We start from the raw sequence: 71,221 nt of genomic DNA, 5'->3' as shown, positions 1-71,221 counted from the left end.
ATATAATATAAAATATAATATAATATAAAAAAAAGGGCCAAACATAAGAGACTCTTAAGTATAGAGAACAGAGGGTTGCTGGAGAGGTTGTGGGAGGGGGGGATGGGCTAAATGGGTAAGGGCCTTAATGAATCTACTCCTGAAATCATTGTTGCACTATATGCTAACTAACTTGGATGTAAATTTAAAAATTAATTTATTGATTAATTAATTTTTAAAAATAGGGGTGCCCGGGTGGCTCAGTCGGTTAAGCATCAGATTTCAGCTCAGGTCATGATCTCGCGGTCCATGAGTTCCAGCCCCACGTCGGGCTCTGTGTTGACAGCTCGGAGCCTAGAGCCTGCTTCAGATTCTGTGTCTTGCTCTTTCTCTGCCCTCCCCCGTCTCACACTCTATCTCTCTCTCTCTCTCAAAAATAAATAAACATTAAAAAAATTTAAAAATAGAACTACACTATGACCCAGCAATAGCACTACTAGGAATTTATCCAAAGGATACAGGAGTGCTGATTCAAAGGGGCACATTCACCCCAATGTTTATAGCAGCACAATCAACAACAGCCAAATTATGGAAAGAGCCCACATGTCCATCAACTGATGAATGAAGAAGATGTGGTATATGTATACAATGGAATACTACTCAGCAGTGAAAAAGAATGAAATCTTGCCATTCGCAACGTGGATGGAACTGGAGGGTATTACGCTAAGCAACATAAATCAGTCAGAGAAAAACAGATACCATATGATTTCTCTCATGTGGAACTTGAGAAACCTAATGATGAACATAGGGGAAAGGAAGGGGAAAATGAGATCAAAACAGAGAGAGAGGCAAGCCATAAGTGACTCTTAAATACAGAGAACAGGAGCGCCTGGGTGGCTCAGTTGGTTGAGAGACCGATTTCGGCTCAGGTCGTGATCTCATGGTTTGTGAGTTCGAGCCTCGCATCGGGCTCTGTGCTGACAGCTCAGAGCCTAGAGCTTGCTTCTGATTCTGTGTCTCCCTCTCTCTCTGCCCGTCCCTCACTCATGCTCTGTCTCTCTCTGTCTCAGAAAGAAATAAACATTTTAAAAAATTTTAAATACAGAGAACAACTGAGGGTTGCTGGAGGGGGGTGAGGAGGGGTGTGTTAAATGGGTGATGGGCATCAAGAAAGGCATTTTTCGGGATGAGCACTGGGTGTCATATGTTAAGAGATGAATCACTGGGTTCTCCTCCTGAAGCCAAGTCTACACCGTATGTTAACTAACTTGAAAACTGATTAATTAATTAAAGGAGATAAAGAAAGAGGCCCAGGGGATTCTCGAATAGCCGCCTCAATACCATCCATTCACACCTGCATAAAAGATTGGGATCCAAGGAGACCGAGGGGAGACCAGAGAGGTAAGATCTTTGGGGGAAATCTCTCCTGACCCAGCACCTACCTGGAGACATGTATAGAAAGCCAAGGGCTGAAGCCCCAGAATTATTTCCAAATATACTGCCTGACAAGGCAGGAATTGGGCCTGGGTGCAGAGAGGTGTGGTGAGGTCTGGGAGGGCAAGGGAGTCAGGAAGAGGGTTAGCACCTACGAGTAGGGGGTAAACATGGACACTGGAGTGTTTACCAACTGCCTGGCACACAGTAGGTGCTCAGTAAATAGCAGTGCACTGTCCTCCTCACCCCTGCTGCTCCAGGGCCTCAGCCCTCCTGCACTTGTCAGTGCTTGAGGAGCTGTCTCAAGTCCAAGGACGGAGGAGCCCTGACCTCCCCTAGAGAAAGGAGCCCTCCCTCCAAAGGGACAAGACCAGCTGGGGTCCTGGGGAGTCATCTTGCCAGGTCCCATCTCCTAATCACTTCCCCGTGTTTCATCTCATGTAGGGTTGCCAAGTAAAATACAAATGAAATATGCCATGGGACATATTTATACTAAATAATTACCCGTGGTTTATTTGATTTTTTTAAATGTATTTGTTTATTTTGAGAGACAGAGTGTGTGTGCGTGCACGCAAACAGGGGAAGGACAGAGAGAGAAGGAGAGAGAGAATCCCAAGCAGCCTCCACGCTGTCAGCACAGAGCCCGAAGTAGGGCTCGATCCCATGAAGGTCAATCTCACAAACCCGAGGCATAATCAAGAGTTGGATGCTCAACCAACTGAGATCCCCCACCCCCACCGGCCCCAGGCGCCCCCCCCCCAAGATGTATTTGAAATTCAAATTTAAGTAGGCATCTTGTTTGGTCTTACATTGTTGTATTGTTTTGTTTGTTTCTTTGCTTGCTTGCTAAATCTAATCCCAGAACAATCTACAGGCAGGCAGGGATCAAGGATGTCATCGTCCCTACACCGCAAAGAAGAAAGTGAGGTCCAGAATTTCTTACAGTGCTCACATTCCCAGTGCCGGTGAGTGGGGGAGCTGGGACAAGACCTCAGATTTCCAGTTCCCAGCCTACGCTGCCCCCCACAACAACAGTTCCCCATCTTCTCATGCAGCAAAAACAGCTGAGAAACTTAGTACAAATAAAAATGAGACTAAAGAGGTACGTCCCTAACCAATGGGTCCTCAGGGTGGCGGGGGGGGGTGGGGAAGTGTTTGGCTGGGGAAACCCAAGGACTGTGTGTTTTGTTTCACACACCTTCACGTTGCTTGACTGGCCTCCTCGAGCATGTGCTGCTTTTGTGATTTTTTTTTAAGTTTATTTACTTGTTTTGAGAGAGACAGAAAGCATGCACATGAGCATGAGTGGGGTAGAGACAGAGAGAAACGGAGAGAGAATCCCAAGCAGGCTCCACAATGTCAGCACGGAGCCTGATGCAGGGTTCAGACTCATGAACCGTGAGATCATGACCTGAACCGAAATCAAGAGTAGGATGCTTAGCCAATGGAGCCACCTGGGCACCCCTGCCTTTGTGATTTTAAAAATAAGACCATAGGGGCACCTGGGTGGCTCAGTCGGTTGGGCAGCCGACTTCGGCTCAGGTCATGATCTCACGGTCTGTGAGTTCGAGCCCCGTGTTGGGCTCTGTGCTGACAGCTCAGAGCCTGGAGCCTGTTTCGTATTCTGTGTCTCCCTCTCTCTGACCCTCCCCCATTCATGCTCTGTCTCTCTCTGTCTCAAAAATAAATAAACGTTAAAAAAAATTTTTTTTAAATAAATAAATAAAACTAAGACCATAAATGAGGCTCCACATTGGAAGGGAGCAAAAGCCGGGTGTATCGGGGGAGTGGAACCCAGCACAAGGGAATGAACAAAGCTAAGTATTTCAAAGTCTACTCTAGAGCTTTCTCACACACCCAAGAACCCAGCTCGTGGAAGTAATCGGACAAAGATTCCCTTATGTGCGACCCGTACAAAACATGCTTTCAGAAAATATCGAATGTCACGGGAAAATACTCATGATGCTCAAAAGGAAAAGGACACCAAAGTGAGCGTGTAGTACTTCTCCAGATATAAATGCCTGTACAATAATAAAGACCGGAAAGAAGTTTGCAAAAACGCTCAGTGTGACTGTTGGAGGGCAGAAAACATTATGGTTCACATTTTCTTAATTCTCAGAAGGTTTTAAACGAACACGCATGCTTAAATACTCTCTTGAAATAAAAATAAAGATGCTTGAGTCCTGCATCAGACAGACTGCACCTGAATCTCTAAAGGCCGTGAATTCTAGAAATCTGTACTTGTTAGGCGTTTGGGACTCCTCTGTGCCTTCGCCAATTCCTTATAACTTGCCACCAAGAATCAAAGGCCAGAAGAGGGTTTGCTGGCACAAGTCTCTGCCCACCTGATTCATTCTGCCCCACCAGGTGGTTCTAGGGAAAGAATGGCTGCAGGGGAGAGGGGGCCCTGCCAGGGAGGAAGGGCGCCTCCCAGGCAAATGCTCCCCAGCATGTGACCTCCTCGAACTTGAAAGAAACAGAGCTCTGCGGCTCTATGGAAATGGCTTTGCAAACAAAATGGAAAGCAGGGCCTTTGAGACAGCCAGCCCCACAGCACACGCCCAGAGTCCCTCCCGCGGACACACAGTTATAGTCAAACAGGTGGCACCACCCAGTGTAATCCAATCAGAGTCTTATCTATGAGTTGACATCACTCTGCCAAGGGGCTGCATCTTGGACTCTGGAGTCCAGGAGGCCCATGTGCTTCGCGAGAAGAAATCTGTGCACGATCAAACCACAGCAATGAGTGAGTGGTCTGTAATCACCTTAGCCAGGGGTCTGGTGGCGTCTGGACAGAACAGGAGACAGAACACGTCAGCTTGAATACAGCTGAGAGTGGGTGGACCAGTGGACCCTTGAGGTCTACCCCCACCCTTGGCATGTCTTCCTCCCCAAAACACCAAAGTGCCCAACACGTCCTCCTACAGGTGCCACGGCCTGAGCACCCATAAAGGAGCTCAGCTGTTTAGCTGAGATTCCCTCTCTCTCAATCCATTCTTTCTCCCAAACTTTCAGCCCCTCGATGGGCAGGGCTTGACTACATATTAAGCAGAAAGAAAATGACCAAATTAATGCACAAGAAGGTGTGATGGACCCATAAACTGACCCCTGTGAGCCACAGGAAATGGGCAGGCCATGAAGAACATCTTGGTTCCTGCCCCCCTTCTGGGCTTGGGGCTCCCACCTCCCCCTGAGAGGTTCGGAAGAGAGGGTCTCTTGGATAACTGCCACCATCTAGAAAGGAGGCTTCTTCCTGGGCTGCCTCGGTGACCATCAGCAGGCCTGGAGCCCCGAGGAGAGACTCACGGGGCAATTACATCAGCACAGGACGCCTTTGTTTTGAGCTGAGGCTGGTTTTCCCACAAGCGACTGAAATAAATTAGAGCATTTTCAACGAGGGCGGTTGAAAGCAGCACTCTTGGAAAAATCACAGCATCTGCTCTTTATTGGATTATAACTAGGAGCAAAACACCCCAAACCACACAATCGCCTGCAAAGGGGGGAAAAAAATCAAATCAAATGCAACATTGTTGTAGGCTCTGGAAAATGTTTCCCCAGGAAAACCAGCCTGGGAACCTGGTCAATGTTCTCTAGCTCGACTGCTCCGGGAGACAGACACTGCTCCTCGGGGGTCAGATACAGTTTGTCTGCACACAGGCGGCCAGAGACACCGACAGACAGCCACACACAGGCAGGCTGGAGACAGGGAACAGGCACCCCAGTGCAGGCTGCCGCCACGGGGGTCTGTGGGGGCCCCACGAGAAGGTCCTATCTGCAAGGCGGCCCAGCCCAGGACCGAGCCACGCCGGGCCCTCTTTGCAAGAGATCTTTAAAAGTCGGTGGAACCACCCTGTTTGTGGGGCAAGCGATCCCCACCGTGCCCTGAAAGCCAGAGGTGGGACACCTTCCCTAGGGAGCCCAAGGAGGCATTAAATCCACTCTTCAGTTCAGCAGCTGGCTTGAAATGGAAAGAACACTTGGCTGGCAGACCAGAAACCTGGGTCATTTTAACCCTGCCACCACCGAGCTCCGTGAGCGTAAGCAAGCTACTTGTACTCCTTTGAGCCTCATCCCTCTTATCCATAAAATGGGTATTATCTTGTTTTCCCTGTGGTGTGGGAGGTGGGGGACAGTTGTTCATTAGCCTCCAATGAGAAGCAAAAGGAGACAGAAATGAGAACAGTGGTTGTTTGGTGGGGGTGGAATGGACCTGGAAGGGGCAGAGGGATCTCTCTGGGTGGATGCAGATGTTCTAGATCTTGACCCGGGGGCCAGGTCCTCGAGTATGTGCATCTGTCAGAATCAACCGAACTACGCATTTAAGATCTATGCATCACACTGTGTTTAAAGATGAGAAATAAAGTAGGCTGCCTGGGTGGCTCAGTTGGTTAAGCATCCCATTCTTTATTTTGGCTCAGGTCATGATTCCAGGGTTGTAGGATCGAGCCCCCAGTCGGGCTCTGCACTGAGCATGGAATCTGCTGAAGATTCTCTCTCTCTCTCTCTCTCTCTCTCTCTCCCGGGGCACCTGTGTGGCTCAGTCAGTTAAGCACCCAACTTTTAATTTCGGCTCAGGTCATGATCTCACAGTTCGTGAGATCAAGCCCCGCATCAGGTGGGGAGCCTGCTTGGGATTCTCTCTCTCTCTCTCTCTCTCTCTCTGCTCCTCCCATGCTCATGCTCTCTTTCTCTCTCTCAAAATAAACAAATAAACTTAAAAAAAAAACCTCTCTCAGGGGCCCCTGGGTGGTGCAGTCGGTTGGGCGTCCGACTTCAGCCAGGTCACGATCTTGCGGTCCGTGAGTTAGAGCCCCGCGTCAGGCTCTGGGCTGATGGCTCGGAGCCTGGAGCCTGTTTCCGATTCTGTGTCTCCCTCTCTCTCTGACCCTCCCCCGTTCATGCTCTGTCTCTCTCTGTCCCAAAAATAAATAAAAAACGTTGAAAAAAAATTTAAAAAAAAAAAAAAAACCTCTCTCTCTACCCCTCCCCTGCTCACGTGCACACACTCTGTCTCTTAAAAAAAATTAAAATTTAAAAAAAAGATGAGAAATAAAGTTACAGTGCCGAACAAATGAAATAAAGGAAACTCGGCTGGCCTGCTGGGAACAGGACACTCTGAAGCAAATAAAGTCTCACTTCGCCCTCGGATAGGAGATTATTTTGAAGTTCAGGTTCAATAGTTTCAGAAAACACATATGTTTGTGTCTAGTTCAAACTGGCTTGGTAGGTATTTAAGAAAAAAAACAGTTCAATTCAGAGTTCAGTTGAAAAATAATAATATTTGGATTCAGTTTTGGGTTCAGTGAATCGGGGCAGTGTTTTCCAATGTGGGGGTCATGGTTCGGTTCAGTTCAAGTTCTTGTTAGAGCGGCCCAGCATGGGGCTTGGCCCCTGGGACACGGCCAGCCTGGCCCACCAACCATTGTGTGCACACTTTCAGCCCCTCCAGATCAGTTTCGGTCAAGGGAGCCCTTTCCAGCCTCTCTCCTGCGCCTTCCAAAAAGAGAAACCAAAATACAAGAGAAAAAGAAAAGAGCTAAATTCTTTGGCTACGTAAAATCAAACTTGGGTCCTCACTGATGTGCAGGGTGGGTGAGAGGCGGTGGTCGGTCCCTGAGATGCTGCCACCCAGCAGGAGGAAGAGTAAATAATCATGACATCCAGGCAGCTTATGCCCTGGCCATAGGATGAGTGGGAGCTTCTGGGCCCTTCGGCAAGCAGTGGAACCCCGCGGAAGTGGCTTACCCGGTGCCGTTGTCAGGGGTGAAGACTATGCCCACAGCCAGGTCTACACAGGCAGTGGGCAGGTCTGAGAAGCCCTTGCAGACCACCCCAAGCACAGGGCGGACTCCTTCGCCCCGCACTCTCTGTGCCCTGTCGGTCCCAGCAGGCACACGTGTGGTATCCGAACTCTCTTCTACAGACTTGTCATTTCTGTTGAGAGTAAGGTTCCCAACTTTTATTTCTAAGACTCCCAGCAGGATCAGGCCCGATGGGAGAAGACAGAGCTCAGAACTACCAATGGAGGTTTCTGGACGCGGTATGGGAATAAAAATCAGGGGAGCCTACAAAAAGAAGTGTTACCTCCCCGCTCTTCCCTCCTTGCGGCCCCCTTCTCTCCAAGTCCGATTCCTCCCATCCTCAACCACAGAACAACGCACAGAAGCCCGGACCTCTACCCTCTGGCCCCTGCCCACCTCGTCCCCCACTGTCCCCTCCTTGCACCCCACCCTCCAAGCAGCCTGGAGATGTTAGGCCTCTGCGCATCTGCACATGTTATTCCTTTGCCCACGAGGCCCCTCCTCCTCCTTGTCTTCCTGAATAACTTCTTGTGGGTACTTCCCAGGCAGAGGCGGCCACTCCAAGCACACTCCGGCCTCACTCCTGAACCCATTCATGCATGCCTGGCACTCCTCCTTCCTGACAAATTCCCTCCCAAAGGGTTCCTCGGCCCCTGACACAAACAGGCTTCTGTCGGCAGGATCACCATGTGCAGTCGCACAGTTTACGCACTGCACAAAGGCACCCAGCTGAGGGGGTTAGTGGGATCTGAACTTGCAAAGCTGTGCTGCCGAGAGCCGTACACATCCAGAGAGGGCATTTGTCCTTAACTCTCGCCTGTGAAGGCAGTAGCCCTGCTCGGCAGACACACGCAGATCCCAGGAGTGGATGGGTGACACCTTGAGCTCTGTCTTAATGAGCTCGTCACTCATCCTGGTTGTGGTGACTTGCTGAGGAGTCTGTCTGCTGGGGGCCCAGGAGCTCTCACAGGCAGAGACGGGAAAGCTGGGGCTTCTCTCTGTAACACTGGCCCTGAGCTCGGCAACCAGCCTGGGGGGACAAGAGTTGCTTTTACCGGGTGGATCAAGGACCATGTGGATCATTTCGTTTGGGTTTTCACGTTCGTTTGAGTGTTTCCCCAGCTCCCCTGTCAGAACCCAACACCACTTCATGACAAGCTGTGGAGGTAGCTGATGCTGTCCCTGCCCGCCCCACAAGGGGGATGACCGTGAACTTCCTTCAGGATCTGCTTCTTCCTGCTCACCCGGTCCTGCTCGGCTCAGCAAGACAACCCCACAAGTCCTGAGCTCACCAGGCGTTTGTTCTTGTACCAAAAGACATTTAAAAGAAAGACAATTTTTTTAATGTTTATTTATTTTTGAGACAGAGAGAGACAGAGCATGGACGGGGGAGGGTCAGAGAGAGAGGGAGGCACAGAATCCGAAGCAGGCTCCGGGCTCGGAACTGTCAGCACAGAGCCCGACGCGGGGCTCGAACTCACGGACCGCGAGATCATGACCTGAGCCAGAGTCGGACGCTTAACCGACGGAGCCACCCAGGTGCCCCAAAAGATACTTTTCTTTAAATGTCTGGGCTATCGAAGGGGTACATGAAATTGTCAGAGCTTCCTTGGTGGTGTGGTCTGTCCCCCCTCCAGCTGACGTAACCTGTGTTGTCCCCCCGCAAGCCCTGTCGACCCCAGCAGTGCCCCCTTGGCCTGGCCCATTGCACATCTTCCTTTTGCGTGTGCCCTCGCCGACATGTCCTCGTCTCCCCCCAGTTCCCAACACGCTGCTTCCCTCAGAACTGAAAGCTCTTGAGGAGCTCCCGGGCCGCTGCCCCAGTTCAGGCAGCGGCCGCAGCACACGTTATAATTATCTATGCCCACGACCCACAGCTGCCTACTGTTTGGGCCTCCCAGATTTGCCTCTGCAAGTCACTTCTCAACTCTCAACTTCGGAGGAATCCAGGAGGCTGTGGAGCGCAATGGAAAGAACACCAGCGAAATGGACTTTCATTGCAATGTCAGCTCTTTCCTCCCCATTCTGAGACCTCCGGCAGCCCCTTTAAGCTCTCTGGCCCTCAGTTTCTTCTTCTGAACAACGGAGGTGACAATGCTACCGCCGGTGTGGATTACATGAAACAGTGCCTGAAACGTGGCCGCTACCCAGTTAGAATGACCAGGGTGTTCCCAGCTTCCCTGGGCTTTCCGGGGTTTAGCACCAAAGTCTTGTATCCTAGCAACCCCTCAGCCCCTAGCCACCTGTCGCTGGGCAAATGGGACCACTGGTCACCCTCTAAACCCATTCAGGTGAGCTACTTCCTTTTCTCCTATGGTGCAGAGGAATAACTCAAAACCTAGAACAGGACCCTTCAAGAAAGAAAAACCAGGCTGGGAACTCAGCTTGCCAGACCCAGGCTGGGCCCCTCTTTGTTACACTTACACATTCCCCTTCAAATTGTCCCATCCCCCTGCCGGATTATGAAGTCCAAAACGCCTCTTCATCGGAGCACCCCGACAGCTCCAGGGAGAGCCTGGCAGGCAGTGGTGCCCTGGAGCCCCACGTGGCCAGGAGGTCAGGGGGGACACTGCGCAGCCAACCTGCATGGAGTTCTCTTCGGCCCACAGCCTCCCGGCCTCTTTGGGGGAAGGAGGAAGGGGGGGGGTGTCACCCCTTGTCTTAGGCAGAAGTGGGGACGTGGGGGAGAACAGGCTTCTAACCCTGTTATGGCCCAGGGTAAACCCTGCCGGGCGGGAACAGAGCTGTTTGGTCCGTGCGCGGGGCCGTCTGCTGGGGTAGCAGCGACACCTGCTGGTCTGGGCCGGCACCGCCACGCTCGGGGTGGGCCGGGGCCAGGACCGGTTTGCCGCCGCACTGCGCGGGAGCCTCTCTGCGCGCTCGGGGGAGGGGGGATCGCCTGCTCGAGGCCCTGCTCCAGCCTCCCGCAGCCCGGAAGGAGCACCTGGGGTCTGGATGGAGCTGCGAGGGCGTGTAGCCGCCCACACCATGTCCTTGATTTGCCCATCTCTCCTCGTAGTTCCCCAGATGCCCAAGAACACATCGTTTCTCCTGTAAAACTTTTTTCAACGTGTATTTATTTTGAGAGAGAGAAAGAGTGCAAGCAAGCAGGGGTGGGGCAGAGAGAGAAGGGAGAGAGAAAATCCCAAGCAGGCTCCCCACTTGTCAGGTCAGAGCCGGACATGGGGCTCGATCCCTCTAACGTCAGGTCATAACTTGAGCCGAAATCAAGAATTGGAGGCTTCGTTGACTGAGCCACCCAGGCGCCACTCTCCCATAACACTTCTTAGTTGTAAGAATCATCCCTCTCTCCGAATCTTCTAGCCCTCATAGCTGGTTTTCGCTTCGGGGCTTCTTCCAGAAGTTAGCGTTTTCGCAATGAGTGAGCATGACGAGGAGATGCCTCTGCCTGCTCTCCAGCCTCACAACAGCAGCTTCCGGAAGATGAGGGCTCAGCAAAGTCACAGGCCATCACGTGCCTCCGGGGCCAATGACCTATACAGTATACATCTATACATATCTATGCTAATTCCCATCGGACAGATGGGGAAACTGAGGCTCAGAGAGGTGGAGTGCCTTGCCCAGGCTCTCACAGGTACCTTCCACCGCCGTAGGCCACGTGTCCGGCTCCCGGAAGAAGCCATATACATATTTGGAAAGGTCATGATACCAACGAGAAGAACTGAACACAGCCTTAAATGTTTAGCAGTAGGGGGACTGGTATAAACAATGCCTATCCACTCAATGGAATAGTATGGAATACTATGCTCACCTTAAAAAGTAGGCGATAGATACACACATATAGAACTATATGAATGCTTTACTACTTTTGGTACACACACACACACACACATCTGCATACGCAGACTACAAAACAATGTATGTGCTCACCATCAGTCAAGGTCCTACAAAACCTGAGGTGGGGTGATTTGGGGAGAGTTAAAAAAAAGGGTTCAGAAAGGAAGGCGGGAAAGAGGAAAGAGGGTGCCTGGGTGGCTCAGTTGGCTACACTCCAACTCTTGATTTCGGCTCAGGTCATGAGCTCACCATTCATGGGATTGAGCCCACATTGGGCTCCAAGCTGGGTGTTGAGCCTGCTTAGGATTCTCTCTCTCCCTCTGCCCCTCCCACCCTGCTCATGCACACATGCTCGCTCTGACTCTCTCTTAAAAAAGTAAAATAAAACAGGGGCGCCTGGGTGGCTCAGTCGGTTAAGCGTCCGACTTCGGCTCAGGTCATGATCTCGCGGTATGTGAGTTCAAGCCCCGCATCGGGCTCTGTGCTGACTGCTCAGAGCCTGGAGCCTGTTTCAGATTCTGTGTCTCCCTCTCTCTCTGACCCTGTTCATGCTCTGTCTCTCTCTGTCTCAAAAATAAATAAATGTTAAAAAAAATTTTTTTTTTAAAGTAAAATAAAACAAACAAAAACAAACACCTAAAAATAAATAATAAATACATTTTTTAAAAGGGTTCTTTATAGGGTTAAGGAAATGGGCAAGGCGTGATGAAGGACCCAGGGGCCAGCAGCACCCCCTCCCCAACCCCCCACGCGCTAGAGTAAAGGGAGGAGGCGGCTGTGGGGATGGGCAGGAGGGAAGGAATGCACTTGACAGATGCTCTGACCCAGAACAGACACACCTGGCAGAGAGGAAGGAAAAAAACACCACGACACTGTCCCTGCAGGGGCAGAGAGAGGCAGAGCAGGCTGGAAGAGTGAGAGTGGGCCTGGAGGTATGTCCAGGGAAGAAACCACGCAGGTTGTACACAGATGAAAATGTCCAAAGGGACACGCGCCAACATGCGAACGTGTGCAGAGTGTTAATCTTGGGGGCGGGGGGCCAGAACTGCAGGCAGTAGGGGAAATGACATGTGACCTTTCACTGTCTGTGCCTCTGCCTTTGAGCTGATGACAAGTAGCATATATGAAACGTACAATGGCCGCTAAGAATGAAATACTCAATCCTGGGCACCGTACCTGGACTTCAGGGAGCTGTGATGGCAAGAGCCCTGTGGGGGAGGGAGGGTGGCCTCCTTCACAAGGTCCTGCCAGTCTCCCTACTCCGACCACCCTCAGCCCTCCCTTCTCAGAGCGCCACGTGGGCTCCAGCTCACCTCGGGCTGTTCTGGACTGTTCCACTTAAACAAGGCGTGTGTCTCCACGGCTAGACAGCAGCCACCTCAACGTCCTTGCCAGCAGCCCAGCGTGGGGCACAAAGGAGGTGGCTGTGGCAAATACGCGGTCACGACAGACGGACGGAATGCACAGGGCGACCCGCACTGTGAGTCAGTAACGTGGTGTCCTCGTCTCTCAGGTGCAGAGATCGATGGGGGCCCTGCTCGCTGCCCGGGGCCGCTGTGAATGGGGAGCCTTCCGAGAAGACAAAAGCACACGCAAACCCAACGTGTCAGGAGTAACACGCTTGGATTCATGCACCTTTGCGAACACTTTTCTTTTCGTTACACATTTTTTTTTTTTAAGTGTGTTTAAGAAGAGTGATCGTTTCTCTTCATTTCCTGCCCTCTCCCCTTCTCAGGGGCATGAGACGTTTCATTCAGGGTCGCAGATTCTGTTTCCGTCTGGGGGAGGCGGGCCTCGGGGGAATGGCCCCCTTTAGGAATTTATACCGGCTGGGAAATATAATCCAGTGTTTTCCAGCCATCATTTAGCAGAGAGTTGTCATCAGAGTGGTTTCCTCCCGCCCGACTTTGCCTCCCACCGCACCCCCTCCCGGCCCCCGATGGACCGACTTGGTGACTCTCTTCGTAGTTATGAACAAATCTGCGAAAACTCAGGAGGCCTCGGCTGAACCAAAACGTTTTTCAAAGAAACACTTTCCAGCCCAAGAAAGGTAATATCCTGGAGGGCTGCCCGCCTTCCTGCAATTAACTAGAATACCACCCAACGGCGCTTTTGTTGGCTACCATTTCCCGTGGAAATACCTCAAATGCTTTTCCTCCTGGTGGTTCAGCAACTAGAGACATGGAAACAGACAGCAGCCCTAAAATGGGACCTTTGTCTCTTTCCTGTTCAAGCCGCAGATGGGCAGCCGGGACCAGCGAGCCCTTCCTCTGCCACCCACCGCAGCGCAGGCGCCGTGGGCAAGGGACAAGGGGCCTGGCTCCCAGGTGGGTTCTGGAGGCCAGGGGCCCGAGGGAGGGAGAGGAGGGGAGAGGAAGGGGCACTGTCTTGAAGACAGGCCAGGGGTTGGGATTGTACCAAATGTGCGTGTAAGTGCGGCCCCGCCAGAGAGCCGCCAGCTCTGTGACCTTAACCGAGTAACTACCTTCTCAAGCCCCCAAACCTCCACTTCCCTATCTGTTGAATAGGAAAGTAAACCCATCTGTTGTGGGGATGAAATGAGATGATGCTTTGTGCAAAGCTCCTGGCATCCAGTGGGTGCTCATGACACCCAAGTCTTTTCTTAGCTTTTTTTTTCTTTTGAGAGAGAGAGAGAGAGAGAGAGCACGCATGCGTGCCTGAAGTGAAATGGGGGAAGGGCAGAGGGAGGGAGAGAGAGAGACAGAGAGAGAGAGAGAGAGAGAGACAGACAGACAGAGTCCTAAGCAGGCTCCATGCTCAGCAAGGAGCCCGACTTGGGGCTCAATCCCACGACTCTGAGATCAAGACCTGAGTTGAAATCAAGAGTCAGACGCTCAACCGACTGAGCCACCCAGGCGCCCCTCCACCCTAGTCTTCATTGTGTTCTTTGAGTTGGAGCATTGCCCTCTCTGGTTGCCCCACTGTCTCTTTTTATAATATAAAAAGGGAGAGAGACCCTTAGAGGGTTTCCAGGAGCCTATCAGGAAGAGAAAAGGAGGCAGGTGATGGTGTCAGGCGGAGGGGCCCAGAGCAGGCACGTCAGACAAACCGAGCCGCAAGGCAGCCATTCTACCAAATTGGGGCCGGTAGCGGAGAGGTCCCTCCAGGCAAGCATTGGGGTACCTGAGCCCCAGGGACACCGAGAAAATGCCCATCAGACGCAAGGACTACAAGAGCCACCTCCTGTCCCCCCCACCCCCCACGCCACCAGAGTTTCACCACTGGCAGGGTGCCCAGGGGAGCGGGCACACAGGACACCCCTCCAGTTTCCCGCCTGCCCTGCACCCACCTCCACAGCCCGCTCTCCGGGTCTGCCGTCTCCCTCATCCACCCCGTGCAGGCTGCCTAGCCTCAGGAGGATCTCCTACCCCAAGCGACCTGTCCCAGCTGCAGTGTCTATACCTGAAATCACACCACTGGCTGTCGACCTGTTTCAACAGGAAATGTCCAGACCTTGAACACGTTCAGACCATGGGGGAGGAGGGGAAGGGGGAAAAAAAAAGGTTAGAGAGGGAGGGAGGCAGACCATAAGAGACTCTTAAAACCTGAGAACAGGGGCGCCTGGGTGGCTCAGTCGGTTAAGCATCTGACTCCTGCTCAGGTCATGATCTCACGGTCCGTGAGTGAGTTCGAGCCCCGCTTCGGGCTCTGTGCTGACAGCTCAGAGCCTGGAGCCTGCTTCAGATTCTGTGTCTCCCTCTCTCTGACCCTCCCCCGTTCATGCTCTGTCTCTCTCTGTCTCAAAAATAAATAAACGTTAAAAAAATTAGAAAAAAAAAAAACCTGAGAACAAACTGAGGGCTGATGGGGGGTGGGAGAGGGGCATGGAGGAGGGCGCCTGTTGGGATGAGCACTGGGTGTTGTATGGAAACCAATTGGACAATAAATTTCATATTTCAAATAAAATAAAATCAGGAAAAAAATAAATAAATAAACAAACAAACATTAAAAAAAAATTTTTTTTAACTACTTAAGCACCAGCCCCTCATTGGGATGAATAATCTCAATAGCAATGAGAGCTGACACTTACAAGGGGCTTGTTCAATGCCACGCACCTTTTTAAATGTATTAAACTGTATAAATGCCACACACCTTTTAAAATGTATTATGTATTAAAATGTATGAAATGTATTTTAAAGGAGGCACCTGGGTGGCTCCGTTGGTCAAGCATCTGACTCGACTTCAGCTCAGGTCATGATCTCATGGTTTTTAGGTTCAAACGCTCACAGCTCAGAGCCTGCTTGGGATTTTTTTCCCTCTCCTCTGTCTTCCTCTCCCCCTTCCCTGCGCACGGTCATACATTTGTGCTGGCTCTCTCTCTCTCTCTTTCTCTCTCTCAAAATAAATAAACGTTAAAAAAAGTAAATGTACTATATACTTCACTAAGTACCATCATCATCACCATCCCCATTTTTACAGGTGAGGAATCAGAGGGCAGAGATATTTAAAACTTCACTGGCAGAGTGAGTCCAGGCTTCAAAACAGGCCATCTGGCAATGGAGAGCCCACCCACTCAGCCAAGTAGGCTGCCCTCCCTCCAACCGCCTGAAACTTTGCACTTGACCCAACTACACATGATATTTCAAAGAACGATTCCCGGTGATTTTGTCAATAATTAGAGGTATGGAATATAGAAAGCTCAGGGAAGTTTTTAAGGCCTAGAAAATGTTTAATTTAATTGCTGTTAGTTTAGCAGAATCGAAGATAAGCATCATTTATAGTATCACTGACATTCAGAATAATTTTCCACTTACGGAGGCTACACGTTACCCAATGACTATAATTTAAGTAGGGAAATCGCCAGAAGAGCTTGGTGCCATGTCCTGCATCAAATCATTGTCCAGACAGGTTGCGTCACTTCAGAAGGGTCAGCCACAGCAACCGGGAGCCCACACCAACGGTTGTTGAACGTGAACAAGTAATGTGGACATTATCAGATGTGTTTGATGAACCATTTGTGCTACGACTTGGAGAGTAAAAGAGAATATGTTTCTTTAGTTTATTCTGTCATTCTGAAGAAAGACAGACTTAAAGTCACTCAAGTTCTGTTTGTCTTTTTTTTTTTTTTTTTTTTAATATATGTGTTTGTCTTTATTAATCACTGCACTGTCATTGTCCATTTCAAATCCGTTGTTTAAACCCAGAAGTACTCACCCGGGGGCTGGAGACACGGGCTGCTCACCAAGCCTGAATGCTTTTGAATAGCTGTGAACTTCTTCTCCAGGCGAATGTACACACAGTGAGTTCCCATGGGTCAGGGGCCACCTGTAGAACTGAGTATTCTCCAAATGTACTTCCAGGCAAAATAGTAACCTTTCTTTCTTTCTTCCTTTCTTTTTAAAGTAGGCTTCACGCCCAGCGTGAAGCCCAACACGGGGCTTGAACCCACGACCCCAAGATCAAGACCTGAACTGAGATCAAGAGTTGGGCGTTCAACCGACTGAGCCACCCAGGTGCCCCAAATATTTATTTCTTAAAAGATAAAGGAGGAGCCTGGGTGACTCAGTCGGTTAAGCGTCCGACTTCAGCTCAGGTCACGATCTCGCGGTCCGTGAGTTCGAGCTCCATGCCGGGCTCTGTGTGGACAGCTCAGAACCTGGAGCCTGCTTCGGATTCTGTGTCTCCCCCTCTCTCTCTGCCCCTCCCCTGCTCGTGCTCTGTCTCTGTCTCAAAACTAAATAACAAAACCATTAAAAAATTATTTTAAAGATAGATTAAAACAAGCTAATTTAAAGCTTACGTATATGTTACAACAATTGTTTATGACTTAAGCCAACGAAACATTTTTTCAAGGAGTCATGTTATCACTGCCATGGTTCAGAACTGCTGGCTTTATTGCTGATGCACGGTGATCGTGAGAAGCCGGTTTTTCTTTGTTTTTGTTGTTGCTGTTGTTACTTTCATTCTTTAGTCAATGTACCCCCTTGCCACCTGCTCCCCCCATTCACACCACTGCCATGCTCAGAAGTGTTCCAGTTTAGATGATACGTTATTTGGTTAATAATTTATTGGCATCTTTGTTTTTGCTTACATAGGGACCGGAGGGGGAATGGGGAGAAAATGGCCATTGGATACAAGTGGGAGAGGAGAGAAACAGCCAGAAGCACAGAAGCTTTGAGACACAGCCCTGCACCTTCTTACCAGGCTGTCCTCCGTCTCTGTGGAACTGCCCCCCGCCCCCAGCCCTGCCTCTCTCCCTTGAGGTCCTGTAGAAGAAAATTAAGCCTCTTTCCCAGGGCAACCCTCCAAGTATTAGAAGAGGGCTTGTTATGGCTTGAATTGCATTCCCTCCAAAAAGGTGCTGAAGCCCTAAGCCCCCAGTACCTGTCAATATCTTATTTGGGAACAGGGTCTTAGCAGATGAGCAAGTAAAATGAGGTCATTATAGAATAAGCCTAACTTAATATGACTGTGTTTGGACACAGAGACATGCACACAGTGAGACGACCCCGTGAAGATAAAGAGATAGGGCTGATGGGTCTACAAGCCAGGGAATGCCGAAGATTGACGGGAAATCACCAGAAGCTAGGAGAAAGGCACAGAAGAGGGAACCAACCCTACCAACGCCTTGATCTTGGCTTTCTAGCCTCCAGAACCATAAGACCACACATTTCTATCATGTTGGGACTTGGTTTTGGCAGCCCAAGGAAACTAAAGGGACTCTTGCCTCATTTCACCCCATCCCACCAGCCCTTTCCTCAACCGGATCTCCCATAACACATGTCTGAGTCTCTTCACACTGATGGCCAGTTGCCCCCAAATTCAGAGCTCAACGCAATTCCCGCAGTGGGAATTATACTGAGGCTGCTGGTGTGTGGTTCCCACATCAGGCAGATTCTTCCATTCAGCCTCATCTCGTGGACCATATTGTTACATTCAGCTCAAAAGGCTGTTGGATCAAAGTATGCTTTGCATCTTTCTAATATTTTTCAAAATATCAGCTCTCCCAACTCGTTTCAAATCATCGCCAAATGTTGTAAGTATGCTCTTTAGGGCTTCAGCCAAGTTACTGCGTTATCTCTAGGGTCAAGGTCAGAGCCTGGGGCACACCACCAGGTACCACCCTTGGGAGCAGCACTATTCCCGGCACTGGCCGGAGTATTTCCTCTTCCCGTTTCTCTCGCTTACACACAGCTGAGCTAAGCTCACCAGGCACCACCGCAAGCCTGCTTACTCCTGCTGAAATTTTAAGTAGTGCATTGGGAGAGATAATCAGCTTCTTTAGGGATATCTTTGCATGTTCAGAAGTCCAGAGATGGTCCAACTGGGGCTAGTGTGTCCCTCCCTGGTATCGGGGACCTAAGCACCTTTTATGTTCTTCTCTCCTAAGCCCGGTTTCCCTTCTCAGCATGTCCCTGTGGGACGGTGGCTACTGTGTCCTATCCCCAGTTCCTGGCACAGGGCTCCTAATCTGTTTGGAATGTCCTTGAGTGGTAGGGGTGGTGGGAATGTCTTTTGTTATTCATAACAAGCCCTTTTAGACAATAAAGTGACTCTAATCTAATAAGGTAACTCTTGGTGGTCCCCTAGATGGTGATAAGGAGGGAGGCTGGTCGCCAGAGGAACCGGCCATGTGATTGATTAGAGGGTTGGAACTTTCAGCCCATCCCCCACGCCCCAGGGAGGGGAAGGGACTGGAGGTTGAGTGCAGTCACTAGTTGATTATGACTTTTTAATGTTTATTTTTGAGAAGGGGGGGCGAGTAGCAGAGAGAAGGGGGACAGAAGAGTAGGCTCTGCACTGACAGCAGTGAACCTGACACGGGGCTCGAACTCATGAACCATCTGACCATGACGTGAGCCGAAGTTGGACGCTCAACCAACTGAGCCATCCAGGTGCCCCATGATTTAGTCAACCGTGCCAACATAATGGAACCTCCATAAAAACCTGCAAACGACAGGATTCAGAGAGCTTCCAGATGGCAGATGCATCCGTCTGCTGGGAGGGTGGTGCACCCCAACTCCATGGGGCCAGAAGTACCTGTGCTTGGGACCCATCCAGACCTCATCATACATGTCTCTTCTTATGGCTGTTCACTAGTACTCTTTATCATATCCTTTATATCCCCAACCAGTAATAGTTGGGGCACCTGGGTGGCTCAGTCAGTTGAGCATCCAACTTCTGCTTGGCTCGTGGTCTCACGGTTTGTGGGTTCGAGCCCCACGTCGGGTTCTGAGCCAACAGCTGAGAGCCTGGAGCCTGCTTCAAATCCTGTGTCTCCCTCTCTCTCTGCCTCTCCCCCACTTGTGCTCTGTCTCTGTCTTTGCCTCTCTCTCTCAAAAATAAGTAACATGTAAAAAAAAAATTTTTTTTTAATAAACCAGTAATAGTTAAGTTGAGTGCTTTCTTGTGTTCTGTGAGCCATTCTAGCAAATTGCCAAAACTGAAGGGGTCGTGGGAACCCCCGATTTGTAGCCAGTTGGTCAGAAGTGCAGGCGCCGGGGTGCCTGGGTGGCTCGGTCGGTTAAGCGTCTGACTCTTGATCTTGGCTCTGGTCGTGATCTCAGGATTCTTGAGTTTGAGCCCTGCATGGGGCTCTCTGCACGATTAGCACAGAGCCTGCTTGGCATTCTCTCTCTCACTCTCTCTCTTCCCCCTACCTCAAAATAAACAAACAAACAAACAAACTTAAAAAAAAAAAAAAAAAAAAAAACAGAAGTGCAGGTGACAGCCCAGGACTTGTGATTGGGCATCTGAAGCGGGGCAGTCTTGTGGGACGGAGCCCTTAACCTGTGGGATCTGACACTAACTCCAGGTCAGTAGTGTTGGAGCTGAACTGAATCGTAGGACCCCCCGGGTGGTGTGCAGAGAATTGGGAGAACTAGTTGGTGTGGGAAACAAAACCCACACGGTTGGTGTCATAAGTGTTGGGAGTAAAAGTGTGGAAAGAGGGACGAAGGGCACCCGGCCTCTTTTTAAGAACACATCTCTCACCTACACTTCTGCTTCCGTCCCACTGGCCAAACCTTAGACACATAGGTCTTTCTTTTTTTTTTTTTTTTTAACATTTATTTTTTATGTTTGAGACAGAGAGAGACAGAGCATGAACGGGGGAGGGGCCGAGAGAGAGGGAGACACAGAATCGGAAGCAGGCTCCAGGCTCCGGGCCGTCAGCCCAGAGCCCGACGCGGGGCTCGAACTCACGGACCGTGAGATCGTGACCTGAGCTGAAGTCGGACGCTCAACCGACTGAGCCACCCAGGCGCCCCAGACACATAGGCCTTTTATATGGCCTTGAAAACTTACCGCCAAACCGTGCCGAGAATGTTAACTGAGAAAGTAGTAGTTATTTTAGAAAAATACGAAACAGGCTTAAAGGCTAGGCCGTGTGTAGGAAGTCTGGGGCTCATAACTTTGGGTTCCTCTCCTAAGAGACGTGTGGAGTTTATTTGTAAAGTGAGTGTATTAGTCAGGATTAAGTTCAGCTGTAACACAAAACCCCAAAGTAACAGTGGTTTGGTTCCGTTTCCCGCTTCTGGGCGTTTTAAGTGACCGTAATACCTACCATTGACTGGAGGCCTGCTGCGTGCTGGGCACAGTCTGAGACACTTTACATTTAATCGTCACAAGAGCCTGGAAAGGAGGATCTGCTTTACAGGTGAAGAAACAAGAAACCAAAGCTCAGAGAAGGTAGGTCACTCGCCCAAGGTCACACAGCTCCTTCGTGGTAGAGGCTGCATGAATCCAAAGCTCTTTCCACTCTGCTGTCTGGCCTTCTGGGGACAAATGTCCCCCACCCCCACCCCGCCCACTTCTCCCCCATCAGCATAAGGGAGGAAGGACATCACCCAGCTCACCCTACAGTTGACAGAAGCATGTTTTTCCAGACCGGCTTTCAGAACATATGTGTTAATGGTTGAAAAGGCAAACCGAAATGTGCTTCCACACTCATCACCCCCACACTGCTCTTCCTGTTAATTTGTTTAAATCCCACAAAGGAACATATTTGGGTTGTGCTTCTGGTTCACCAAGTACAACTAATCAGCACATCCACTCACTCAGATACAAACCAATGCCAAGGACTTCTGAGTCAGGACACTGTGGAATGAGGAGTCTGCAGGCACTCCCAGCCTTCCCGGCCAAGTCCCCTTTTCCTCCGCAGTCCTGTGTTTGGGCTCGGAACCTGATAGGGGGCTCGCGCTAGTATCTTTCCCCATGAACGATGGGTCAGGAAGTCGTGAAGAGCTTGGGTGGTAAGGAAGCTTTGCAGGCGTGAGCGCTCGGCAGCTCACAAACCCACCCTAACCGGACTCTCGGGACAATCCACGAGAGCAGAACAGCCGCATCGCGCACAGAGAAGTTCAGAGACATCAAGTAACCTGCCCCAAGTCACACAGCCTGAAAATAAACAGAGGCAAGACTCACACCCAGGACTTGAGACTCTGAGAACGGTGGTTTCTCCTTCCTGGGACATTTCTCCTCGACGTCCCTTTCCCTTCTGTCCAGCCAGCAAAAGTAATTGTTATTTTCCAGATTGAAGGCGCATCTGCTGGCATGGGGGTCAGGGGTGGGGACTGACAACGGGATCTGTTTATGGGCCAGAGGTGCCAGGACACAAGAGGTAGACAGGGAAGAGACACAAAGAGACAGAGACAGAGACAGAGAATGAGCAAGATACTTAGATACCCAAGTATCTTTCTGAGGAGATGCTTGGAAGACATGGTTCGAAGAAGCTCTGGTCTAGCTAAGGAGTCAAGAGGAGACACAGGAAGAAATGAAGCCTAAAATACATGAGGCCAAGGAGCACCTGTGCGGCGCAGTCGATTAAGCTTCCGACTCTTGATTTCGGCTCAGGTCATGATCCCACAGTTTGGGAGATTGAGCCCCGAGTCCGGTTCGGCACTGACAGTGCAGAGCCTGCTTACGATTCTCTCTCGCTCCCTCTCTTTCAAAACAAACAAACATTTTTTTAAACAAATAATAATAATAAAATTCATATTTTTTATTCACATTTATTCGTATGGGGGCGCCTGGGGTGGCTCAGTCGGTTGAGCGTCTGGCTTCGGCTCAGGTCATGATCGTGCGGTTTGTGAGTTCGAGCCCCGCGTCGGGCTCTGTGCTGACAGTGCAGAGCCTGTCTCGGATCCTCCGCTTCCCTCTCTCTCTCTGCCCTTCCTCCTCCTCTCTCTCTCTCTCTCTCTCTCTCTCAAAAATAAATAAAACATAAAAGAATTTAATAAAATAAAACAAAATGCGTGAGACCAGATACGCGTCAGCACCACAGGTGACAGAGGAGGGCTGAGTGTGGGAGGGTGGGCTGGGGCTGGCCTTGCTGGACTTGAACAGGGCCGAGAGGGAAGACAAAGACAAGACCGGCCTGAAGCAGGGGTGAGCAGGGGTGGGGGGTGCCCCAGCCCCAGGGCACAGGACTGCACAGCGTTCCATGGCGCAGGCGTTGCCATGAAGAATTGGATCCGTTTACGGGCATCTGGGCTGTTCCCAGTACACAGTGCTGCAACGGAGTACCCTTTCGTCGCCGCGGTCTCTGCAGGTGGCTATTCCCAGATGGGCCACTGTGCTAAGACGGCCCCAGAACCGCCCTCCTGCTTCTTTCCAGCTCAGTGACATGGAAATCGGTGCTCCGATCGTGCATTGGAAGAAATGTAGAGAAATGAAGGTTTACAGGCTTATTCTGACCTTTTCAAATGTCCGAGGGGGCTAGGCAGGTCTGTAAACCCCACCCCGACTCCCACATACAGTGACCACTCTCTCTTTTATGTGCTGTGGGAAAATGTGTGGGGAGGACACCGTCCTCTGGCAGTGACCTCCGTAACCCCAGGCCCGAGTGGGCCACGCCGGACATGAGACGGAGAACTGGGCTGAACCGCGAATGCCTCCCAACCTTCGCCCTCATCCTAACCTTATCTGAAGCTGGGGATCCTGACTTGGGCATTCCCTCCCTCGCGCCCACTTCCGTGCTGCTGAGTAAGCAAGTTTCCCCCTGTGATCACCCCGTGTCCATGGGATCTCAACGGAGTGTGAAACATTTTGAAATAGGCTTCAAAGACCAAGGCACAGAGAGGAAAGCCTTCGAGACACTGTTTTACTTGTGTATAAGGAGAACCAATCACCAGGGCTAATAACTAAACGCGCCGAAAGAAAAAAAACCTTCTTATTCACAGAGGAAACAACTGCTAAGACAAGGTGCTTTGAGCTTGAGGCAGGAAATGTACAGACACATTTCATACGTGCAAACCCTCACGCTTAACCGTTAGCCGTAGGAGAACGCGAACCCGCGAACACCTTTGTGTTTGAAAAGTACCATTTTGAGGAGCTGCCCACCGAGGTTTTGTTCTGTAAAACAGCCTGCATCGGGGTTAGTTTCGAACCTGTTAAAATCAAATCTCTCAAGCAACACAAAACTGATACAGCTTCCTTGTCTAATACAGTTTCAAGAGCTCACTTCTGCCATGTTCGCCGTGCCTGGTTTTCTTCCAGAGAGAATAATACGCACATTGCTGGAAGTGCAGGGAGCCAGGAGTGTCTTTTTTGTTATTGTTGTCACTTGCTTTTATTGTGGCCGTTTTACTTAACTGAATGAGGATCCGTGAGTTGTTGTTTTGTGTGTGTGTGGGGGGGGGGGGGGTTAGTGTTTTTATTTAGAGACAGAGCATGAGCAGGGGAGGGGCAGAGAGAGAGAGGGAGACACAGAATCCAAAACAGGCTCCAGGCTCTGAGCTGTCAGCACAGAGCCCAATGCGGGGCTCCAACTCGTGAACCGTGAGATCATGACCTGAGCCGAAGTCGGATGCTCAACCGACTGAGCCACCCAGGCGCCCCATCCATGAGTTTTCTTCTGATAAGCCTTGTGGGCAATTCAGAACGACACCATCTCTCTCCTCTCTCCCCCCCCCCCCGCTCTCTCTCTCTCTCTCTCTGGCACCCAAGCACACTTCCCAGTTAGTGACACACACTATCCTTAGAGACCACTGCTGTCCCCTACTGTCCAGTGTGACACAAGGCAATGAAACATGGCCCACAGTTCCTTATCACTTGGGCAAAATGAGCACGGATGCCCTGTTTTACTTGGTCTTCAAAGCATTACAGAACTGAAAGGCACACTTATCCCACCACGTCTAGGGAAGACCAGGCAGATCTTCAGGTCCCCTCTTGTAAATTTACTCTTGTGAGTTAATACTGCACGCCAGCAACCGACATGTCAACCCTATACGGCTTCCCCAAATAGCAATGCCCAACAGAACTTTCTTGGTGGAAATGTGGCCATTGAGCACCTGAAATGTAGCTGAGATCACTGAACATAATTTTATTGAACTTAATTAAAATGTTCATTTTAATAGCTACATGTAGCTAACGTCCATATTGGACGGCGTAGTTCTAGAACCCGCACTTTTTTTTTAATTTTTTAATGTTTTTTTTATGAATAGAACTTGTCAAATTGGCTTCCATACAACAGCCAGTGCTCATCCCAACAAGTGCCCTCCTCAATGCCCATCACGCATTTTCCCCTCTCCCCCACCCCCCTCCATCCACCCTCAGTTTCTTCTCTGTATTTAAGGGTCTCTTGTGGTTTGCCTCCCTCCCTCTCTGTAACTTTTCCCCCCCATCCTCTCCCCCATGGTCTTCTGTTAAGTTTCTCAAGATCCACAAACGACTGAAAACATGTACCTGTCCTTCTCGGACTGACTTATTTCACTCAGCATAATACCTTCCAGTTCCATCCACGTTGCTGCAAATGGCCAGATTATATTCTTTCTCATTGCCAAGTAGTATTCCGTTGTATATATAAACCACAGCTTCTTTATCCATTCGTCAGTCGATGGACATTTGGGCTCTTTCCATAATTTGGCTGCTGTTGAGAGCGCTGCTATAAACATTGGGGTACCCGTGCCCCTACACATCAGCACTCCTGTATCCCTTGAACCAGCACCTTTTTGAACTTTTTTCCTTGGATTTCCCGGCCTCTTTGTCAAAGTACAAAAATGGGAATTTACGGATACAGCACGAGTCCTTGTTCTCCCCATCCTCACCCCCTAACTGCCCCTGCCCTTTCTACCTTCCCCCCTTCCACCCAAGTTCTCTAGAGCTTTCTAGGACCAAATATTATTTCTAATAACAGAACTTTCTCACTCCAGTTATAATCACAAATCCCTCTGGGGAAAAAGTCTTATAGAGAAACAAATGGCCTATCCAAAGGTTTCCAAAAATTGCTTTTTAAAAACTCTTTGGAGTGGACTATGCAGGGAAATGAAGTAAGTATCAGGTTGGTTTGAGTAAGTTATCACATAAGCCCCACAAGCTCCAGGGCATGTTTTGAGAAGGCTTTTTTCATGGCTCCCAAATAACGGACAAATTGTTGATATAATGAGTGATCGAAGGAAGGGCTGGTCGGCAGCCTCCGGAGCAGAAAGGCCTCTGCAGGGAGGAGAATATTAATGCAGGCTTCCCAAGAGCAGGGGCAACTGGGAGAGAAACAAGCTTCTCCTTCACGTACAAGGCCGCTCCTGGGTATGTTTCCAGCAGTGTTTCCCGAACTTTAACGTGCATGCACGCCAGTTGGGGAATCGCATTAAAACGCAGATTCCCATCCAGTGGGACCGGTGCTCTGAGGCCGCTGGTGCAGAAACCACACTTTGTGTAGTGAGGCTTAAGGCCTCAATGCTGCTGGCGTCCACGGAGAGAGCCCACTGACGACAGCCGGCAGCTGGTTCCAGCGCCCTGACTCCCAACCCACTCCTGCCTGCCGAGGGCTAGGTTCTCTTGCAAGGATCGCCTCGAAGCCTGTCTCGCAGAAAATCGGCCCCGCTTTGTAAACTCACCTGCCGCAATCAGCAATCAACAGAACTCTGCAAAGTTACCAGAACCCGTCCGAACACAGAGGACCGACGCCCCGAGAGCCCAGGGTCTCTGGGAGAGCCAGCAGTCTGAGTGAACACATCTGCGCCCCAAACTCACCGGCTCACAAGGGGCCTGTGCTGAGGCTTGGGAGTGGGGGAAAGACTCCAGAAGCCACTGTCAGCACAAATCTCGGCCCCACCTTCCAGCCTTGTTTCATCGGTAATAATGTTGATATTTTCGCTGATTTCTTCTCGGTTCTTCTCTCCCTCACACTTAATTCCGTCTAAACTGGGGGTGAAACACTTGGCCCGTTCAAACCACTTTACCTCCATCTGGAAAAGGAGGGTATGAGAGCACCTACGCTTCTCGGTTTTGTGAGGATTAAGTTAGTGCACAGGGGTCTAGCACTGTCCCTCGTATGACAGGTACTTACGACACGCAAGCCATTACTATAGGCACTTTACAATGTTCGTTCCATGAATAAATACAGATCAGTCTGCAGTAACAACTGCCCTCTGGGCCTCTAGAGCCAATGCCTGCTCGGTATTTCGCTAGAAGCAAACATTTCACCTTTTCTCCAAAATCTGGTCCCCTCAGCATCTTCTGTCAGAAATGACTAACCCGTAGCTTTGTTTGTTTTGCCTCCATATCCAAATGCCAACAATTTTCAATCCTGCCTTCACCTCTTGAATTCTTCTGCCTTCACTGCCCCCCCGCCCCGCCCTTGTCACCTCGGGGTGACCTCACCTCGGGCTCCTTCGGCAACTTCTCACCAGCCTTCCTGCCTCCACCTCTCTCCTTCCCAACCCCATTACAGAAACAGCCTCCAGGTCAGTCTTTCCCGAGCACCGCTGAAGAAATTCCAAACAATTCCAATAAGCCTTTTATTTTTAAGCAGTGGCGGCACTGTTGAAGTAAGCGCATGGCTTCCTAGGGGACTGCTTGGGAAAAGGCCACACAAATACACCCTGGCGCTTACGAAATTAGTCCACAATCAGGCATGGTACTTTAGAGCCACATCGCAGGTACTGTGTGACAGAGACGCAGACAGACCTTCGCTGCCTCGTCCACACTCAGGGAGCCCCCGCTAGGGCTAGACGGTGAGGCATTAACAGCTCAGTCTAGTGAGGGACAGACGTAAGTCTCGAGTTGGAGGAACCCGTTTCTCAGACAGCACTGGTTTTGTTTAGGTTTTTTCCCTTAACCTATTGGCTATGATTTTGTCATCAAGAAATCACTGCTTCTATTTCTTCATTACCTGCTAGGGATGTCAGGGCCTAGTATTATTCTGGAATTCATCTCGTTCAAAAATCAGGATTTCCAAAGAAGCAAGTTCCCTTGAAAATAGCAGTGACACTGGAGAATGAACATGTTCTGTTTCTCAGATTTGAAGGTCAAAAAGTCTTAACTCAGTTGTTGGTTCCTTGGTTGAAAAACAATTCCTCCACTTAACCACTAGATGGCACTTGAGCCATGGTTCGCGGAGACAGCTGGGTAGAGTTTAGGGCCAAACCCCGCGGGGGCTGACAAGAGACTTGGAATTCGGAAGGTATGCCGCTACTTCCTTAACCCAGACATAACAAGCATGTCGCTCAGAACTGATTCTTATTAAAGGCAAGAATAAAATACTTGACTATCAGCAAAGAAGTAGCAGAAAAGCAAAGAGATGACTTGGAAAATAATTCCACATAGGAGTCTAGGTCATGATTCTTCCTAGCCCCACCCTCTAGTTTCAGCTCCTCACCCCGTGAAAACGACAGCTTTTGCAGGTTAACTACTTCCAAATCCCTCTGGCTTAGCACCAGGTCCCTATCTGCAGGCTCATCGCCGCTAAGATTCCCGCCTTCCCTCTGAGCCCAATTCTCCAAGATGCTATCCTGTAAGTATTCAGAAACCATTCGTTCACATGGGCTCTTAACTCATCAACCAGAAAAGTGGCTCACTGCCAAGCCTCAGTTCCCTTAGCCAAATACCAAATTAAAACATGGCTGTCATCCTCTTTCTTCTTCCTTTACTAGATTTTATGAACCCATTCTGAACTTTGAGTCCAGACACTGGACACTTCCACAGTTGTTAAAAACTTCTACATTTCTCAGGCAAGCAAATCCTGAATCTGGGCAGGGTTTCCAGACATCTCCTTCCTCCAGTAAAGAATTTTAAACACAAAACTAATAGCTGGCAGACCTGATGCTTTTTGTTGGGGAGTAGGGAGTTCTCCTTGGGAGAAATCAAGTAACCATCACCTACATATTTTGAACAGTTCTCTTCTCCGTCAGATACTAAATTTCCCTGCAAGGGCTCTTCTGGAAGCAGAGAGTAAATTACACATTTGATCTTCCAATTAATCCAAAATATACCTCCTCGAGGCAAGCCATATGCATCACTTCTAAAATCTGGTCCAGCTTCTGTCTTTTGGCCACTTCACTATACCAGGACAATCTTCAAGTACATTCTGTAAGAAACTCTTGGCAAGAAGGGGCACAGGGACAGAACATCAAGTGATGCTCAGTGGGAAAGGGTGACAATTGCTCTTCCCTGAATCAGTTTCAAGGGTAATCAGTACAAGATAATACTCCTAAGATATAGAAGGAAAGTCCGTAATTATTCATTATTCATTAAAGAGGGATTATTCAAAAAGGTGGATTTCTTTAAACTGAAAGGTGGGGCGCCTGGGTGGCTCAGTCGGTTAAGCGTCCAACTTTGACTCAGGTCATGATCTCACAGTCGTGGGTTCAAGCCCTGTGTCGGGCTCTGTGCTGACAGCTAAGTGCCTGGAGCCTGCTTTGGATTCTGTGTCTCCCTCTTTCTCTGCCCCTACCCTGCTCATGCTCTGTCTCTGTCTCAAAAACAAATAAAACATTAAAAAAGAATTTTAAAAATAAACTGAAGGGTGATGAGTCAGTCCCAAGTTTATTAGATTATAGGAGCGTACAGTGTTATTTCATTTAAAAACAAGTGTCCTTGGATTCATCTTGAGATTTCAGATCCCATGGTGCCTGCCTACAGTAGAAAAACCAGGCCTACACTCTGGATGTGGCTTGAACATCAATTTCACTATTTAGGCAAATCCCTTCCCCTCATGAGATTTCAGTCACCCCATCTGCAAAGGAAATTATACAGCACTAACCGCTTCAGGTTTCCTCATGACTATATTTTGCACACCTAATATCAAGAAAGAAAAAATAACAATAAAAACAACAAAATCTAACTAGTCACTTCTGCTATTTAAGTTGAAAAGCCCCAGAATCCAAGAATGAGTGTAAGGACAGGACAGTGACACAGTGCACACACAGGACACAGCCACCACCAGCCTCTCTCAGGCACATATATGTGGGGTGAGAGGCCCAGGAGTGCAGGGCACACCACACTTGTTTTGTTTTGTTTCTTAATTTTTTTATTTTTGAAGGAGAGAGAGACAGAGCGTGAGCAGGTGAGGAACAGAGGAAGAGGGAGATACAATCTGAAGCAGACTCCAGGCTCTGAGCTATTAGCACAGAGCCCGACCCGGGGATCGAACCATGGACCATGAGATCATGACCTAAGTTGAAGTCGGATGCTTAATGGACTGAGGCACCCAGGCGCCCCATCTGCATTTTTTTTGTGTAATTTTTTTTGACATTTATTTATTTTTGAGAGACAGAGCAAGATAGAGCATGAGTGGGGGAGGGGCAGAGAGAGGCAGAGACACAGAATCTAAAGCAGGCTCCAGGCTCTGAACTGTCAGCACAGAGCCCGATGCAGGGCTCGAACTCAGGGACCATAAGATCATGACATGAGTCGAAGTCAGACACTAAACCGACTAAGCCACCCAGGTGCCCCGCCCCATCTGCACTTCTGATCAAAGAGCAGAGAAAGCTGTGGTTTCTCTGAGTAGATGTTCCTTTTTTCCAGCCAGCTTAATCTAAATTAGCAGTTCTCAACTGGGGGGGGAGGGGGGGGCCTCAGGATCCCTTTATACTTTTAAAAAAATTGAGGACCCCAAACATCTTTTTTGTGAGTCACATCTGTTGATATTTACTGAAAACGTCACACTCCCTGATTTCTAACTATATTACAAAGCTACAGTAAGTAACACAGTATGGTGTTGGCATAAAAACAGACACACAGATCAATGGAACAGATTATAGAGCCCAGAAATAAACCCATGCATATATGGAAAATTAATTTACAACAAAGGAGCCAAAAATATACACTGGGGAAAGAACAGTCTCTTCAATAAATGGTGCTGGGACAATGGGACAGCCACATGCAAAAGAAGGAAAGTGGACCCGTCTTATACCACACACAAAAATTAACTCAAAATGGATTAAAGACTTAAATGTAAGCCCTGAAACCATACACCCTCTACAAGAAACATAGGCAGTAAACTCCCTGCCTTGGCAATGATTTTTTGAACCTGACACCAAAAGCAACAAAAGGAAAAATAAACAAGTGGGGCTACATCAGACTTAAAGCCTTCTGCACAGCAAAGGAAACCATCAACAAAATTAAAAGGCAAGCTATTGGGTGGGAGAAAATATTTGCAAATCATGTATCTGGTGAGGGACTAATATCCAAAATATATAAGGAACTCATACAACTCAATAGCCAAAAAAACAATCGATTAAAACATGGGCAGACATTTTTCCAAAGACATACAGATGGCCGATGAGTACATGAAAAGATGCTCATCATCATTAACCATCAGAGAAATGCAAGTCAAAACTACAATGAGACATTACCTCACACCTGTCAGAATGACTAGTGTCAGAATTACTAGTATCAAAATGACAAGAAATAATAAGAGTTGGCAAGGATGTAGAGAAAAGGGAACCCTCATGTACTGTACTCAGGAATGCAAACTGGTGCAGCAACTAAACAGTATGGAGCTTCCTCAAAAAAATTAAAAACAGAACTACCCTGTGATTCGGCTGTTCCACTTCTGGGTATTTATCCAAAGAAAATGAAAACACTAACTCCAAAAGATATCTGCACCCCCGTGTCCATTGAACCATTTACAATAGCCGAGATGTGGAAACAACACAGGTATCCATCAGTGGGTGAACAGGTAACAAAACATCTCACACACACACACACACACACACACACACACACACACACACACACAGAATATTATTCAGCCATAAAAAAGAATGTTCCCTACTTAGGTACTCTCTATCTCTGTCTACAAGTAGTAGTTCCTCTCTACATCTGCTAGTCCTACATTCTTTAAGGTTGCCTTTGTCCCTCTTAGTGATTGATCTCCTGTTACTAGCAAATAATTCTTCGTATTAAATTTCCCTGTTCAAATTACTGGTATGGTTTCTTTGTCCTGAATGGATCCTGAACCCTAAATGATACCATCATCATCTGTAAAACTTAAAAGAGAATGCATATTTCCTAAATCACTAAGAAAATTAAAGCCCAGGGCATTATAGCCCATTTAGGAAATGAGAGGAATCAGTGAGAAAGCATAAAACATGATCACAAAGACCAAAGTCAGTAATTAACATAAAAGCAAATGGATTAGTCTCCCCTATTAAATTGCAAAACCTCTCCAAATGGGTTGAAGTATAAAATCCAACAAGACATGCTCTTTAGAGAAAACAAAAAATTATATAAAAGTTAAAAAAAAAATAGACAACTTATCAAGCAAGTATAAACAAAAAAAAAGAATATTCCAATCTCAAAGAGATAACACATAAAGGACAAAAAGAATAACTTTATAGATTGTCTTCTTATGAATGATCCCCAACAGACACAAGTATTTACATACTAAACAACCGTATCAAAATATATAAAGAAAAAGCTCCAAACAAAATAAAACTGAGAGAAAGAACGATCTAGAAGCCTTTAAGACAACACTACTAGTCTATGGTAGTTTACACCCAAAAATAAGAAAATAAAATTTCAATCATATAATTAAAGTGGTTGAGTACGTGTTCAGCTGTCCCACATACACTGAATAAACCTTCATTTAAAACATCCATAGCATGCTTTTTTAAAATGCTGGGCCCCAAAACCTCAATCAATTCCAAAAAACAGAAACTACATAAGCCATTTTTCCTTGCTACAAGTAACAATTATTTAAAACAAACAAACAAAAAAAAGCCAACCACACAGAAAATTTTAAATATTCTTAATTATTTAACCAAAAGTTTAAACACAATGATAAACTACTTAGAAAAAAAAGACACATCAATGTAGCTGGGATAGGAACATATTTGAAATTAAAGATAACTAAAACCCTTCATTTGTATACATATAAAAACAAAAAATAAACATCAGACTCAAAAAGTTACAGGGAAAAATTCTACAGAAAACAAAAGAAATACACATAAGATGAGAAATTAAAATATTTTAAAACAAATCTCACGTGATAAATCCAAACAGCAGGGGTTTTTTTTTTAAGGGAAAAAAGATTACCTTTAGCAAGTCAAATCAAGGAGAAAAAGGAATGGTCAAACTAAGAAAAGGTCATTTCTTATAACTTAAAAGTAACAAACTTAATATAGAAAATTTCTTACCCTATTCAAATTCTCTGCTAATAAATGTGTTAAATTTCAACAAAATTCGGTTTTCTGGAAAAACATAAATCACTTAAATTTAACAAGTAACAAACAGAAGGAGAAATACATTTGAAACAAAATCTTAAAATCAGATATGAAAATACCTAAGTTTAAAAATAGGTAACAGTCACAGAAGAAACTTGACAGTTATCAAGAAATGACTTCCAAACAGGGCTCTCAATTCAAAAGTTTTATAAGCGCAATCCTTCCATGTTTAGTGGAACAAGTAACCCCAACGATATACGTGCTTGATGCAAATACACATATTTATCCTATTCGCCTCATACAGCTAGCAAAATCTCTACGTCAAAAATTGGACATGAGCCCAAAAGATTAAATTCACTCACGTAAAAATGCCATTTTCCTAAATAACATATTAGCATATCAAATTTTATAGGACCAATAAGGCGGCCACATTTGAGGAGAAATGCACTGCATGACAATCACAAATTTCACAACGGATTTTCCCAGAAAAATAAACGTAAAAATCAGGAGAATAAAACGGTTGGACAGCAGAAGTCTACAATTGCTGGTAGCAGAGAGGCGGCATCATTTCTAATATTTCAGAGAGGAGATCCCACTCATGCTGGCGGGTTTGAGGGCTCTTTATCACATTTAATGTCTGTCCCAAAGTTACTGACACTTGAACATGATTTTCAACACTAATGTTACCACGACCATTCAATGAATGCCTGTAAGAGAATACGATAAATGTGAATGTGAAAACAGTCACCAAAATCACTCTCAGAGTGGTACTGGTGAAGAACCCTGGGCTTTACAGGATGCTCACAAAGGAGGATGGCAGAACTCTTTACCAGTTAAAGCTTCACTGCTACAAAGCAAAAGCATGAGCCATGCACGATGCAGACTGCCAGTTATGAAATTACACAAACCGTGGTCATTCTTTAGGCTGAAAGTATGTGTGTACTACTTCAGATTTTGAAAACAAAGGGAGTCTTTAATACGAGAGCAACTATTTTAAATCCATATAATTCAAGTCTACACAAGATGCAAGCAAAATGTAAATCTTAAAAAAAAAATTTTTTTTAAATTATCTACCTGATTCCAGGAGTTCAAAGATTGGTTTAATGTTGGAAAAATCGACTGATGATCTCATCAACAAATTAAATGGAAAAAAACCCATATGACTATCTTACAAGATACCCAAAAAGTGTATGTGACAAAATTCCAGAGCCAATCCTAATTCAGATTCTTTAAAAACTAAAAATAGACGGGTATTTCCTTTCTAGATAAAGAAGAACTCAAAACAGCCAACCTCGAAAGAAAATATTACGGACATTCCCATGAAAATCAAAAACAAGGTCTGCCATCATCGTCATTTAAAACTGTTCTAAACATTTGTGCCAACAAAATATGCAACAAAAACGAAACTACTAGAAGAAACATTACTGCTATTCACAGATGATAAAGTGTTTCCTAGAAAATCCATGTGAAATTATTGAAAAAAGTTCTAGAATTAAAGTGACTAGGTAACTAGAAAAATATAGTCTGAGGAGACCGCATACTGATTCCTGCTCAAGTCGCTGCACCTGCCCCACCAGGACTGTCTCTATCCTGGTTGGAGTCAGTATTATTGTTCGTCTGCCATCACCTTCATGCTCAACTAAGTGGCTTCCCCACCCCCCGTCAGCCTGGTGAGACGTTATGCACTATGACCACAGGATGTTTCTAAACCAAATCTGATGCCATTCCTTTGCTCAGAATCTTCTCACAGCTTCCCATAATAGAATAAAAACCAAATTTCTTACCAAGGCCTTCTACATATGCCCCTATACGCCCAGGCCTTACTCAAAAGCCATTCTTGACACCCTAGCCACCTTGTCTTCCTTCCTCTTCCTCAAATACCCCAAAGGCGCTTTGCCGGCATTGCTCTTCCCCACATCCTATCTTAAATGTTAGCCCTTCAAAGAGCTCTTCTGATCATCCAAACTAAAGTCGCCATCCAGTCACTGTCTCCCATCACCCGATTTTAATTCCCTCCAGAGAATCAAAGTTCATGATCTGATACTTTTCCCTGTATGTTGAGTATCTCCTCCCACTAACGTCACCTCCATGAGAGCAAGAAGTTTGTCTTAACTCTTTATCTCCAGCACTTAAATAAGTGTCCGGCACTTAAGAAGAGTCACTCAAAAAACATCTGAATTTGAGTCGCCTATCATCATTCCCAATGGACTGTAAGTTCCACAAACTAGGAGTCATACCTACTTTACTCATTGTTCTATCTCCATGACTCTGACACCGAGCAGTTAATAAATTACCTGATAACTGAATAAATCCCTCCTTCCCTCCTTTTAATCCCTAGGATTAAGATGGGGAAATATTCCTGGTAGGTCCAACATACTGTTGGTCCATACTGAACTTGTAGCCAACTAGTAACTATCCCAAACGATTTCATGTGAATTATAAAGTCTGGTCTTCCCACTTCTACCAATTCCCAAAATTCTACACTTGTGTAATTAACTTAGGATAAACACAAAGCTTTAATAAAGTGTGATAGCCTTACTGAAATTAATCTTCAACACACCTTCATAGAAAAGACATTTAAAAGAACCTAACAGGTCAATAAAAATGAAATCTTTTGAGTCCTAATCCATAAACTGTGTGAGTAGCTGGGCAAAGAAGAGAACTTCTTAAAATTATACTTGAAAAAAAACCAAAAAACAAAAAAACAAACCCTGAGGTATTAAAATGTTAATCCATCTTGTCAGTGTATAGAGAAATGAGTGCCCTGTGCTAAAACTAACGAGGCCACAAAAGGACTGCCTCTGAAGGAATTAAGATACGGGATCACCATTCTGATTACCCAAGAGTTACTCATTAAATATGACACAGAGTACATACTTGCTGGTTTGTGGGCACTCTAACTATCTAATTACTTCAAACAAAAGGCTACACTCACAATTTTTTATATTTTCTTTTTATTCAAGAGTTTACTCACAGGCAGCACTTTAAAACCAGGCTTTTAAAATTAAAGGCCAAAACTAAAAAAATTTTTGCAAATATGACACTGCTAAAAGAATGATCATCTTAATAATTTAAACCCTAAAACATTTTGTGGAGTTAAAGTCTTTATACATAGACTGTGTAAGATCGATATCATTTAAAGTAAACAACTGAAAAACCACAGATCGTGGGCAAATTTGTCAATGAAGATAATCATCAGTTTCAGCCTTCCAAAGTATGAAAACCAGCAATTAATTCATCCTGTGACAGAGTATAAACTATGCTTCAGAATTTGGACTTTAAAGTCTCTTTCTCCAGCAGCAGATCAGCATATCTATGCTGAAGTTCTTTTTCTCTTTCCTGTTGTCGCTGAACATCTTCTTTTAGACACTTGAAGAGACAAAAATATTAAATCATTATTTCGTATGTAAGCACGCAATGAAAATTAAAAATATCTTATGGCACTTTATCATCTTACGAACAGAAGGGTTAAGTCATGACTCTTAAGAGAGAAGTATTCCCCAGAGAAACAAGGAAGAACAACTACTTATGCTCTAAAGCCAGTACTGCAACGGTTCTTTGGTCATACGACTACCATCTTGTTGCGAGAATCTCTGCTAGCTCAAATACACAAGCCACTGCTGCCCTATCAGTACCCACAAATGCACCTCGATAAGCCCTCACGGCCCTTTATCTCGGTAGGGACTATCATGCACACTTCGGAAATAAAAGTTAAACCAAATCTGGCCAGAGGAATTTCATGCTGTACAATGACCAGCTATATTCCCAGCATTCTAAATTACAAAACAGGCAACGGTTTAATGTACCTCAGAGAGCTGTAAGAATGGGATGCAATTAAGTTTCAGGGGGACAAATCACAAGGGTTACTTATTCTATTTCACCGTGTATCTATATGCAAACCAGAAAATCAGTAAAGGAAAAGCCATTGTATCCACCACTAGCCTGGTCTATCCACCTATACACAGACAATTCTAGATAAGAAAATCAAAAACGTCAGGCTCTCACTGAAAAAAGCCAGACAGTATCAACTTAAGAGATAAATCTGCACAGGAGAAAGAAAAAACAGGAAAGCCCTGGTAATTTTTTGCAGTTCTCTTTTTAAGCAATGCTGCAAGGCAATGATGTTACCTCTAGCCTCCGGGGAATAGCAGAATCTTCGTGTTTCTTGAGTTCTTCAAAAGTGCGTAACTCCAAGTAAGCCTGCTCGATTTGGTCCCATAAGTCATTCAACTGTTTCATAAGCCCCATAGCACGAGACTGGTAACCCCCAAGCAAAATTTTCATCTTCTTTTCCATCTTTGCAGCTCTCTTGGCTTCCGTTGTCATGTGACCCCTGTTTATCTGGGGGAGCAGGGGAAGATCACATCAGCAGACATGAGAAAAGCAGGCTAAATAACAGAAAAGGTCCTGTTGGTTCATCTACCTCCTCAAAGCCAAGGCGCATTAGAATTCCTCATACTTGAGCTACCATAACACAAAATGTGGCCTAAGAAGGATTTGTCTTGCACTGGAAGGGTTGTACAGTTTAGTCCCAAATAATCGATTTGTAATAATCTCACCCATAATTCAATTTCAAAGCAGGCTTGAATTTCACAGTGTAAGAAAAAGTAACCTGCACTTCTGAAAATAACTTCTGCTATCATTAATCTGCATGGATGTGGGGACTGGCAGAGACCTGTCTTCACCAGCTTCATCCCCAAAACGCATTGCTATACAATATGACGACTACAGCTAAGACTCCTGTATGACGTACCGGGAAGTTGTTACAAGAGTAGATCTGAAGATCACAAGAGAAAATGTTTTTCTTTCTCTGTTTTCTTCTTTTCTTTACATTTTATCTATGTGAGATGACAGATTTTTAACTGAGATGAGACTGTGATCATCATTTCACAATACATGTAAGTCAAACCATCCTGCTGAATGTCCTAAGTTTATACAAGGATGGATGTCAATTATTTCTCAGTAAAAGTGGAGAAAATGCACTTCTATATTATACATCCAGTACATTTTTAATAACTGAATAACAACCAATTAGTGCACCACAGTTGTAATCAAAATGTAACCCCCCTCAAACTATAAAACTACTGGTTATTTTTATAACGTTATAATTCTAAATTTGGCATAAAACCCATAAAGGAAAAACAATGCCACGTTTGGCAAAGGAAAAAATATTTAGTTTTTGTACAGTGAAAAGACACCATAAAATTGAGAGATGGCAGTTTTCCTATTAAATATGTATCCTGGGCACAGATGGGCTGCCTCCTCAGCTCACTCTAAAATTAGGGGAAAAGAGTTCAAAATATATAAACTCACAAAAGAACAGGAGAAGGACAATGAACAGGAGCAAGTTATCAACAAAATTCTAGAGCTGAAGCAGGACAGAGAAGGCCCCAGTTGAGAGAGAACGAGAGAGTCCAAGGAGAGATGGATGAGAAGGGGTAAAGGTATGTAATGCAGAATCCCATCCACATGGCACCTACGCCAGGTATCTAGTCTACGTCCCACAGTATATAACCACTTCATATTTTAAAGTGATCTGCAAATGCACATACGACACTTACAACTGTGAGGTCAAAGCCTTAAGAGTAATTATTAAATCTGTTAGCTTCTTATATTCAATCTGTGTTAATTTATTATCTATATATGTCTGTCCGTTCCTTTCCTCTCTCCCTCCCTCCCCTTACTTCACCTCTCTCCACTCTCTTCCACTCCCCCTCAAACTGATTTCATCAAGTGACTCCAAAACTAAGTAGTTTCAAGATAACATACACCCAAATGATAATCCATAATTCATAACAATGTAACTATAAACAAGGAAGACCATATGACAATGTAAATACCCTTTTTTTTCTAAGATACCAAATGTGGAATAAATAGGATAGGGATAAGTAAACAGAAATGGTACCACGGATAAATGTCAAATGCAAAATAACTGATAGGAAAAACTATACATAGGATGTTTTATTAAAATATTTAGAAACCATATAATCACCAAAACAAATATATAGCTTTCCAAAATAACAACTTTGAAACATCCACTTCAATGCCTAATATCCGATTTAAAAATAAACACATCAATTACAATGCTTTATGGTTAGAATATATAAGAACACCAAAAAATTAAAATGTTCCTCAAGGGCACCTGGGTGGCTCAGTCAGGTAAGCGTCCAACTCTTGGTTTCGGCTCAGGTCATGATCTCATGGTTCCATGAGTTCAAGCCCCCTCACTGATCTCCTCACTGACAGTGCAAAGCCTGCTTGGGACTCTCTCGCTCTCCCTCTCTCTCTGCCGCTCGCTCCCTCCCCCTCTCTCTCTCGCTCTCAAAATAAATAAATAGATAATAAATAAAGTAAAATAAAACATAATAAAATATTCCTCAAAATACAAAGTATAGTTGAGCCTTGAACAACATAGGTTTGAACTGCACGGGTCCTCTCACATGGATTTTTTATAGTACTGTAAATGTATTTTCTCTTATAATTTTAATAACATTCTTTTCTCTAGCTTACTTTACTACAGGAACACAGGACATAATACATACACAATAGAAAATACGCGTAAATTGACTTTATGTTATCAGTAAGGTGCCCCAGTCAACAGCAGGCTATAAGTTTTGGGGGAGCCAAGCCATGCATGAATTTTGAACTGGGGGGAGGGGGGCGGTCAGCGGCCATAAACCCTGTGTTGTTCAAGGGTCAAGTGTATACTTTTACCGGAAAAGTAACACTTCATACCTATCCACCTCCAGCTTAGTTTATTAAAAGTCAAAGTCAAATAAGCCTGTGGGGTGGAAAGAACGAACATGTCGCATGTCCACGCCTTGCCTTAAAAATGTGAGATGGATCTAAAATTAAAATACAGCTTTTTAACAACCATTTATATCTTCGGCATTTTATACAAGTTAATAAGCTTTTATTCCTCTGCAATTCATTTGAAGAATAAATCCAAGAATAAACAATGTCCTTTATAAAGGGGCCACTTTCCTCTAATAGCAAATCAAAGTAAGTTCCATGGCAGTTGTATGTCTTCTAAGGAAATACTGTGTGAAGTCAAGGCAGCACAGTATACTGGGGGAGTGAGTCGTTCTTTCCTCGCAGCACAGCCACCCAACTGTTGTGAATCGATGCAAGTTATTTAACCTGTCTCCATTTCTCCATCAGTAAAATGGCAGTCACTGCTAAGTTATTATGAAGCTTAAATAAGATAATGTACGTAAAAGCCCTTAGCCACCCAGTGACTGGCACAGAGTAAGCAGTTAACAAATGTCAGCTCTGATTACAATTATTTCATATATACTAAGAGTTTAACCATTTTGATCTCCTCTCTAATGGACCAAGGGACTAATGATGAGGCTTTCAAATCTTCTTTAAAATTCCAACCTTAATTAAAAAATGACCTGGAATCCTTGCTGGAAATAAAACAAGGAAAAATAGCTGTTCCTTCTTTAAGAGAGCAGTTTGCCTCATGAGGACAACCATACCAAGTAACACGTACTCAAACACATCTTCTCAAGCCAGTGGTTTTCAATCCCAGCTAAACTTTAGAATTACCTGTAGAGCTTTTACAATGTACCAGTGTCAGTGCCCTAAACCCAGAGACGCTTATTTAAATGGTTTCAGACTTTGGTATTTTTAAAGCCCCCAAATGATTCTCCTGGACAATCAGGATAGAGAATCTGTTTCAACCACTGTCATTACAGAAGCTGGACATCAATCAGCTGTTTTCTCTGAACTAGACCCACCAAAAAGCCCTCACTCCCAATAATAAGTGAACTAAATCAATGAGTTGCATGCAGTTCCTTAAATATAATTCAGCACGTTCTAAGATACTCTAATCACACATGGATTCAAATAAACATTCCAAAAACCTTACCAGTACAGAATTTCAAATACACATAGCACATTTTTAAAAAAATAGACATACAAATTTTCATTTTCATTGGTCAAGATAATCCACTTAACTATATGCTGCACTCCATGGATATTCAATTTCCAATTTGGTGCAATAGCTTAATACTTATGTTCCAAAAGTGTTTAATTAGTCATCAAGGCACATTTACTATGACTGGTACCTTGCATCCGGGGAATACCTTGCCTCGTACAATTGAGTCATTTATGCTTCCCAAACTATCAAGGATTTTAAAACTACTAAGCTGCTAGGTTCCATTTCACGCCAACAATTTAATTTAGCTCAAGCTTTATATAAAATCTTCTGACTCAAACACTGTGCTAAGATTTCAAGCAAATATGGAAATAAATGATACCCCAAAAAATTTAGTACAGGAAAAAATTTAGTCGAGTAACTATATAAATTTAATCACTAAAAGTATAAAGAAGAAATTAAATGCAGCTTTTAATATTCAATTTAAGCTCAGTTATCTTAACACCTATCATCTTATCATCTGATCATTAAAATGTGAAGGAAGAGATCTGTACACTTTGTAAAATTTTCTATGACTGCTCAATGTGCTTTAGGAGGGAAAAAACTAACCTATAAGGCTGGCGTTTTTCTAGCAGCAAGAAATCACAAGCATGAAATAAATGCATATGCAAATTAGTCCAAACCCCCCCCCCCCCATACACTACAGAAACATTAAAGTCCAACAGGATATAAGACCTTATTGTTTAAAATACAAAAAATCAGGGATGCCTTCTTGGCTCAGTCAGTTGACCACCCGACTTTTGATTTAGGCTCAGGTCATGATCCAAAAGTTGTGGGATCAAGCCCTGCATCTGGCTCCACTGCTTAATATTCTCTCTCCCCCTCTGCCCCTCTCCCACACTTGCTCACTCTTTCTAAAATAAAGAAAATTTTTAAAGATTTTATAATACAAAAACAAACAAACAAACAAACGGGAAAAAAAGACTCTGATTTAATCATATTCGTGTTTCTAAACCTTTTTTTAAAAATTAAGTATTTGCGGGGCGCCTGGAGGGCTCAGTTGGTTGAGCATCTGACTGTAGCTCAGACCATGATCTCACAGTTTGTGGATTCAAGCCCTGCATCGGGCTCTGTGCTGACAGCTCAGAGCCTGGAGCCTGCTTTGGATTCTATGTCTCCCTCTCTCTCGACTCTTCCCCCACTCGCTGTGTCTCCCTCTCAAAAATAAATAAATGTAAAAAAAAATTTTTTAATAAAAGAAATATATATTAAGTATTATTAGCAACTGCCCTTCCTGAAGGACAACTTATTTTAAACAAAACGATATTGGCTTAAGGAGCTTGGATGGTACATTAGAGCTGACTTACAAAAAGTTCTCAAAAATTTTTTTCAAATCCTTATCTGCACTATAGATATGCACTTCAAATTCCTCTTCAAACATCTAACAGAGGGGTACAGAGGGGTAGCTGGGTGGCTCAGTCACTTGAGCATCCAGCTGGCGCAGGTCCTGATCTCACGGTTGGTGAATTTGTGCCCCACATGGGGCTCGCTCCTGTCAGCACGGAGCCCACTCCAGATCCTCTGTCCCCCCTGCCATCTGCCCCTCTCCCACTCGTGCGCAAGCTCTCTTTCTCTCTCACAAATACTAACAGAGATGGCAGTGGAGACAGGATTAAATACTTTGTTAACTTGTCACTAGACAAACCTACCAAATATGGTTATAATGGAAGTTTATGCTTTAAATACATATCAGCACAAAATTTCTAATATCTATGAGGAAATTAAAGTAGGCTACACTTGATATAATTGAAGCTGACTACGCCCAAAATGAAAGAGTAAAATTCAATCCAAGAGATGAATGAGAATATATCTACATATAAGTGTGTAGGGACACCAAGACAACAAATTTCATGTACCATAACTGTTTTACAATACAATGTCTGGAATTTGGTTCAAAATAGTGGGGAAGGGAAAATGCCATATGAAAACAAAAGTGGCGGTGAGTTGATACAGCTGGATGATAACACTGGAGGACTCATTAAACTAATCCACTTCAGGATGTATTTGAAAACTCCCATAATAAAAGGTTTTATAAAATTCAAATTCAAGATCTACTGCAGAGGCTATTTAAGACTGTACACCACAAACCATGAAACACCAATACAATGAAATATAAGAGACATCAAAATCTCCATGTCAACGATTTTAGCACACCAGATGTATATATGAAATGTTAAATTAAAATCCACAATTACGTTAAGATCCATTTATACTAACCAAAATCTGAGCCTTCAGTCTTACTCAATCTCTGCGAAAATCAACCCATATCTCCAATTTCGGACAGTCATCAAAACTTCTAGAATAAAAACTCAGCCACCCTGCTGTTCAAGGTAACAAAGTTACTTCATGACACCTAAAAGTATCAAACCAAGTTTAATCCAATTTAGACAACACTAACGGTGGTTAACAGACCTGAAGAGACATGGGACGGAATTCCCATTTGCTAAAACTTGCTATTTGCTAGGCACACAGTATCTCACTTAATCTTACATTATCTCAAACTCTCACTTCCGTGAGATAAGAACTATTACCCACCCTAATTTTACAGGTAAGTATGAGGAAATACGAGGCTCAGAGACAGGTAAGTAACTTGCACGAGGCCACACGGCCACTAAGTGATGAAGCTATGAAGTACGTCCTACTTGAAAGTTCAACACACCACTACTAATAAACCGAATGTCCCCTCTGCCTCAGCCTGTGAAATGCAAACATGCCTGAAGAAATTCAAGCTGTGGGACTGAATGGCTTAATGCCATCAGACAGTTCCCTGAAAAACAAGTTATTCTAGACACGTGTAAACAAGATCTTAATTAATGGATCTGCCCATCACTCTTTCCCTGATTGAGACATTAACCTACAAGAGTTTTATTTGACACTTGAGAAAAGCTTTGACTTTCCTCAGCTTATCCTTTTAAATTCCTAACTCTTCTATTCTTAACAAGCTATAAAATTAGAAGAACACAAACATTTCTCAGAACAAATTTACAGGGAAAAAAAATGTTATTTAACAACTTCTCAAGAAGTTGGGCAGAATATAACCAGCATAATTGGGGATTTCGCCAAACCAGATCTTTGCCACAACTCTATAAATGAGAGCAAGTGATCAGGTCTTTTTAAAATGGTATTTGTAATATGTTATTAAATCTACAAAGTAGTATATGATGATTCCAATTCAGTTTTAAACATCTTCCTCCTTTCATCCACACACAGATGCATACAGTAATTTTTTTCTATATTTAATTACACACACACACACACACACACATATATTAATAGATATACACACACATACATATCCCTCAAAATGTATAAGGCGATTATGTTTGGATGGTAGGCTTCTTTTCAAATTGTTTTTTAATTTCTTTTTAAATTTTCTACAAAGTACAGGTATTATTTTTAGAAAAACGCCCACAAATGTTATTTTTTAAATGCATAGAAGAGAAACTGTCTAAAAAAGGCTGGCCAGAGACCAATGGAAAACTGATGGTCCCCAGGAGATGAATCAGTGGAACCATAAGTGTTTCCTCGGGTCATTACAAAAGGGGGCTGTATGGGACTTATAAAAGTGTAATTGTTACTTTCAAACTCACTAAGTTTGTTAAGGTTACTAAGCTTAAGTAATTCCAAAATAAACACATTATCCTTGGGTCTCCAATACTGTCTTCAGTTAAAGTCTGTTACAGTGAGGTTCAGAAACATTAAGAGCATCCCTCCGTGAAACTGTTGCTTGGAGGCCCAGAATATAACTTTACACCACTGGAAAAACAGGTTTAAGGATACCCGAAATAAATACATAGTTGATGGCAGCTCCACTTCCTAGTCCATCGTTTAGCAATATGATCCTATGGTAGTAACGATGTGGTTCGACCACCGAAATGTTTGCAAACAACAAGAGCCCATCAGTGCCTTTCCTTTCATCTCTATACTACTCACTAGCATTAAATCGTATCAGTGAACCTTCTCCACACTGACGAGATGCAGGTCCAAGCATGTGATTATTGCTTGCATCTACCAGAGTTAGCATCCACCAGACTGCATCCCGGCAAAGCAAGCTAAACAGGAAGGCAAAAAACCTTACCAAAAACCTTTCCAGGAACAGTAATGTACCAACAAAGCAATACCAAGAGCACCTGACGTCTGCACGAGCTAGGAAATGAAACACATAAACTGCATGAAAGAAATTCAACTCAACGTTGAGGCATACCAGAAGCAACACGACTGTACCAAGGAGATCTCTGGTCCAGCTCTTCTTGATAGAACAAGCAAGAACTCTGCCAGTGCCCTTAAGGGTCAAAGCACAGAGCAGAATTTGAGAAAGGGAGCATTCCAGAGTACCAGAAACTTCTCTCCTGTGCCCCATGTCACCCCTCCCCCACACGCACAAGAGAACATAAACCTGCCGAGTTACTTCAACATACAGTCCTCCATCCAGATTTGCCCAACAACTTGATCCTTACCCTAAATTTTCACTCCTTAAAGTATTAAGGGAATTTTTTCCTATGTAAAAATATCTGACTTTATAAATAAAATCACTGAGAAAATATGATCCATTGTACAGTCAATTTTGCTGAAATATAACCATTCAGTAAAGTCAGGGGTGCTCCTAAGAGTTCTTCAAGTACACTGAGAAAGATGTGTTATCTGTGTTTTTCAAGTTACTTTATTTCCAAGAAGTCGATGTTACATAATATTTCTTGACTAAGTTGACTGTGCCAGTAAAATACAGAGAGAAGTATTACTTCTGGACCTAGTTTCCACCTCTAAGGAAAGCCTTTCCATTTTTATAGCTAACATGACAAAATCTACTTTTCAGCCAAACTTCCTCAACGCAGCAGTTTAGATAGTATTTCAAATACTATTAAATTTAATAGCAGGCCTAAATTCAGACTTCTCTTTTCACTTTTGCACCTCCTGGAAATTATTTCACTCAAAATAATTATGTCTTCAGACGATTTCCTATTTCCACTTAAAGTGGAAACAAATTAGAACACTTCAAATTCTATTTGCACTTCCCAAATACAGTAATGACTCATTTATCTGGCATCATCAGAAAATGAGGTTCTCCTCCACATGAAGCATTTTCCAGATAACTGATGTCCACAAGAGCACAGAGCTTGTCCGCTTTGTTCCTGCTACACTCCCAGGTGCTAGAACAACGGCTGGCACATATTAGATGCTCAGTAATAGTCACTGAACATACGATCACATCAAGGACTATAAAGTCCTTTTATTTTTTACCATTTGATACAAAATTTTCCTACCATTTTAGGCATCCTTCTTTAAAAATATATATATAACAGTGAGCAGAAATTAACCATTTTTTTAAATATCTGGGGCATCACTACAGATAGCAATCACTCTGCTCTCCCACCACACACCCATAATGCCCTCAGAGGCTAATAAAATAGTGTATCTAAATGGCCTCGACATGCTATGCTTTCTAACTTTTCCTTTTCAGATATTAGTTATCATTTCTGTTTGCTGCTGCTGCTGCCTTGTTTGACACACAAATGTATGGCACAATTCTAAAATTAATTCTGCCTCCAAAGCAGAATAAAACACGTGAACTTGGTTACAACTCAGAAGTCTTTCCCACTTACTTCTGACCTGTGACTACTTTCCAATTCCATTTATTTAACAGACTCCTTATACCACCCACCACATTCTACATAAAATCTGAGATGGTTCCATTAGTTTTAAGTGAGTATCCTAAGGATTTTCATTTAAATTCTGCATTTCAAATACTAATCATGAGTAATGGCTCAAAGACCCAGCTCCAATATAAACCTCAGGGCATATTTTTTAATCCATTTAGGAGACACCAACCACGACAAAGCTGGATCTCATCTTGCTTGATACACTGTGATAGGGCCATAATTTAGATTCACTGTTCCAAAGTTCATGACAGCAAAAATCAAACACACTGGCAGCCATGGTGTATTGTGCTTGCACAGAAAGGCATATCTCCCTGAACCTAAGAGTGGAAAGAATAATTTAAGTATAGCATTTAGTTTATATAATACAACTGGAGTTCCTTCCCCACAACAAACTTTGAATAGTGTTTATAATTTAGCAATCAACTGAAATGATGAAAGAATTACCACAATTGAAATAAAATATTTATGTATTTCAAACCAGTAGAATTGTGTCTTCAAAAACTAAAATAAGCTAACACAAGCCTAGTTCTGAATTAGGGATGGATACAAATAAAATGGGGGAGTTGTTTATTTGGGTTTTTGAGTCTCTTTTCTTCTTTTTAAAGATTTAATGAACTTTCATTTGAAATAAGTGTAGTTTACTAAATTAAAGGATTTGATTACATATTCTTTAAAAGTAACTAGCTGAGTAAACAATAAAGTAAGTTATCCAGAAGTCAAGAAAAGAAAAATTACTTCAGACTGTTTTATGAATATTCTTCCAAAATCACCAATCCTTCAACAAAAATAGTTCAACGGAAGATTTCAGTTCCTGGTACTGAACTGAACAAAGAGAGCCACATGTTTTTAATGGTTGCTCATAAACGACCCAAATAAATCTCCAAAAGAACGGCAGTGGTTCTTTCTGTATTTTTCCCTTCAAAACTCACAAGACCAATTCAACATAAAAATAAAAATTACTGTACTTTATGGCACCACTCACTTCGTGACACATTTATTTGCTGTCACGAAAGTTAGTGCCTCAGCAAAGTAAATGAGATTTAGGGAAAAACTTTTTTTATATTTTAAAGAGCACAAAATGTCCTTACCACGTGGGGCAGAAAACGTTTACCCACCTCAAATGAGAAGATTTTCAAACTAAGTGAGAGACCAAAGTATTTATATATAAAGGTTACAAGAAAGCTTTCCAAATAGCTTTCTAATCAATTACAATGCTGACCTTAGATCAGGATTACACTGCTAACTACCACTTATAAATAAACGAAGCCAACACAACAGAAAATGTAACTCAAAATGTGCCCACTGATGTTCTACTTTCCCTGACTTTAAATCCCAAATTAAAACACAGAACAACAGCACACCCTGCTGGAAGTTAGCAGTACAACGGAGTAACAAGCAGCAACTGGACTGCAAAGATTTCACCCACGATGAGAATTACTTCAAAGAGAAACTAATTTCCCACTAAGTGATAAAAGAGGCTCAAAGACATTAACCACCAGATGCCTATACGTGTAGTCTTAAAGGTAAAATTAAGACTTAGAATAATTTCATATTACTAGAACTCTTTTTCCTGTTCATTTCCCTAGCCCCACATGATACCAACCACTCCCAGTGGTACTGCTATTTTTATTTTAACTCTAAATAAAAATATTTTCCAATCTGCTTTCTGTAAAGAGAAATTAGTAGTCACAAAGGAGGAAATTGAGGCCATTTCTGCATGTGACTGCCTGAAGCACCCTTTTCTCCCCACCCTACCCTAGCCTCAGAAACATCCCTGAAGACCACCTTGAAAAATCCACAAGACAGCCCAGTGGTCCATGAACCACAATTTACATGCCATTGGCAAAATGCCTACACAGATTCTGGAATTCAAAACCTGCAGACTATATTAAGAAACCATGTGCCATGAAACTCCCATCTAGTACATTTCAACATTTCCTCAGATGTGAAAAAAATCACAGAAGCCATTATCTAAGATAATCCAGCTCGGTGCTCTCTAACAAACCCAAAGGAATCAGAGAATGAACAGAAAGGAACCAAAGTTACATGAATGTGCTCTTTTGGCTCCAGAAAAAAAAGCTCCTCGGCACCACTGAGATCCTTCTTTACAGAAAACAAGCTATTCTAGCATTGATGGACATTGTTCTGGGTGACCAGTGTTAACTTCTTGTCTTCCTTGCTCCCACATTTAAAAGGTCCTGTTTGACCTGTGATCAACCTGGAGGGCACCATTCTTTATCATAAAGGCCAGCAATTCTGAAAAATCAATGAAAGCCAAACAAGACCAAACACTTTAGTACAGTTTTCCCTCCAGAGCTGCAAAAGCAAGGGGCACTCGGCTGGCTCAGTCAGAAGAGCATAATACAACTGTTGATCATGGGGTCGTGAGTTTGAGCCCCATACTGAGTGTAGACATCACTAAACAAAAGAAATAGACTTTAAAAAAAAAAAAAAAAAGGCAAGAATTGCAAAACCAGTAAGTGCCTCAGGTCTGTTTTTCTGTAATTGTCTCCAGTGGTTATTACTTGGTCCATTGTCTCAATCAAGGTACATTTAAATTAGAATTTTAAAAGGATACCAACCTCAAGCCTCTTTTCAAGTGACTCGATTCTGTCCTTTTTGCTAGCTAAGTTGGCCCGTGTGTAGCGGCTCTGCCCAGGAAGATACAAAACTTGACTGTAGCATTCTTCCCACACCTGGTTATAAGCTTCACTTGAGAGTTCTCCGTGGCTCATACCTTGTTTTACCACTTCCATCTCCTGTACCAAAACATCCTGGGCCTGTGTACAGTAATAATTTCAGTAAGCTTGGGTACCAGAATTACTTGCTATCAAGAGAGAACTTTAAAACACTAATTTTCCTCTTTCTTTGGGTAAAGGCAAGGAGTTGTGGTTGACTTGTTTTTTTGTTTTTCGTTTTGGAAGGGGGGAACAATATCTAAACAAAATGAATTAAGAAGCCAGTAAGTTGACACAGACTGATTTGAAAGTCAAGCTTCCGTATATCACCAATAAACATCTTTGCCTTCACTCTATTATTAACAGTAGCTACCATTTCTTGGACATCTACTCTATGCCAAGAACTCAATTTAAAAATTTTACCTACATTATCTCCAAACACCATTAACACGTTACAAAGTAGCTGGTATTACTCTCTTATTAAAGATGATGAAACTAAGGCTCAGAAAGATTAAGCAATTTTTGAAAAACACATCACACTAGTAAAGGCAAGACAGGATCATGCCCCAAAGCCGAATGGTACCTTCGCTTGGGTGTGCTCCTTCCACTCTACCAATTCCTCCATACACTTCAGACTTCACAGGATTATGAAGGGGAACCAGGCATTTATTGCTTCTGATACATGCCTTTTTTCTCATCTGAAGAGATGCCCCTGACATTGCCAAAGAATGAGATGGGGGCACAGATCAAATAATAATGGCTCACACACCAGCTTTTACTTTACTAAAGAGAGTTTAAGATGACAGAATGAGGAGAGATAAAGTTGGACAGGCCTGGGTACATATCATACCTTTACCATTTAAGTAGCTGTCTGAACTTGCTTAACATCTCTGAGCCCGTTTCTCATCTGTAAAGTGAGGATAATACCCACCTGACATGTTTGTTATCAGGATTAAATGATAAAACATACACACAGAGTGTGGCCCAACTCGAGACCCAAGGACTCCACAAGCATACCACATCAACTTTTTCCAGCCCTTTGCTTCCTGGCTCAAAACTGACAACTATCATTTTGTGCCTTAAAGAAAGCTTTCAATCGTTCCAGTACATCACAGACCAAAATATATAATAAAATCAAATACAAAAACGTAAAACAACGGAAAATCATGTCTATAGAAGATAAAGAACGGATACTTTTAAACAAGATCTCTGAGAAAATAACAAAAACAAACCAATTTTAACACACTTAATGAAAACCCAACATTTCATAGTAACAGAAATGGTATTTCACTCCAAAACTGTACACAGTAAAAATTTACAAATTCAGCTCTTATGATTATTAGAAGACAGTAGTACTATCTTTAAATTTTTTTATGTATACTTATTTTTGATAGAGAGACAGAACATGAGCGGAGAGAGGGGCAGAGAGAGAGGGAGACACAGAATCTGAAACAGGCTCCAGGCTCTGAGCCGTCAGCACAGAGCCCGACGCGGGGCTTGAACTCACAGACGCAAAATCATGACCTGAGCCGAAGTCGGACGCTCAACCGACTGAGCCACCCAGGCACCCTACTAATTTATCTTTAAACTGCCCATAAAGAATCTGCTCGCTAAGTAAATGCTGTTTCAAATTCATTTTGGAACAGAGAAGAATATAAATACATACAATAAAATATGAAAGAATATTTAAACTAAAAAAAAAAAAACCAGGGCTGCATGGGTGGCTCAGTCAGGTAAGCACCCAACTCTTGATTTCAGCTCAGGTCACGATCTCACTCATGGTTCATGGGTTTGAGCCCTGCATAGGGCTGCACACTGACAGCAGAGGCTGCTTGGTATTCTCTCTCTCTTTCTCTCCTCTCTGCCCCTCCCCTACTCACCCTCTCTCTCAAAATAAACTTAAAAAAAAAAAAAAAATTCAAACTACTTTGTAATGGTTTCCAATAATTCTAAAGCACTACCTACAACTATTATTTTTAAAAGTTTTATTAGAATCGATTCCCCACAGAACCTTCTGTTACATAACAATGTGATCCTTATTTCAGGTTTCCATACACACAGTAAATTTCTCAAATCCCATCTTCCCCTATTTTCACTTCAAAAAGAGGAGACTGTTCAAGTATGGAGTTCACAGTGTAATTCTCAACCCCAGTCCAATGGTAAAATGTGCCTGCCACAAGCGTAAGCATTCAACAGATGTCAGTTTCCTATCATACTTACTAAGAGTAATTCAAGGTTACTCAGAAATCGGGGCCAACTGTCCTTCCTTTCTCTAATTTCTAAAAATCCTTCAATAAACACGTATTACTTTTGCAAAAAGGAAAATAGAAAGCAAGAAAAAAATACAGGTAAAGAGCAGGAGAGAAGACAGAAAAAAATATATATATATTGTAGGGATTCTCTCCCCAAGTATTCAATAACCCATTCCAATCAACAAGTCTATAACTGCCCTTCAGGGCTAAGGACTAAAGAAATAAGACTAAAGCTAATGACCACTCTGCTTCCAACCATGACACCAACTGTATTTTCTCATACCATGGAACAGATTTCTATTTACAATCACAGCTGTTTGCTCTGTCAGAACAGAAAAATCAAATGCATACGGAGGAAGAGGCAGGACAGACTTTATACAAGAAAATGTTCCTGCATTTCCTTATCTAAAAGGATAGTGGGAAATGATTTAAGGGAAAAAGATTCAGTACACTGTATTTCTTTTCTTTGAATAGGTGAAAAAAACGTTTTTTACGCATGCCTGCTTTTTCATATTAATCTAAATAAATGAGGTTTAGGTATTAAAGGTATTCAATTCAACTCAGAAGTAGCAGAGTTAAACACAGAAAATGGCAATTTGCAGCAACTGTCCATGAGGCATACACCCATGAAACAAAACACCTTGCCACCTAAGCCAGTGTTTACCTGGAAAAGGTCTGTCACTGAATGAAAAGGGGCGGGGGGGGGGGGGGGGTGATTAAGTATGTCTTCTTCATAACACTTACTATGAACGTTTATCTCCTAATCATGAAATTCACTTGTTTATAAATATCAGCATGAGAAAAGACAGTGTTTGTCCATGATACACAGTATTTAATGAATACTTTATAATCAACGATACCTTTTTCAGCTCTTCTTTGGAGAACTTTTCATAAGGGTTATGTTCCAGATAGGCAATGTGCTCTGAATTATTAGTACCAAATCCTACAGTTTTTCCTTTTTTATTTCCAGATGGTTCATAAGGGTGATGCAGAAGGTCATAATGAAGCATTGTGATCATTTCTTTTTTGATTAGTTCTTCACTTTTTTGTAAATCTGTTAGAGGTGGTTCTACATTTAAGGGTCTTAGAATAGTTTCATTTACCTAAAATTTTAAGACAAGTACAATTACCAAACATTATCACTCCAATGCTGATGTTATTACTTGTTCTAGCATGAATTAAATAGTAGTTTTACATTTTCAAAAGAATTTTGCTTTCCTTCTAAGGTCTTATTTGTACCAGCAAAACATTTTACATTATATCTGGGAAGTGCTTTACTATATTCCAGAAAGAATATAATATTTTGTTTCACAAACTTTATGAATGATATAAAAGCATCAATCACATAAGAAGAAACTCAAAACTTCCTAAGCCAGAAACTCTAATACTTACTTCTGATGGTCTTGGCAGATCTTTCTGGACAGCTTTGTGCATTCGCTTCATTTCCTTTACACGCTCTGCCTCTCGTATAGCCTAAAAAAATTATTTTTATATCCATTATTACAGCTATATGGTATTTGCCACATTTCAATAAAGTTGAAAACATGTATAAGAACATGTATGTTCAAGAGTTAAAGCTGTCGAAGTCTGTGTAAGTTTGTAGAAAGGTAATAAAAGGCAACAGAAATCAGTCTATTCATTCTCTCATTACAATACAAACTAAGAACTGCCAACAGCTACTAGAGCATTCTCCAAGTTTATGTGGCTCCATCCATCAGATAATCATTCTTTTCTTGTTTAATTTGGAATTCTAATAAAAATCCTAGAAGAGAGCATAGGCAGGAATGTCCCTGACACCAGCTGTAGCAACATTTTTCTAGATACGTCTCCAGAGGCAAGGGAAATAAAAGCGAAAATAAACTATGGGAATTACATCAAAATAAAAAGCACAATGAAGAAAATAATCAACAAAAGACAACCTGTTGAATGAGAAAAGATATTTGTATACAACATATCCAAGAAAAGGTCAGTATCCAAAATATATAAAGAACTTATACAACCCAACACGAGAAAACAAATACTCAGTTACAAAGTGGGCAAAAGACATGAACAGACACTTCTCCAAGAAGACATCAAGATGGCTAATGGACACATGAAAAGATGCTCAACATCTCTCATCATCAGGGAAATACAAATCAAAACTACAATGAGATATCACTTCATACCTGTCAGAATGGCTAAAATCAAAAACACAAGAAAGAACAAGTATTGGCGAGGATGTGAAGAAAAAGGAACCCTTGAGCACCGGTGGTGGGCATGCAAACTGGTACAGTCACTGAGGAAAACAGTATGGAGGTTCCTCAAAAAGTTAAAAATAGAACCACCTTACAATCCAGAATCACACTATGGGGCATTTACCCAAAAAATACAAAAACACTAATTCAAAGGGACATGCACCTTTATGTTTAGAGCAACATGATTTACAGGAGCCAAACTACAGAAGCAGCCCAAGTGTCAATGGATTGATGAATGGATAAAGAAGTTGTGGTGTGTATGTGTGCGTATATGTATATACCTATAAAGATAATGAAGATGTCATACACACACACACACACACACACACACACACACACACACACGGAATATTACTCCGCCATGAAAAGGAATGAAATCTTGCCATTTGCAACAACATGGACGGAGCTAGAGAGTGCAATGCTAAGTGAAATAGTCAGAGAAAGACAAATACCATAAAATTTCACTCATATGTCGAATGTAAGAAACAAAACAAACCAGCAAAAGAAAGAAAAAAAAAGAGAGACAAACCAAGAAACAGACTGTTAACTATAGAGAACTGATGGTTACCACAGAGGAGGTGGGTGGGGGGGATGGGTGAAATAGGTGATGGGGATTAAAGAATGTACTAGTCGTGATGAGCACTGGGTGAGGTATGGAATTGTTGAAACACTATACTGTACACCTGAAACTAACATCACATTGTATATCAACTAAATTGGAATTAAAATAAAATTTAAAAATTTAAATAATCAATTGGAATCCTAAACTTAGAGGATAAGTTTAACAAATAAACTCTTATTTGTTCCTCCTGCAACACAACCCTCACTTCCACCTCAAAAGCTACTGATTTTTAATTTAAAAAACTAGCCAATGTGTTGTTTCCTGATTCTTAAATCACGAATAATATAAGTTAACATATTAGAATTTCAAGGCATTTCTGAGAGTAAATGTAGGGCAAAGTAACTAAGAAAACTAAACATAAAAAGTAATATCCTGGGGGCACGTGGGTGGTTCAGTGTGTTAAGTATCCAACTCTTGATTTCACTTCAGGTCATGATCTCATGGTTCATGAGTTCAAGCCCTGCACTGGGCTCTGTGCTCACAGTGCGGAGCTTGCTTTGAGGTTCTCTCCACCCCCCCCCCTCTCTGTCTCAAAATAAATTAACTTAAAAAATAAAGTATTATCTTGTACTACCAACTAAAAAGCACATTCAGGGGCACCTGGGTGGCTCAGTCGGTTAAGCGTCCGACTTCAGCTCAGGTCATATCTCATGGTCCGTGAGTTCAAGCCCCGCGTCGGGCTCTGTGCTGACAGCTCAGAGCCTGGAGCCTGCTTCCGATTCTGTGTCTCCCTCTCTCTCTGCCCCTCCCCTGTTCATGCTCTCTCTGTCTCAAAAATAAATAAACATTAAAAAAAATTAAAAAATAAATAAAAAGCACATTCATGTGACTTCTCTCTGAAATACATTTACATTGATGCTATTCACACTCAAGTCCCATGAAATTCCATTTCTAAAATTATCCTAGGGGTGCCTGGGTAGCTCAGTCAGTTAAGCATCCGACTCCTGATTTTGGCTCAGGTCACGATCTCACAGTTCATGAGACTGAATCCTAATTTGGGCTCTGTGCACTCAACATGCACTTGTTTTTAAGACTGATCAATAACACCTTTTCTTGGCTAGAGTGAAAAGCAATGTCTACAAGAACATTTATGTGTATTTTAAAGAAGCATAATAAATTTGACAGGAGGTATTTAAATTATGTACATACACATATACATACACACGTTTTAAGACTGCCTATCAAGATATTCTTGTATATTATTAATTACATGAGTACATATTATTAACTATGTTAAGCAATTTAGGGTAATTTCTTTTTTCAGATATTGAAAAAACTTTTAAATATGGACACATTTAATGACCATTCTTCATTCTTTCAGCCTACTGACACGGTCAGCTACTTCACACTTCTTTTCTAGCACAATTACCCACCTGCTTTCGTGCATCCACATCAGCAGCATCTTCAATGTAAGTATCATCTATTTCACGGTCTTCCAGCTCCTTCTCAGCATTTTCTGGCAGAACAATCTCAAAGTCATTCTTAGGGGCAGGGAGGCCCAACAATCCTAAACGGAGATGCTCACGAGATTCTCTTTCCTGTAGAAAAAAAATTGATCTTCTCAATTCATACATCTTAAGTATTCAACCTCCATTCTTAAGAGTTTCTAAAAAATAATTAGCCTAATTTTAATTCTAGAAAAACAATCCCTAATTTCAGAGCTGAGACAAGTTTGTTTGATTTCTATCTCAGTTTCTTCTCTAAATTAAGATCAAAAACTCTGATTTGTGATCCGTAAAGTTACTCTCAGATATTCTAATAGAAGGTTTGGGAATTATCTCTGCAGGGCAGAAAAAAATCCTTTAGAATTTCCATTTAAGGAATACATTTCTGACCATGAAATTTAATAGCAAATGAAAGAACAAATTCAAAAGTCAATTTGTTCTTGGACTAATAAAATCGAATCTGAAAAGATGCCTGAGTTTTTGTGTGTGTTTATTTTTAATAGAAATTACCAAATCATGGGGGGCCTGGTTGGCTCAGTCAATAGAGCATGCGATGCTCGATCTTGGGGTTTTGAGTTCAAACCCCACATTGAGGGTAAAATTTACTTAAAAACAAATTAATTAATTAAAAAAAGAAAAAGAAAGGAAGAAATGACTAGATCATATGATGACCAAAGAAAACAGTCCACACTTCCCAAAAGAAACTGCCTGGTACCCAAAGTTTTCCCCAGTACATCCTTGGCTTACCTTTTATTCCCCATAGCTCCATTACACGTATGGTAGGTGTGAGGCCCAACCAGATGACCTGCTATGTCCAAAATACACTCCATGCTTACTCATTTTGTGGCCTCTAACTGAGACAGCCCCCACCTCTCCTTCTGAGCATACCTCAACGAAGGTTTTCCTAGTACCCACCCAACAAATGTGATTATTTCTGTCTTCGGCCCCCCCAAGCATGTTGGTCTTACACAGAAAGCTTATTTTGTTCTTACATTACAATTATTTGGGGACTTGGTTTAGCACTGTCAATCTCTCCAGAGTATAAACTTCCTTAAGACAAAGGACACCTTTACTCAACTTTAGATCCTCTGAAGTCTCCAAATCAGCGCTCTGCACACATTAAATTCATTTGTTTAGCTATTATGTAGCCATTCACAGTTGACATTACTTGATATCAAGGTGGGCATTAAAAAAATTCTAAACTCGGGATGCCTGGGTGGCTCAGTCAGTTAAGCGTCCAACTTCAGCTCAGGTCATGATCTCATGGTTCCTGAGTTCAAGCCGGCGTCAGGCTCTGTGCAGACAGCTCAGAGCCTGGAGCTTACTCTGGATTCTGTGTCTCCCTCTCTCTCTCTCTCTCTCTCTCTCTCTCTCAAAAATAAACAGTAAAAAAAACACTTTTTTTAATAAAAAATTCTAAAATAACCAAATCTATACACTAGGTTAGAATTTGTAAACTAAAAACAGGTATCACTGGAACTCATTAAAAAAAAAAAAAAATCTCACAATGCTTTTCTGTGGCATCATATAAGACCCAAGAGTGACGTAAGAAAAGCAATAACGTGGGCAGAAACAAAACTGTGGCTTTTATGATTAGCTGTCTGTATCAGCTTGCAAAAATACAAAAGAAAACTTCACTAAGATAAGCAATAAACATCAACTTAATTTGGCTTTGAGATCTAGATAGCTCTTCTAAAAGTCTAGAGCAAACAAGAATCAAGGCTCAAAATCTAATTTATAAGGCATTCCAAACTCAAAATTTGTTTTACAGAAGTTAAAGAAAAAAAAGAGTGCCATTCAAGAAAGTAAACTATTAATTAGTAAATGATAAAAAATAAAATCATATGACATACAAGGAGAACTACTATCAGCACAATCAGTATTCACAAACACATTAAAAATTAGTCAGCTTAGGGGCACCTGAGTGGCCCAGTCAGTTGAGCGTCCGACTTCAGCTCAGGTCATGATCTTATGGTTCGTGGGTTCGAGCCCCACGTCAGGCTCTGTGCTGATAGCTCAGAGCCCGGAGCCTACTTTGGATTCGGTATCTCCCTCTCTCTCTGCCCCTCCCTTACTCACATACTCGCTCTCTCTGTCAAAAAGAAATATTTTTTTTAAATGTTTTAAATTAAAAAAAAAAAAAAAAAGAGTAAGTAGGCTTAGGAGACCAAAAGGTTCCCCTTCTCAAGTTCTATAAATCATTTTCCTTTTCTGGAATCCATAGGTGTACAGTTATCTTAAAGTATATGTAATATGCACCAACAAGGGAAAATATTTTAATACAACGTCCATGAGATAGAAGAGTTTAAAAAAAAAAAAGAGTATTAAAGGGATTTGACATGTACCATCTGCTTCACATAAGAGGGATCACTGTAGTCTGCCATTCCATCCTCGGGATTAATGTTTAATTTGTCTCGAAGAGGAGTTCTACCCGGGGTGGAGTTAATAACTGGTTTGGGAGTTGTCCCACTGCGGGGAGTCAACCCTTCAGATCCATGAGAAGGAGTCCTAGAAAGACAGAAATTCCAATTAATAAAAGTGCCAATTTTATCTGGATTGTGCTTCCAAATATTTTTCACATAAATTATTTTACAAAGAAAGCATAAAAGAAAGAAACTAAGATTGCAGAATATCTGTCTTCCTACCTGGTTTTAAGTGAGATCTCTACGTTGGAGTACAGGTTTAGTTCAACTAGCTTAGTATTTACACACAGTATTTTTATTTTAATGACTTCAAGTAAAGTTATTACATTTGACATTTTCTTGCCTTGCTAAACTAGGCCCACCAAACATTATTTCAACCTTTCTTGATGCATTGTGGGGTGGCTAAGAACATACCATGGGCAGAGGGCAGCCATAATGCTCAAAGACCCCTAGGAAATTGTTTATAAGTTCACAATAGTGTCTTCATCTTATCATTTGCCCTCACCACCAGTAGCTGCTGGCTAGAACACCACTATCATAGGTATGCATCCACTTCAGTGGTTCCTCCTTTACGTTCTGTTTGGAAACTTAATTAACATGTCTACATATGAACAGTTCTGAGTGAGGGCTGAGACTCTCTTAGCAATAAATAAAATCCACAGACTTTGCAACTGATATCTTAGTTGTTCAAAGCCTGTTTTTGTTTGTTTGGCTGGTTGGGTGCTTACTTCCTATACCTTAGCTCTGTTCCAGACAAGTGATCTGCCAGGCAGATGTTCCCAAAGGTGAGATGAGGTGTTATCAAAAGACATGGTCCCTGCCCCCAAGGAGCTTACAATCTAGTTGAGAGACAAGACATACACAGGGAAAGAAGGATTAGGCTCTCTTACAAGCCCTGCAAAAGTGTTAAGTTGTATATTAGGATCTGGCTGCCAATGCTTCTTGATCCTGCTGTCAGGCACAGTTGTAACAGTTTGAGACACTCCCATACTAAATAATCAGTACGAGGATATATCCTAACACTGAAAATTAAAAACGAACCTAAAAGATTTCCAAACTTAAAAGCTCAAATTTCATTTTAATATGACCTGCTTCTACAAGGTTTCTATCTAAAAAATTCCTCTTAAAAAACAGTAACTTAAAAAAAATCGTAAACAAAGACTGAACTCTGGACTCTAGTTAATGATAAGCACAAGAAAGTGTTAGAAGTGAAATGGACTGAAACCTGCAACTTATTTTGAAAAGCACCAAATAATTAGATGGATTGACAGATGGATGGATATGTGAAAAGCGAATACGGTAAAATGTTAACAACTGTAGAATATAGATGGTGAAATATGGATGTTTGCTTTCCCATTCTTTTAACCTCTCTGAATGTTAGAAATTTTCAAAATAAAATGTTGGGATATGGGGCATCTGGGTGGCTTAATCGGTTAAGCATCTGACTCTTGTTTTCAGTTCAGGTCATGATCTCAGTCATGAGATCAAGCCCCACAAAAAGCATGGAGCCTGCTTAAGATTCTCTCTCCCTCTCTCTCTCTGCCCCTCTCCCACTTGCTATCTCTTTCACTTTCTTTCTCAAAAAAAAAAAATGTTGGGAGAAAAGCAATAGTAACACAGATAAAGGACTACAATTTTTATAAAATTCAATGAATGATCAAACGAACAATGGACTGATTTGTTCTTTTAAATCGGATAAAATGGGGGTGCCTGGTGGTTCAGTTGGTTAAGCGTCTGACTTCGGCTCAGGTCACAATCCTGCAGTTCATGAATTCGAGCCGCATGTTGGGCTTTGTGCTGACAGCTCAGAGCCTGGAGCCTGTTTCAGATTCTTTTTTTTTTTTAATTAAAAAAAAAACAATTTTAAAGTCAATAAATCAGATAAAATGTATTCAGAAAAAAGGTGATAGCATCAGAAACTCTGAAAAAAAAAGACAGTTCCATACAGTAATAACCAATTCCTGGGTATTATTATGTTATTTACTACCATGAGTGAGAAGAAATCAAAAAGCCATGTTAAATACTTATTTCCATTCTCTGTCAACATTACTAAAACAAACATGTTGTCCAAATCCTTTAAGTTTTTCTAAAACAATAAAGATGTATTCATTTACAATACCTGAATGGGGTAGAAAGAACTGTGTTTGGAGTCTGTACAACCTGCCGCTGTGGAGTCACACCTGAGAAGTCGCTCTCATGCAAAGGGGTATTAAGTCCACCTTTCAATGGGGTGTCCACATTGGTCAGGGCCATGAGGTTCTGAGCTTCCTGATAAACAAGAAGGTAAAGAAGTGTGTTTTAACAGTTCAGCCAGAATAGCCGAATCCTCTCTTCTGGTCCTACTATATAAACCTCAAAGGAGACGGAATTCTTATACATTTTCTTAATGAACACCAACAGATAAAATGAACTTGCCATGACAGAATTCAATACTTCCATTCCTCTGTCAACCTAACACAGCAGATCAGAAGTTTTGGAATAAAGTTTTAAATATCAAAAAATGTTTTAAAATGAAAGTATCATGACTCAAAAGCTTCTATTACCTGTGCCAAATCTCTTTACAATCATAAAAAACTAAAAATGGAAATTTCCCAATGTGAACTTAGGCTAAATGTCAGAATACCCAGATTTTAGTCTGGCTTTATCACGAACTCTCTCCAGTGTTCACTAGCCCCTCTGACTCTCAGTTTCCTCTACTGGGAAGTTAAGATACCTCCAACTGGCCAGTCCAATCCACTTCCTGAGAAAACTCATGAAGGCAAATTCCTTTCAGAAGCCTTGTCCTCTTTAGGCAGGCCTGCCAATGTTCCGAAGTCTTTAGTCCCTCTGCCACAACCCTGCAGCACTTACTACTATCACTGCACCCACAATCTCCTAATCCCCAACTCCGGGCCTGTGAAAGACTACATCTTCCAAGATAATGACAGCCATATCTCTCATCTTATGTGCTCTTCTTAGAATCCAACTTTGATACTCCTCCCATCATGAAGTGGAGGTCTATGTCCCCTCCTTTTGAGTCCAGGTGGCCTTGTGAATTACCTGTAACTAACAGAACGCAGGAAAAGTGACACAGCCTGACTTCCAAGGCAGGGTGAGCAAACATACAGCCTCCTACCACACTCTTTACGACACCCCTAATGGAGCCTTGAGACACCATGAGAGAAGTTTAACTGTCCTGAGGCCACAGGCTGAAAGAAAGCACAAGCTTTGGAGAGGCCACATGCAGATGCATTCCCCATTCTCAGGTGAGGACCCAACCCACAGCCAGCATCAACCACCAGTCATGGAAAGAAGATGATTCAAGTCCCTATGTGTCAAGACACCCCCCAGTGCTGAGTCTTCTTAGCTGAGGCCCTTGACATCATGGAGCAGAGACAAGCCATTCTTCCTGTGCCCGGTCCGAATTCCTGACCAAGAGAGACCATTAGCATCAATGACATGTTTTAAGCCAGTAAGTTTTGGGGCAAAATGAAGATAACCAGGGGCACGTGGATGGCTCAGTTGGTTGAGTGTCCCCTGACTTCAGCTCAGGTCATGATCCTAGGGTCATGGGATTGAGCCCCACATTAGGCTCTGTGCTGAGCATGGAGCCTGTTTAAGATTCTCCCTCTTTCTCTCCCTCTGCCACTCTCCCCCGCCCACTTGTGCACACACTCTCTCTAAAAAAAAATAAATAAAAATTTAAAAAATAAATGAAGATAACCAGAATAAGGCTTATTCCATTACCCATTACTCTGTTCTTAGTTCATGGAAAGAACCTTGAATTTCACACTACCAAAGTCCTGTGTGTGTTCTTTTTGCTAGTCCAAATACAAAACACTTTCCCCAACTAGGCTCCTAAAAGTCTGGCCAGCTTTACACCTTTGGGCAGAAAATTGGAAGCTACTTTTCTCAAGAATCTGACTAACCCAAAAGATGTAGAATACTGACATCAAGAATTTGCCAAAGAAACCCAGCAGACAGTTCAGCCTACAGGGAAGCCTGGAGTTGAGGAGCCTTACCCACACCTAGAGAGCTTCTAGTCTACTTTTAACTGCCCTGCCCTTAACCCCTAGATACAGGCAAAGAGCCAAAGATCAAAAGATATTTGAGGAAACATCCAATATGAAAAACAGAGAACAAAAGAAACTTAAATACTATACAGGGAAAATAAAACATAAAAATAAAACAAAACCATCATTAATAGCTTCAGAGAAATAAGACAAAATATTCACTAAATGAAATATTTAAGAACTGAATACATTTTTTTAAAGAGCTCTTAGAAATTAAAAATGTGATTGTAGAAATTTAAAAACCGAAAAAAGATAAAATTCACAGAAAATCTCCTAGCAAGAAGTCAAAAGGTCAATTAAAACAGAAAACCAGAGAGGAATAAATAAGAAAATTCTTATTTTATTTCATAAGAGAAATAGACCAATGAAAGGGAGGAAACAAAATTTTCAAAATAACATCCCAGAACTGAAGGCCAGGAATCTCCAGAATGAAAAGATCACTAAGTACCTAGCGAGTGATTGAAAACAGACCCACACCAAGAACTATGCATGTGAAAAAGAGATATTAGCTTCTAGAGAAAGGAAAAAACGGATTTGCTAAATGGCAGAGATCTCAATAGCTATAATAGAAGCCAGAAGACACTGGAGCACTGCCTTCAAAACTGTAAACAAAAACCATTTCAATCTGGGAGCACCTGGCTGGCTCAGCCAGTGGAGCATGCAACTCTTAATCTCAGGGTCATGAGTTCAAGCTGCACATTGGGTGTAGAGTTTAAAAGACCAAAAAAAAAAAAAAAAAAAAAAAAGATTTCAATCTTGAGTTCTATACCCAGTTATACTATAGTTAGACCAATAATTCACAGCTATGCAAGGTCTTAAAAATTCCATCTTCCATGAACCCTTCTCCTCAGAAAGTTATTGAAGGAACTTCCATAACTTCAGTAACCTTTCACTAACAGACATAAACCAAAAAAACCAAAGACATGGGAGCCAGGAAAGAGGTGATCCAAGAGACTTTCTAGGGTGCCAGTAACAGGAAATCAAGAGAACAAGCTGTAAACAAGATCTAATCGTCCAGGGGTATTTGGGTGGCTCAGCTAGTTAAGCACCGACTTCAGCTCAGGTCATGATCTCATGGTTTGTGGGTTTAAGCCCCAAGTCAGGCTTTGTGCTGACAGCTGGGAGCCTGAAACCTGCTGTGAATTCTGTGTCCTCCTCTCTCTCTGTTCCTCCCCCATTCATGCTCTGTCCCCGTCTCTCTCAAAAAAAAACATAGGGGCACCTGAGTGGCTCTGCTGGTTAAGCGTCCAACTCTTGGTTTCGGCTTAGGTCATCATCTCATAGTCTGTGAGTTCGAGCCCTGCATCAGGCTCTGCAATGATAGCACAGAGCCTGCCTGGGATTCTTTCCCTCTCTCTCTGCCCCTCTTCTGCTCTGTCTCTCAAAATAAATAAACTTAAAAAAATAAATAAATAAATAAGTGGGGCGCCTGGGTGGCTCAATTGGTTGAGTGTCCAACTTCGGCTCAGGTCATGATCTCACGGTCCGTGGGTTCGAGCCCCGCGTGGGGCTCCGTGCCAACAGCTCAGAGCCTGGAGCCTGCTTCAGATTCTGGGTCTCCCTCTCTCTCTACCCCTCCTCTGCTCACGCTCTGTCTCAAAAATAAACATTAAAAAAAATTTTTTTAAAAAGAAAAAATAAGTAAAAATAAAAATTAAAACATTAAAATAAAAAAGATAAAATAAAAGAGTAATCGTCCAGAATAGAACACTCAGAAATTCTGAGAAAGACTTTTTCAAGAAGCTGAGAATATCTAAAATTTGATCAGATTACAAGAGATTTACACAGACAGTGTCAATCTAGAGTTGAATTTGTGCTAAGTCATCAAAAAATTTAGCATCTGAATAAAACAAGTATTAACTCAAAAAAAAAAAAAAAAACCATAATCATAAGTAATCATAAGGCGCTTTGTGGGCTCAGCAACGAATACAGCTTGCACAGTCATTAAGTAAACCATGAATACAGAACTAATCAAAATTATGATATAACCATAATGGAAAATGAGGGAATAGAAAGAGTGTGCGTGCATGATAGAGGAAGAGGGTGGGAGAGCCAAATGTTCAAATCCCCAGGTGGAGAAGTGGCTAAAACTGAAAATAAAATCAACAAGTAACAAGTGTCCAAGCAAGAAGATGGTAAAAACAGAGTTGTAATTGGTGCCTCTAGAGAGCAAGCAATGAGGAGCACAACTATTTTTCTTACTAAGTTTTAATAGGAACCATGTGACTCCCAATAAAGACCTTAAAATTGTACTTCTGACTATTAGAGAAGAGGAAATGAGACGTAAGGACGTTCAATAGTGTTTTGTTAGGTGTGGCTATTCTCTGGCATACAAACCCCCTACAGAGCTGTATACCCCATGTGTTTAGGAGAGAGAGGGAAACAGTACTGATGGCAGCCTGTGCCAAGCTAAGCACAAAAATGCAAGGAAATTTTAAAAGCTACTGACTACATACACCTGACTTCTTTCTAGGACTGCTAGGCAATGTGAAATTTTAAAATGCTTTGCTTTACTAATAGGTACTAAAGATTTCGAAGGGCTAGCTTCAAAAAAACAAAACAAAACAAACAAACCTATGAATAAATGTGGAAATGAAATCACCTCATTATTGAATCTGCTAATTTAGGTTCCTAATAACAAAATCTCTAGGATCTAGTTTACCCCTTTTAAAAGAAACAAACCAAATCACTTACTATGCTCCTTCACTTTCAAGGACAAGAAGTGAAAGGCTCACTCTACTATCCGACAGCTTACCTGCAGAATTCTGTCCTGGGAAGCCGGTGTACGAGGTGTTCTAAGAGCGATGCTGTTGTTGGTGACATTGTACTCAGACAAAAGCGTACTGGAGGCAGAGTTTGTTATGCCAGATTCCTCAGCAGTCTGACGTGCGATTTCACTTGCTTGGCCTACTTTTACAACCTCCTGGAGTTCTGCATCTGAAATCTGAAAATCATCATACAGCAACATTTTAACCAAAGAACAATACAGCCTAAAACTTCCATATTCCAGAAAGATGAATCACTGAAGCTGTGTGATGAGTACACAGGGGTTTGCTGTACTTCTTTCTTCACTATTGTGGGTTTGAAAAATTCTACAAAAAAGTTTTTAAGTCTTCCCCATATAATGTGGGGATAAATTCCATATATGATATACTATCAAGCGGCAAAGTCTTGTATTTCTATAATGAAATGCTTTCAAACCAACTAACACATCAATAAACCAAGAACATAAAATAATCACGTTTGTATACAACCATCAAAGGAGGGGGGCCTAAAAACCAATTAAAACATCAAAGTCCACTGAGCCATAAGATCCCTGAGAATATCAAAAAGCGTTATCTTAGTAATTTTACAAAAATAAGTATCCTAGGGGCATCTGGGTGGCTCAGTCGGTAAAGTGTCTGACTACAGCTCCAGGTCATAATCTCACAATTTGTGGGTTCGAGCCCCACGTCGGGCTCTGTACTGACAGCTCAGTCAGCTGTTCTCGCTCTCAAAAACAAACATAAAAAAATAATAAATTTTTAAAAAGCAAGTATCCCAAAGAGAACTAAGAAAAAAAAATTATAGGCAAAATCTCAATTTAAGAAATATCACTACTTTAGGGCGCCTGGGTGGCTCAGTTAAGCATTCGACTCTTGATTTCGGCTCAGGTCATGATCTCACAGTTCGTGGGTTTGAGCCCCGTGCTGGGCTCCACACTGCGGAGCCTGCTTGAGATTCTCTCCCTCTCTGCCCCTTCCCCATTCAGCCACATGAGCACTTTCTCTCTCTCTCAAAAGAAATAAACTTAAAAAAAAAAAAAAAAAAAGGGAGTATCAGTACTTGGATGGCAGCATCTGACAAAATTATGTCATGTTTATGCCCAAGAATTTTGTGTTGACCTAAGTGCATCATTTGGATAAAGAAAGAAGCTCTTCTGGCCTCCTAAGTCCATCCTTCTGCTCCATTAAACCAAACAGTCCAATTCTACAGAGCTGTACTATTCAAAATAAACCAAGAACTTTTTCAAAATTCCCATGGTTCTGACCAACTATAATTAAGTCAAAGGAAGAGAAGGCTGTTCCTTGATAAGCTGAATGGTAAGCTGAATGGTAAGCTGAATGAGGGTATGTTTCTCTCTTCACATCTACCACATTGATTTTCACAGCTGTTGTCTCAAAAAGAGAAGTATGGCACAACAAAACATTCCCTATAAGAAAGCAGCCTAAAGTCCACACAGCCAAATACCACCTGTATCCTAATCGGCTACAATAAGAGGCCAGGAGCCCTAACCTGCTCACAAATTGCTAAAAGCTGACAATTACTTACTAAACCATCACAGGGGCAATTTAAGGCCAGATATAATAATTTATACAGAGAAGTTGTTACTTATCATAGTAAATCACAAGGACTTATCCTTATGTGGCTCACCTATTACACTGTAAATTTCTTAAGGGCACCCAACACCTAGCGAAAGCCTGGCATGTAGACCCTTCTTCAAACATGTGCTAAATAAATTATAAGCATATGAGTTCACACAATAAAAAAACTGTTTTTATTAGATTACCTGAGGGGCAGGGAGTACTAGTTTGCTTCTTTTTTTAGTAAATTCAGAAACACCACTAGTCTGAAGAATAGCTGATGGCAAATCAGATTCTTTTTTCCTTTTTAAATGCTGTTTGTCTTTTTTTCTGTCTCTTCCTTCTTTTTCCCTACCATGAATCAAAGCAGAGAGAGATTTTTAAAAGTTACACATAGACAATAACAGTAAAAGCCATATAAATACTCATACACTTCGAACAAAATAATCCCATTCCTAAAAAAATTACTGATAAAAAGACAAAATCCAAATACATTAAGCTGTGCCCTACACCGTTACTCACCCACTATACTCAAGAGGAATGCAGGCTGAGAATAGTGATAGAATTATTAAGAAGATATAGTACTAAGTAACTTACATATTAAATATTAAGGCTACATAAAGACTATGATGATAAACAAAATTTTATATATAATTTCAACAAGAAAATTAAACTATTCCTATATCATGATTACATTCTTACAAAAGTATGTGCGTGCACTTACGAAAATGATGGAGACAAGCATACAAAAAAACGGAAAACAGTAATACAAAGGGGATGGGATTAAAACACTGAATTTTTAAATTTCCCTTTAAAACTGTTCTTCAATTGTTCATTATGATTCTTTTAATTCACTTGTTTTTTTAAAGGATATTTCAGTCCTGACAAATGGTTAAAGTCTAATGCCAGGCTCAAGGCCACCTCTGAAAGCTCCAAGAATGCCTCCTCCCAGTCTGGGTGTCAGCCTCTTCCCCATCCAGCCTGTTCCTTCCAGACAAGCCGCTCCCACTTCCACCTCTTTATTCAAACAGCCTACCTCATACAAGGTCTTAATTTGAGAAACAAATACAATGGAGTACATCCAAGAAAATCCTGTTTCATGGTGCCTGACACCTGTCATTTAGTCCCAATTCATGTCAACAGAGTGGAAGGTCAGTAGGGGAGTAGAAAACTAAAACTCTCTGACAACCATAAAAAGTTCTCCCCACAAAATTCAAATGGAAGAAATAGAGAAAACTCTAAAAATCCCTAGAAATAGGCAAAATCCTCTGCACCTTTAGACAAACATTTTATAAATACACTTATGTATCCCCATTAGATAAAAAGACTTAGGTATGCATCGGTAACTTTAATTTCATTCAAAGAAAACAAGATAAAATTTTCACTAGAATAGACAAAAAACCAGACCAGATTTTGACAGATTCCTCAGTCCATTAGTAAAATAACTAACTTGTTCACAAATGCACATCAACGTTAAGACTGTGACTCAGTGAGTAAAGACTACACTAAGAGCCAAGTGCTGATGTGTCAGGAGATGCAAACAGCCTTCTATGCCAAAGACACGACCACAAGGGTCACTGGTTTTCTCAGAAACGTGAATCCAGTAAATAAATAAAAATATTATGTAGGTCACATTGTCCTAAATAATAAAAATCTGGCTCTGACAAGGATAGCGCATGGCCCTCCATAAAATTCCTACTATACTTTTCCATTTTCAAAATCAGAAAGGCAACTTACGATCTTAGTTCCCCATCAAGATCTTGTTGTCTTAATTTTCTGAAATCTGCATCAAGAGCCTGGTAGTTTTCCTCAGAAGTATCATAGAAACCAAGAGCAGGCTTTTTTTCAAATGGGATTTCAGCATTATAATCAACTCCCCTCTTCTTTTTTCTCTTCTTCTGAATTTCTATGCCAGCTGCTCTAAGTTCTCTTCTCTTCTGGAGGGCTGCAAGACGCCTGAAGAAAAACAAAACAAGATCACCCTGAAAATCACATACCATGGGGAAGGGACAGATCATCTAACAGAGTTAAGAAAACTACTTGGATATTTGGGGAAGAAATATTTATTTAAATTTTTTCTTAATGTTTTTATTTATTTTTGAGACAGAGAGAGACAGAGCATGAGCGGGGAGGGCAGACAGAGAGGGAGACACAGAATCTGAAGCAGGCTCCAGGCTCTGAGCTGTCAGCACAGAGCCCAACGCAGGGCTCAAACTCACGGATCATGACCTGAGCTGAAGTAGGACGCTTAACCGACTGAGCCACCCAGGCACTCCAAGAAATATTTATTTAAATCCTCACCTCACAACCATTCACCAAAATAAATTCTCCTCTTGATTTAAAGATACGCACACACAAGCAAAAAGAAAAACCAGAAGGAACTATATAAGTATGCATCTTATCTGTGGTTGGGAATTACTCACTTAATATAAATTAAATAAAAGGCAAAGGTAAATACCCAACAGCAACAGCTTTGAATTTTAAATTTTATATCTCTATAGAGATCTTCATTTTTTTTAATCATAAAAGTTAAACAACAGGAAAAAACATTTGCAATTTATATTGGGAACGATTAGATATAAACAATCTATTCAGATTTTTTTGTTTAATATATTCCAAGGGGGGGTGGGGGAGGAAACAGAAGAAAACAAATAGTTCTCTAAGGAAAAATATGCAAATAGCCAAAATGATAAAAGGTATACTTAGCTAATAATCACAAATTAAATCAAGTACCATTTCTGCAGATCTAATTACTAGTGTTCAGTTTTTTGTTTCAATGGCAAGTACACAAAAAGTGGACAGTCACCCTCAGTGGTAATGGAAAACAAATGGGTGTAGTTTCCCCAAAGAGAATTTGGAAATACACATTAAAACCCTGAAGTTTCTCACATGTTTTAACCCAATAATTTCATTCCTCAGCGTTTAGCCTAAAGAAATAAGTAACATAAACAAGGCCTTGGCTGCAAGACTTCAAGCAGCATTCATAAATAAGCTAATAACTGGACACAATCTAGACATCCAACAAGAAATGAAGAAAATGTATAGCATAGTTATAAGCTAGAATATTAGACAGCCATCTATATAACGTTTAAAAAACCTGTAAATCTACTTTGCCAGGGAAAGATGCTCAAGACATACTGGTGTGTAAAACACGTTACAAAGTTTACACGTTATAGAGCAACATGTAAAAATTACATGCATATATCTATCAGTGAATATACGCTTGTAAGATGTGAAGGATGTCCAACAAAATATGAACAATAATCACTGGAGGTTAGAATTTCATTTAATCTTTACTTTTTTGTATTTTCCCATGATGCTATAATTCTAATGATATAATGACGAGAAAAGTTATTTATAATATTAAAAGGGGAAATCAGCATATAAGAACACTTTCCAGCATGAGGCTCTGCAGACCTACACCCCCAGTAAAACTGACAAAAATTAGAAAAAAAAAAAAAAAGTTTAAGTCTCTGGAAAGGATCCAAAGGAGATATAGCACATGATGAAACATTTATTCAAGAAAACCTGAGGAGTGCCTGGGTGGCTCAGTCAATTAAACATCCGACTTTGGCTCAGGTCATTATCTCACAGTTCAGGAGTTTGAGCACCACGTCGGGCTCTCTGCTGTCAGTGCAAAGCCCACTTTAGATCCTCTGCCCCCCTCTCTCTGGCCCTCCCCTGCTTGCGCTTTTCTCTCTCTCAAAAATAGACATTTAAAAATTTTTTCTTTTAAAAATTTTTAATGTTTATTCATTTTTGAGACAGAGGGAGACAGAGCACAAGTGGGGGAGGGGCAGAGAGAGAGGGAGACACAATCTGAAACAGGCTCCAGGCTCTGAGCTGTCAGCACAGAGCCCAATGCAGGGCTCGTACCCACAACTGTGAGATCATGACCTGAGCCGAAGTCGGACGCTCAACCGACTGAGCCACCCAGGCGTCCCTTATTTTTTTTCTTAATGTTTACTTTATTTTTGAGAGAGAGCATGAGTGAGGAGGAGCAGAGAGAGAAACACACACACAGAATCTGAAGCAGGCTCCAGGTTCTGAGCTGTCAGCACAGAGCCCTACTGGGGGCTCAAACTCACAAACCAAGATCATGACCTAAGCCCAGGTCAGATGCTTAACCAACTGAGCCACCCAGGTGCCCCCCAAAAAATATTTTAATTAAGAAAAAAAAAAAAGAGAAAGAAAGAAAATTTGAAAGACAAGGCACCTGGGTGGCTCATCAGTTAAGCATCCAGCTTTTGATTCTGGCTCATGTCATGATCTCAGTTTGTGAGATCAAGCCCCGTGTCAGGCTCTGAGCTGACAGGTCAGAGCCTGCTTGGGATTTTCCTCTCTCCCTATCCAACCCCTCAAAATAAATAAATAAACTTAAAAAAAAAAGGGGGGGGGGAAGAAAATCTGAAAGAGGGCTTCAACTACCCCCATTGTGGTATCAGTCTGTACTTTTTAAATTTTTATTTATTTTTTTAATTTACATCCAAGTTAGCATATAGTGCAACAATGATTTCAGGAGTAGATTCCTTAATGCCCCTTACCCATTTAGCCCACCCCCCTCCCACAACCCCACAGTCTGTACTTTCTAATTAAGTTCTTCTTTCCCGCTTATCCCCTCAAGCAATAAGGACTGCCCCAAGCCAGCAAGACCCAGCAGGTAATGAACTCCAAGACCTTGAGTGCCAGACTTTTCCTGCCCACCTGCACATACCCACTGACCTTTGTCCCACTTTACTTACATAAACCAGGAAGTATTTTTGTCACTTTGGAGACAGTCTTTGAAACGCTATCCAAGTCTTCCCGGCGTTGGCCTCACTGAAATAAATTTCTGTCTTGTTCCACCACCACTCGTCCCTCTGCCTTTGCATTTTGTCAATGGGGAGTGGCCAAATCTGGTGTGTTTGGGACCCCCCAGAGCCAGGTACTCTTGCACCCCTGCACCCCAGCTACAAATCTACTAAAATTCATTAAAGAAAAGTGAAAGTCTATAGTATCTGAATTAAGACCCACTTCCTCATCTCCTACCCCTGTCTGCACTGGGAGATATAAACTCTACTCCACACTAGTGCAGCCAAAACCACAGGGTTCTCTCTCCCCTCCAGTTCCCAACAGGAAGGCTTTCATTACAAGAGGGGCAGAACATCAGCAATTTTCATCCTATCTCCAGATACCCGTTGCAGAGGTTAAATTCCAACAAGAGTGCCCCAG

At 42.7% G+C, this 71,221-nt stretch overlaps 1 protein-coding gene across 2 annotated transcripts; it reads right to left on the bottom strand.

Moving 5' to 3' along the window:
• Window positions 1-34,684: 34,684 nt before the first annotated feature.
• On the bottom strand, window positions 34,685-68,483 carry LOC125917078 (cell division cycle 5-like protein). 2 transcript variants are annotated; one of them, XM_049623332.1, is made up of 11 exons: window positions 67,748-68,479; window positions 66,217-66,361; window positions 64,423-64,611; window positions 59,735-59,883; window positions 57,538-57,700; window positions 55,121-55,285; window positions 52,284-52,364; window positions 51,752-51,994; window positions 48,544-48,741; window positions 36,491-36,703; window positions 34,689-35,731 (listed from the first exon to the last, which is right to left on the bottom strand). In XM_049623332.1, exons 1-11 carry the CDS (start codon window positions 68,026-68,028, stop codon window positions 35,627-35,629), a joined length of 1,932 nt encoding a protein of 643 aa, XP_049479289.1. In that variant the 5' UTR covers window positions 68,029-68,479; the 3' UTR covers window positions 34,689-35,626. The 2 variants fall into 2 exon arrangements, with proteins under 2 accessions (XP_049479290.1, XP_049479289.1); XM_049623333.1 differs by lacking the exon at window positions 48,544-48,741 and having other exon boundaries at window positions 34,685-35,731; window positions 67,748-68,483.
• Between the last annotated feature and the right edge of the window lie 2,738 nt (window positions 68,484-71,221).

Source organism: Panthera uncia, unplaced genomic scaffold (genome assembly GCF_023721935.1).
Source record: "Panthera uncia isolate 11264 unplaced genomic scaffold, Puncia_PCG_1.0 HiC_scaffold_1458, whole genome shotgun sequence".
NCBI lineage: Eukaryota > Metazoa > Chordata > Mammalia > Carnivora > Felidae > Panthera > Panthera uncia.
This window is presented reverse-complemented; position numbering and strand designations above follow the sequence as displayed.

Coding starts and splice junctions, on each gene's coding strand:
- LOC125917078 (XM_049623332.1), bottom strand. CDS start 68,028: ATGATCTGTCCCTTCCCCATGGTATGTGATTTTCAGGGTGATCTTGTT. Junction 66,362..67,747: donor CTTGATGGGGAACTAAGATC/GTAAGTTGCCTT, acceptor GATTCATGGTAG/GGAAAAAGAAGGAAGAGACA. Junction 52,365..55,120: donor ATGTGGATGCACGAAAGCAG/GTGGGTAATTGT, acceptor TAATTTTTTTAG/GCTATACGAGAGGCAGAGCG.